Source organism: Heteronotia binoei, chromosome 4 (assembly GCF_032191835.1).
Source record: "Heteronotia binoei isolate CCM8104 ecotype False Entrance Well chromosome 4, APGP_CSIRO_Hbin_v1, whole genome shotgun sequence".
In the NCBI taxonomy this organism is placed as follows: Eukaryota; Metazoa; Chordata; class Lepidosauria; order Squamata; family Gekkonidae; genus Heteronotia; species Heteronotia binoei.
The window spans coordinates 169,802,361-169,863,950 of NC_083226.1; the positions used below are offsets into that span (position 1 = coordinate 169,802,361).

The following is a 61,590-nucleotide window of genomic DNA, read 5'->3' on the forward strand; positions in this document are numbered from 1 at the left end:
CTCTGCTTTTTATTATACTGCCCAGGTTTGCCATAGCTGTCCTCCCAAGGAGCAAACATCTTTTAATTTCATGGCTACAGCCACCATCTACAGTGATCTTGGGAGGGATGGTGGCTCAGTGGTAGATCATCTGCTTGGGAAGCAGAAGGTCCCAGGTTCAATCCCTGGCATCTCCAAAAAAGGGTCCAGGCAAATTGGTGTGGAAAACCTCAGCTTGAGACCCTGGAGAGCCGCTGCCAGTCTGAGAAGACAATACTGACTTTGATGGACCAAGGGTCTGATTCAGTATAAGGCAGCTTCATATGTTCATGTGAAGTCTGTCACTACTTTCATGTCTTCCCCTTCTATTTTCCATGGTGTGATAGGGCCAGATGCCATGATCTTAGGTTTTTTGATGTTGAGTTTCAAGGCTACTTTTGTGCTCTCCTCTTTCGCCCTCAACAAGAGGTTCTTTAGGTCCTCCTCACTTTCTACCATCAGAGTGGTATCATCTGCATATCTGAGGTTGTTGATGTTTTTACCGGCAATCTTAATTCCGGTCTGAGGTTGTTGATGTTTTTACCGGCAATCTTAATTCCGGTCCCTATTCTGGATACTTCCTCTCATTTCATCTTGAGCTCCGGACACAAGTATATCAGACCGCTGATCCAGCCAAAACAGTATCCAGCATTCTATTTGGCAGCTTTCAGATTCCATTTCCGATTTTATTTAAGCACAAAAGAACTTCCGCGTCCCTTCTCTTTGAATATTCTTTTTCTCACCTTCATACTCTCGCCTCTTCCTGCGTGCAGCCCCATAGCTAATGGATTCTTCCCCCCTCCCCATAAATCCCTTCTAACTTAAGGTTGTCGCTGCAAAGAGAATAGAATTCAAAGTGCCCCATACATTACGTGAGAGACAAATTCTCCGACACCCGAGGACATACGGCAGACAGTTGATTAACATATTTATTAAAGGTATGCTATCAGGATTCCCCCTGTCCTGTAATTCCACACCTCATTTATAATCTAGAATAAGGGGCAGCCAGGGTCAGTGCATAAATGCCACGAGAGAGCCACTATATTAACGCACAAGTGACAAACGAAAATGCCTCGGGATGAATTTATGGGAAAGGAAGGCCTTTAAATCCCCCAGGCTTTAAGGGAGGCTCACCGCTGAATTGGACTCTGAAATGATTTGCTATAATGTTTAACTGGAGGTTTGTTGTCACGTATATTATTTTTCCTGATAAGTAAAGACTTTTTTTTTTCATGTTAGGAGGAGGTATTTTGTTGTCGTTTCTGCAAGGTGGTAGGTGACGCTGTCTTCGCTCTCGCGATTGGATGTGCTTTTCTCGCAATTTGGTCTCCATTGGCGTGTTTGCACCAGGAGATGGTTGAGCTGGAGATGGGGACATGAGAGATCCCCTAACTTGGATGGCCCAGGCTAGCCTGGACTCGTCAGATATTGGGAGCTAAGCAGGATTGTCCCTAGTTACTCTTTGGATGGGAGACCACCAAAGAATGCCAGGGTCGCTATGAAGAGAAAGGCAATGGCAAACCATCTCTGTTTATTTCTTGCCTTGATCTGGATGGCCCAGGTTAGTATGATCTTGTCTGATCTCAAAAGCAAAGCAGGGACAGCCATGGTGAGCAGGGCTTTTTTTCTAGAAAAAACCCAGCAGGAACTCATTTGCATATTAGGCCAGACCCTCTGACATCACCATTGTTTCACACAGGACTTTTCTATAGAAAAGACCCAGCAGGAACTCATTTGCATATTAGGTTATACCCCCACACACACACAACATCACCGCTGTTTCACAGAGGGCTTTTTTGTACAAAAGGCCCATCAGGACCTCATTTGTGTATTAGGCCACACCCTCTGACATCACCATTGTTTCACACAGGGCTTTTTTGGTACAAAAGGCCCAGCAGGAATACATTTGCAGATTAGGCCACACCCCCTGATATCACCATTGTTTACACAGGGCTTTTTTGGTGGAAAAGGCCCAGCAGGAACACATTTGCATATTAGGCCACACCTCCTGGTATCACCATTGTTTACACAGGGCTTTTTTGGTAGAAAAGACCCAGCAGGAACACATTTGCATATTAGGCCACACCCTCTGATATCACCACTGTTTCACACAGGGCTTTTTTGGTAGAAAAGGCCCAGCAGGAACACATTTGCATATTAGGCCCACCCCTTGATATCACCATTGTTTGCACAGGGCTTTTTTGGTAGAAAAGACCCAGCAGGAACACATTTGCATATTAGGCCACACCTCCTGATATCACCATTGTTTATACAGGGCTTTTTTGGTAGAAAAGGCCCAGCAGGAACACATTTGCATATTAGGCCACACCCCTTGATATCACCATTGTTTGCACAGGGCTTTTTTGGTAGAAAAGACCCAGCAGGAACATATCTCCATATTAGGCCACACACCCTGATATCACCATTGTTTACATAGGGCTTTTTTGTAGAAAAGGTCCAGCAGGATCGTATTTGCATATTAGGCCACACTCTCTGACATCACCATTGTTTCACACAGGGCTTTTTTTGTAGAAAAGGCCTATTAAGAACTCATTTTCATATTAGGCCCCAACCCCTGACACCAAGTCAGCCAGAACTACATTCCTGCTCAAAAAAAGCCCTGCTGGTTAGCATTTGGATGGGAGACTACCAACAAAGTCGAGGGTCACAATGCAGAAGTAAGTAGCGGCAAACCACCTTTGTAAGTCTCTTGCCCTGAAAACCCAATGGGGTGTTTCACACACACACACACACATGAGTCACAGATAATGATTTATGGCCCCAGATTAGGGTTGCCAAGTTCCGTAGCCTCCAGCGGGGGACGGTTTTTGCGCGCTTTGCATGCAGGGTGCAATGACATCACTCAGAAGTTATGTCATCGCGCCGGTGACGTTGTGCGCTGGCCGCTCTAGGAGCATCTGGGAAACCTCTATGGTTTTCCCAGACACTCTAGCGAATTGGGTGGTAAAACTCTATGGTACTCCAGATTTCTTGAATTGGATTTGGCAAACCTAAAAAAAACATACAGAGGTGGTTTGCTATAGTCTGCATCTGAGTAACAACCTCGGACTTTCTTGGTAATCTCCCATCCAAGGACTAAGCAGGGATGGCACTGCTGTTTCTCCAAGATCTGACGCAACTGAGCTAACCTGGGCCATCCGGGTCAAGGCAACGTAAATCTAGTCCTCCCCAAAAGTTCTTTGCACGTGTAAACCAGAAAACAGGCATTTCAGATATCCCCGATCGACCCCGTTATCATCCTCCATGTGTTTATGTTTTGATCTGCAGCATGCTTACTCCTGGGAAGGACGAACTTCATGAAATATTTCCCCCCCGAGACTCAGGTAGGCAGCTAAATATCAGTGAAGTGGAATCCCTTGGACAACCTCTGTACGCTAAGTGAAATGCAGGCATTCGGAATTCTGAAACAGGATTTTAGATATTGAGAAACAGTCCCTTTGTTCCTCCGAACATAAAACGTGTTCCCTTTAGCATTTGGTATATTTCCAAATTATGGGCTGCCTGCTGCCTACCTTTCTCGGCTTACATCATCTCAGTTACGCCGCTCTTTGATGTTAGGAAGACTTAAATGTTTTACCCTCAGCGGTACTGTCTGGGAGGTTTGCCAACATCCCTTACCAGGAAAGATTCTGTCCATGTAATGGAAGGCACCTCGGAACAGTCGCCCATGTCTTCCTTCACTCTGATTTCTATGGGGAAGTGCGGGACTGTTTAATCAAACCTATCCTGTCTAACCTTTATGGACTACCTGAGGCAAAGTTGGTTTTCTTTCTGTTATCTGACCGACGTTCCCATACCACTAGCCTACTTGCGAAGTACACCTTTTGGCTGCCATAACAATCAGGGAGCAAAAGGCTAGCTCTCCTTCTTGATGCTTGACTAGTTTTTATAACTGAAACTCTGTGTGACTTTGCTGTGCTGTACTTTTTACTTCTATGCCAATAAAGGGATTTGGATTTGGAGGTGATTAATTCCATTAATTGAAAAACGAAGAGCTTGGTTGCTTGCTCTAAGGAGATAACAGAACAGTACATGCTGGAACGGTTTCTGTCCATCAGACCTCGAATTCAGCAGGAGCTCACAGGAGTGCAGCTCCTGAACTTTTCGGATGGCACCCCTCCTCCTCCTCCCCACCTATCTACCTTGTCCATTGAATAGTAGGTGCAGCTGCATAACAATCCCTGGATTAGGAGAGTGGGCAGCCAGCCAGCCACCAGGGGCTTTGCCATGCCCCCCAGCAGCCCTCATTAACCCCTGGAGAAGCCCACACCACCCTTTCTCCACTTATGCGATTTTAGGCAGCAGGTGACTTGCTGGCCTTTTGACTGGGAGGGGGAGGTGTCCCAGGAGAGCCCTGGGCAAGTGAGACCTGCTTTGGCTGGCTGGATCTCTAGCTATCCCAAGCAGGCCTCACCCTCCCAGGGCTCTCCTTTCTTGCGTTGTGTAGCTTTTGGCTGCAGGGGGGGCATATGCTAATATTATGTTAATGAGCTCCACCACCTATTTTTCTACAAAATGACCTCTGGCTTTGATAAAGGAGATGAGTGATGTATTGATTCCATTACGGTAATTAAGAAAAAAACCAAAGACCTTGGTCGCTGTTAAATGCACTTGCTCTAAGGAGATAACAGAACAGTACATACCGGAATGGCTTTTGTCCATTATCTGCTGGAGGCTGCTTTCTCTCACAATTCTCAACATCTGAAGTGAGAATCATTCAAAGTACCCTTTCTCCAGCTGCGCTTCAGAAGACAGAGGGGCATTGTACCATTGGGTTGTCAACTCTGGGTTGGGAAAGTCCTGGAGATTATGGGGTGGAGCCTGAAAAGGGGAGGGACCTTAGTCAGCTAAAATGCCCTAGAGACCAGCCACCAAAGTGCCACTTTCTCCGGGGAGCTGATCTTTGCCATCTGAAGATCAGTTGTGCTTCTAGGAGATCTCCAAGCTCCACCTAGAGTAGCGGTTACGTGCATGGAATCTAATCTGGGAGAATCAGGTTTGATTCCCGACTCCTCCCCTACATGCAGCCAGCTGGGAGACCTTGGGTCAGTCACTGTTCTCTCAAGAGCAGTTCTCAAAAGAACTCTCTCAGCCCCACCTACCTCACAGAATGTCTGCAGTTATTAGGGAAAGGGAAAGTATTGCTTCTCTTCCCCCTGCATAATTTAATACACCGGGAAGGGAAAGGAGATTGTAATCCGCTCTGAAACCCTGAGTGAATGGTGGGGTATAAATCCAATCCCTTCTCTTCTTTTTCACCTGGCAAATTGTTGTTTTGCATTATACCAGGGGTGGCCAAAGCGTGGCTCAGGAGCCACATGCGGCTCTTGCACACATATTGTGCGGCTCTCAAAGCCCCCACTGCCCCGTCGGCCGGGTTGGAGAAGCATTTGCCTCTTTAAATCACTTATTCAAGCTAATAGGTAGTAGGCTTCATTAGCATAGCTCATTAGCATATGCCTCCCCCCACACACACCAGCCAGAAGCAACCTCATGTAAGAAAGGAGAGCCCTGGGCGAGTGAGGCCTGCTTGGGCTGGCTATAGATCCAGCCAGCCCAAGCAGGCCTCACCCACCTGAGGCTCCCTTTGGCCACCCCCCACCACACGCAAAAGGCTAGCAAGACACCCGCCACCCAAAATCACATAAGAAGTGGAGAAAGGGTGGCGTGGGCTTCTCCAGGGGTTAATGAGGGCTGCTGGGGTGTGGCAAATCCCCTGGTGGCTGGCTGGCTGCCGGCTCTCCTAATCCAGGGATTGTTATGCAGCTGCACCTACTATTCAATGGACAAGGTAGGTGCCCCATGGCACAGAGTGGTAAAGCTGCAGTACTGTAGTCCTAAACTTTGCTCACAACCTGAGTTTGATCCCGGCGGAAGCTGGGTTTAGGTAGCTGGCTCGAGGTTGACTCAGCCTTCCATCCTTCCGAGGTCAGTCAAATGAGTACCCAGCTTGCTGGGGGGAAAGCGTAGATGACTGGGGAAGGCAATGGCAAACCACCCCGTAAAAAAGTCTGCCGTGAAAACATTGTGAAAGCAACATCACCCCAGAGTCGGAAACGACTGGTGCTTGCACAGGGGACTACCTTTACCTTTACTTAGGTGGGGAGGAGGGGGGGTCAAAAAGGTTCAGGAGCTGTGCTCCTGTGAGCTCCTGCTGCATCTGAGGCCTGACTGATGTAGTGGAGGGAAAGAGTGTCTAAACTATTCTAGCTAACTGGATGGCTTTGTCATTGTCAAAGTTAACTGACGGCTTTCGATATCTGCGCTTAGGCCCTTCCTCTCGAACCTACGAGATTATCATGCTGTCTCTCTGCGGGAGCATCTTTGTGTTAGCTGTGGCAGCCCTGGTGCTGAACAGCGTCAGAAAGCGAGTCCTGCATTTTCAGAGGTGAAGTATTTGGGGAGGATCTGTGAGAGATCCGCATGTTTGCTTAACGTCCCAAATGGAAATTGTCTTCAAGACTGACTCTGGGTTGGGAAGAAAAATCCTGGTGTTTGTGGGGTGGAGCCTGGGGGAAGCAAGTTTTGAGGTAGAAGGGGTTACAGAGCGGTATGATGTCATAGAGCTCATCAGGGGTGGAATTCTAGCAGGAGCTCCTTTGCATATTAGGCCACACACCCCTGATGTAGCCAATCCTCCAAGAGCTTACAAAAAAAAGAGCCTTGTAAGCTCTTAAAGGATGGGCTCCATCAGGGATGTATGGCCTGCTATGCAAAGGAGCTCCTGCTAGAATTCTACCTCTGGAGCCCATTCCCCTAAGCATTTTCTCCAGGAGAACTAATCGATGTACTCTGAAAATCAGTTATAATTCTGGAATATCTCCAGGTCACAACAGGAATTGACAACTCTAACCCAAGAACACAACTCAAAGCACCCTCCGATAATTGCACAGCAGGGGTGGTGGTGGGGGTTGGGGGGGGGGGTTGGTTGTAGGAGTTCCTTTGTATATTAGGCCATACACCCCTGATGTAGCCAATCCTCCTGGAGCTTACAGTAGGCCCTGTTCTAAGAGACCTGTAAGCTCTTGGAGGATTGGCTACATCAGGGGTGTATGGCCTAATATGCAAATATGAGAGCCAGTTTGGTGTAGTGTTTAAGTGTGCAGTTTGGTGTAGTGGTTAAGTGCACGGACTCCTGTCTGGGAGAACCAGGTTTGATTCCCCACTCCTCCACTTGCAGCTGCTGGAATGGCCTTGGGTCAGCCATAGCTCTCTCAGAGTTGTCCTTGAAAGGGCAGCTTCTGGTAGAGCTCTCTCAGCCCCACCCACCCCACAGGGTGTCTGTTGTGGGGGAAGAAGATAAAGGATATTGTGAGCCACTCCGAGACGCTAAGGGTGAGGTCACACTTACATTAAATCCATCAGCAACCCATCTTTAAAGCGCCGTCATTTCGTCTGTCAGATAATCCGCCGCATCCTGTTTCCCGATCAGACAGATGCTGTTCCGATGGCATGCCGTGTGGATCCCGTCCCCTGTTGGATCACACAGCGCCCTCCCGGAACTTCTTTCAGATGGCGGCAATCCACATTAGCGCAGGCGCAGTTGTGTTTGCGCTGGCTGGCCAAGTTTAAAATGGTGCCAATCCAAGGTAGCGCAGGCGCGGTGCTGCGGTCTATGTTTCTTTCTGGCCGCATGCGCGTTTGTTTTACCTGTTTGCGCAGGTAAAACAGAGTGAAGGGTGAGATATAAATCCAATATCATCATCATCTTCTTCTTCTTCTTCCCTTGACGACAGGAAACACAGTCCTTACAGTTCCTCTCATCCTTATTCTTTCTCCACCTGGATCTCATCTGCTACTCTTTCACTGCTGGGCAACCAAACCTTCAGCTTCCCAGCCAGCTACACAGTGTGAGAGAGCCAATGTGTATAGCGGATAGGGTAGTGGAGTAGAATCCACACATCTACCACAGAAGCTCATCCTGGCCTACCTCTAGGGTTGTCAATCCTCAGTTGGGGGCAGGGGATCCCCCATTTTGGAGGCCCTCCCCACGCTTCAGGGTCATCAGAATGTGGGGGGGGGGGGTGAGGAAGGAAATTGCTGCTGGGCACTCCATTATTCCCTATGGAGACCGTTTCCCATAGGGTATAATGGTGAGTTGATCCACAGGTCTCTGGAGGTCTGTTTTTTTGAGGTAGAGGCACCAAAATTTCAGCATAGCACCGGTGCTTCTCTTCAAAACATCCCCCCAAATTTCAAAACGATTAGACCAGGGGGTCCGATTCTATAAGCCCCCAAAGACTGTGCTCCTATTCTCCTTTTTTTCCTATGGAAGGAAAGAAGCCCGCTCCCTTTAAATGTGATGGCCAGAACTCCTTTTGGAGTTCCATCGTGTTTATCACACCCTTGCTCCTGGCTCCACCCCCAAAGTCTCCTGGCTCCACCCCCAAATAGACGTGAAAAACCTCAGCTTCAGACTCTGGAGAGCTGCCAGTCTGAGTAGACAATACTGACTTTGATGGACCAAAGGTCTGATTCAGTATAAGGCAGCTTCATATGCTCATATGCTTTTCTTCGTGTTTGTTTTTCAGCCCTGATCTCTCACACAGCCTCGCCAAAGATCTTGATGCCGCTGAAACGGGGGTGGCATGTATTACTGCCAAGCATAAAGAGGGTGACCAAATCTTCACAGCACAGGCAACAGGCCCCGTATGTATAAGATACATACCTGAGAAGGAAACACCCCCTGCGGAATTTCTCACCCTCGAAGCAAAACTCGACAGCAGTGCGATGCTTTCTTTTTCGTTCGTCTCCTCTATTGCATCACTTGACGTGTCTCCAAAACAGGGATCAGCCTAGACTTGGAGTAACCGCATGATCATCATTTGTAAGGACAACATGGTTCAAGAAGCTGAACTGGATTCATCACAATAAACTGAAACCCAGCTGTTTCTTCACGTCCTGAGGCCGGTGCTGTGAAAGGAAAATACGTGCGCCTCAAAATGGACGAGGCAGCTTCTTTACCGCTTTGAGGAAGCCACTGTTTGGTGTAGCGGCTAAGAGCAGTGGATTCTAATCTGGAGAACCTCATTTGATTCCCCACTCCTACTCCACATGAAGCCAGACGGGTGACCTTGGGCTAGTCCCAGACTTGTCTGTACTCTTTCAGCACCATCAGCCTCACAAGGTGCCTGTTCCGGGGAGAGGAAGGGAAGGTGGTTGTAAGCCGCTTTGAGACACATGAGGCCTACTGGGGAACTTTGAGTTAGGATTGCCAAGTCCAATTCAAGAAATATCTGGGGTAGGGTTGCCAAGTCCCATTTAAAAAATATCTGGGGACTTTGGGGGTGGAGCCAGGAGACTTTGGGGGTGGAGCCAGGAGACACTGGGGTGGAGCTAGGGGGAAGGGGGGAAACGGCGCCGGGGAGCGTGACTGCTCCTCTGAGATGGGCTCAAATTGGGCCCCTCTCAGAGGAGCAGCTGCGGGGGGGGGGGGGGGGGCAGCGGCGCAGCGGCGCAGATCATGTATGACAATTGCCTTTACAGAATAAATGGGTATTTTTTTTGTTTGTTTTATTTATCTGTACATTAAAGGTATTTATTTTCACTCTTAATTGCAAGCTACGTTAGAGTGCTTTTTGAGTAGAAAAACCATGCAACAATCTAATCTCTTAAATAAATAATAAAAATAAAATGCACTGACTTTTAAATGTAGGAATCCTGCCCTGAGAAACTGCTTGATTCCTGGGTCCCACAAAGACCAGAGACAGGAACGTGGGTGTGACCATGTGTCTGGCATACCAGCCTGGAGCTCCCATAGTCCCCATTGTGTCTGAAGAATCAAAAGGGCACAGGCATCTCACACTCTCACTCTTTATGCTGACCCTTGCAGTACTGACAAATTGATGTCTGTATTGAATCCTGTAAAAATCCTGGCCTCCCTCGAAGAGATGCATCCTGTTGTTTGTTTAAACACGATGTACTAAGCAAATATGTAGCTTCAAGACAGAATGTATAAATAAAGTAGGTAGGTAGGTAGGTAATTTTATTTATATCCCGCCCTCCCCGCCGGAGCAGGCTCAGGGCGGCTAACAACATCATTCAGTTATACAAAAAACAAAGTCAAAAACAAAGTTACACTTAACATTAAAATTCTGATAAATTTAAAATTAATAAAAGTGCTAGTGCTGCTTGTTCTTTTTTATGATGGCGGTAATCATTAGCAACTACTTTCTTCGTCAGCGAAAGCCAGTCGAAAGAGGAAAGTTTTGCAGGCCCTGCAAAAGTAAGGGTTGGCTGAGGAAGTCAGACCCCTCTTCTTCCTGAACCTACATGTGTCGACTGATGAATCCTTCATTTAAAAGATATACTTCCCCACCCAAATTTAAAGCTAAGAATGTTGACTCGGGAAGGAACTCAGACAGAACTTCTGAGGAAAGCGCTCTAGTAAACAAGACACAAGAAGACAATCGGAAGTGCCGGATTATACCCTGTGGAGGCCCCTAGGCAGTCAAAATCTTGGGGGGGCCCCTTGCAGATCATCTCAGAGTCTCCCACCCCATCGCCCACGGCCCCCACTGCAGCCTGCAGGCACCTTCTTAAAAACCCCTTTTACTAAGCCGTAGGGGAGAGGCAGAGAGAGGCAAACTAGGCAACAACGCCAGCAGCAGGTACACCAGGCAAACTGGGCAAAGAGCAGCTCAGTTGCTGGCTGCTTGTATAGGCTGGGAGGGCTGCAAGCAGGGGGGAAACCAGAGTGGGGAAGCCAGCCTGGAGCCCCTAAAGGTGTGGAGGCCCATAGGCCAGTGCCTACTTGGCCTAATTGTTAATCCAGCTCTGACAATTGGACGTAACATCTGTGAAGGCTCCGCTTTCATCCTTGGTCCACCACAAGCTTAGCAGTACAGGGCTTTACACAGTTCACAGCAGGAGTCCCCAACCTTTTTCAGCCTGCTGGCACATTTGGAATTCCGACACGGCATTGTGGGTGCGCAGCAACAAAATGGCTGCCAGAAAATGACCGCCCCAGGAGGCGGAGCCAGCCACAAAATGGTTGCCAGCCACAGCTTACCTTCACTCACACAGTGTAGATCAGGAGTGTCAAACATGTGGTCCAGGGGCCGAATCAGGCCCCTGGAGGACTCCCATCAGGCCCCCGAGCAACTGGCTGTCATCTGCTTCTTTCTCCATATATCTTGCTTCCTTTTGCATCGCAGCTTGCTTTGCAAGGCTTGCTCAATCGCACAGGAGCGACAGAGAAAAACTTCTGTTTTCTCCATTAGCTGAGGGAGGAAGGGAGGGAGGCAGAGCTCGCTTTGCTAGGCTCTCTCAATCACACAGCAGAGCTACTGAGCCAAGCCTCCCTTCCTTCTATTGGCTGAGGCTCCCCCCCCCCAGTCCCCTGGGGAAGGAAGGAAAGAGTCAGAGCTTCCTTTGCCCAGTTCCCTGGATCCTATGGAAGAAATACAAAGAAAGCACCTTTAAAGACCAATAAGTCCTAACATCTTAAGTATGTTTTAAGTTTTTAAATATATATATGGCCCAATATGGCCCGGCCCAACCTGACATGGCCTGGCCCAGCAAGGTTTCATTTATGTCAGATCCAGCCTTCATAACAAATGAGTCCAACACTGGTGTAGATTCTTATGTTGTGGTGGCAACTGCTGCCGAAGCAACATTTTAAAAAAAAATCTGCTCCAATACTTAATCAGAAGCCTAGCTGGGCGAAAGCCCTCCTTGGCTCTGCCTATCTTTTAAAAGCATTTGGTGGCACCAGAAAAAGATGTTGGAAGATGCCATGGGCACCATTTGGGAATCCCTTGGGGTAGAGGCATTGAAGGACCAAGCACTTTGGTCCCTTGAAAGATCCTGAAGGCTCTCTTGGTAGCCAGGGTCAACAGTATTGTAAAGTGAGTTCAGCCAGTGAATCAACCAAATCAACCAAAAACACTTTGTTCCAAGAAGAAATAGTCACAAACAGCACAGGTAACTCGCTCATTATATACACTCTGGTCATGTAACCATCCCCCCCTAGCAGGCAACTTACTCCTATTGGCTCACCCTGGAATCCTTTATTTGCATCTCTTCTTTACAAGTTACATGCCTAGCACCCTGACTGGCCAGTTCTTGCAGGCTTCAGGATCCTGGTTTGCAAGGAGTGCCTGTCTCAAGCTCAGGAAACAAGACCCCAGTACAACGCAATACATAACAGTCTGTAACAGAAGTACTTTTCTCCCTTTCTCACAATATAAGAACTCGTGGGCATTCGATGAAATTGCTGAGCAGACAGGTTAAAACGGATAAAAGGAAGTACTTCTTCACCCAAAGGGTGATTAACATGTGGAATTCACTGCCACAGGAGGTGGTGGCGGCCACAAGCATGGCCACCTTCAAGAGGGGGTTAGATAAAAATATGGAGCAGAGGTCCATCAGTGGCTATTAGCCACAGTGTATATATGTGTGTGTGTGTGTATATGTATACATATATATTTGGCCGCTGTGTGACACAGAATGTTGGACTGGATGGGCCATTGGCCTGATCTAACATGGCTTCTCTTATGTTCTTATGTTCTTATGTTTCGCAAGCCCACCTATTCCCTCGGTCTGCTTAAATCTTTAGCCTGCTTGCCTCTTGGCCTATAAGCTTATTAATCTTTAAACTGAGTGACATCGCCTAGGTGTGTATGGACTATGACCTCCACCCACACGTAAAGGCATAGCTGGCACATTAACAAAAGTTGTTTCTCGGCGTGACATCAGGGTTACCCATTCCAGGTTGGAAAATTCCCGAAGATCTGGCAGTAGAGCTTGTGGAGAGACCTTGTCAGCTTATGCTGGCAGAGTCCAACCTCCAAAACAGCCATTTTCTCCAGGGGAACTGATCTGTCATCTGGAGATCAGTTGTAATTGTGGGAAATCTCTAGACCTTGCCTGGAGGTTGGCAACCATACCCTTCTAAGAAATATTTTTTTCTTACTGGTGAAGTAAGAAGGTGCACAGAACATCTGAAAAGGGACACATATTTCCAGGAGGGATAAAGTCCTGAACCAGAAGGAGATTTCTACTCACTGGGGTTATTGGCTCCTTGTGGATGATTTCCATCGAAATAGAGGGGCACCAAAGAAGAGGTACAAGGACTCCTTGAAGAAATCCCTTAGCACCTGTCACATCAACCATCACCAGTGGTCTGACCTAGCCTCAGATCGCAAAGCATGGAGGCACACCATCCACCAGGCTGTCTCTTCCTTTGAGAACACACGCATAGCTGGTCTTGAGGACAAAAGGAGATTGAGGAAGAATCGCACTGCCACAGCACCAACCCTAAATCAGACTTTTCCCTGCAGCCGCTGTGGCCGGACCTGCCTGTCCCACATTGGTCTTGTCAGCCACCAGCAAGCCTGCAGCAAACGTGGACTATTGCACCCTTCTTAAATCTTCGTTCGCGAAGCCAAGCCGAGAGAGGGATGATTTCCACTGTTCATCATTGGACTTGTGGGTGTGATTAGTCTCCCACTTGCCCCATCACCCCAGTCCAAGATTGGAAAATCTTCTAATAGGCTTTATTGTTTCCCTATGCATTGGTTTAGAGCAGGGGTGGCCAAACTGTGACTCGGGAGCCACATGTGGCTTTCACAAATATTGTGCGGCTCTTGAAGCCCCCACTGGCTGGCTTGGAGAAGGCATTTGCCTCTTGAAATCACTTCTCAAAGTCAAGCCAGCTGGCAGCTTGGAGAATGCATTTAAAGTTGCTTTATTTCCACCTTGCCCTCCCCCATCTATTTTCCTGCCTGCCTGCTCTCAAATATTTGATGTTTATTTTATGTGGCTCATACATTAATCAAGTTTTGCCACCCCTGGTTTAAAGGGTTGTTCATGATGTCCTGTTCCATATTAGCAGTAGATTAGTGCCCCAACTATTCAGGGATGCCAGCCTCCAGGTGGGGCCTGGAGATCCCCCAGAATTACAGCTCATCTCCAAACTACAGAGCTCAGTTCCCTGGAGAAAACAGATGCTTTGGAGGGTAGACCGAAGACATTGTACCCCACTGAAGTCGCTCTCCTTTCCAAGTTCCAGCCTCAAATCTCCAAGAGTTTCCCAGCCTGGATCTGGTAGCCAATCCTCCTGGAGCTTACAGGGCTCTTCGTACAGGGCCTACTGTAAGCTCCAGGAGGACTGGCTCCATCAGAGGGGTGTGGCCTAATATGCAAAGGAGGTCCTGCTAGAATTCCTTACAGGGCTCTTGGTACAGGGCCTACCGTAAGCTCCAGGAGGATTCGCTACATCAGGGGGGTGTGGCCTAATAGGCACAGGAGGTCCTGCTAGAATTCCTTACAGGGCTCTTCTCACAGGGCCTGCTGTAAGCTCCAGGAGGACTGGCTACATCAGGGGTGTGTGGCCTAATAGGCAAAGGAGGTCCTGCTAGAATTCCTTACAGGGCTCTTGGTACAGGGTCTACCGTAAGCTCCAGGAGGATTCGCTACATCAGGGGTGTGTGGCCTAATAGGCAAAGGAGGTCCTGCTAGAATTCCTTACAGGGCTCTTCGTACAGGGCCTACTGTAAGCTCCAGGAGGATTGGCTACATCAGGGGTGTGTGGCCTAATAGGCAAAGGAGGTCCTGCTAGAATTCCTTACAGGGCTCTTTGTACAGGGCCTGCTGGAAGCTCCAGGAGGATTGGCTACATCAGAAGGGTGTGGCCTAATAGGCAAAGGAGGTCCTGGTAGAATTCCTTACAGGGCTCTTCGTACAGGGCCTGCTGGAAGCTCCAGGAGGATTGGCTGCATCAGGGGGGTGTGGCCTAATAGGCAAAGGAGGTCCTGCTAGAATTCCTTACAGGGCTCTTCGTACAGGGCCTGCTGGAAGCTCCAGGAGGATTGGCTACATCAGAAGGGTGTGGCCTAATAGGCAAAGGAGGTCCTGCTAGAATTCCTTACAGGGCTCTTCTCACAGGGCCTACTGGAAGCTCCAGGAGGACTGGCTACATCAGGGGGTGTGGCCTAATATGCAAAGGAGGTCCTGCTAGAATTCCTTACAGGGCTCTTCTCACAGGGCCTACTGTAAGCTCCAGGTGGATTGGCCACATCAGGGGTATGGGGCCTAATATGCAAAGGAGTTCCTGCTACAAAAAAAAAGCCCTGCTGCCAGTCAAGGAGGTACCACATCTGCTGCCCAGATGTGTGTGCACAGATCCTGTTATTTGTAGCGGGCGTTAAACCCCTCTCTATATATTTTTGTAGCTTTTAAGACTTTTCTGCGAACCTACAGCCTCCCTACGTTTGGAGAAAAATCTTTCTTCTCTCAGTGTGGGCCCAAGCCACGATAGATATGTGCAGATTCGCCCATACTTGAAAAAATACATTTATAGATGTGTTCCAGCCGCAACAAGAAAATAAAATGAGATCTACGTGAAGTACAGGACCGGGGAGTTCTTGGCTCAAATCCCCATTCAGTAATGAAGATCAGGGTGACATTGAGCCAGGCGCTCTAATCTATGAAGATAAAAATGGATAATATTATCTGTCTTGATAAAATTGCTAGAAAGTACATTATCTGTTTTCTCCCGTGCTCAGGCGCTAGTTCCGACACTACGATTCCAGATAGACCAGATACCTGTCCATCTTTTCCCTCGATATATACACATTTATATCTCATTTACGCTAATGGGATTCACACATGTGTATCGAGGGAAACCGATATTACTTAGCTCTGTCATCTTTTATGACGCTCAGACTCCATCGCTTAAAGTAGGGTCTCCTTGCACTGATGCTCTTGAGAAGGAGGAGGAAGGGAGCGTTTGTGTACTGTGTCCTGATTCCTGCCAGAATGAGGGCAGGACTTGGGAAAGCGAAAGGCGACAAAAGACAGAGTGCTGCCGCTGAAAAATATCACCTTGCAGTAGGGTTGCCAATCCCCAATTGGGGCGGGGGAAAGATTGCAAAACCTCCGCAAAAACCAGCCTCAAAAATCACAAACTCAATATTTTACAAAAATATATAATGCAGGGAAGTCAAACATGCAGCCTGGGGGCCAAATGAGGCCCCTGGAGGGCTCTTATCTGGCCCACAAAGCAAAACCTCTATTTTCTCCATTGGTTGAGGCTCCTCCCTTGGAGAGGAAGGGTGGGAAGGCAGAGCTTTCTTGTCCAGGCTCTTTCAATTGCACAACAGAGCTACTGAGCCAAGTCTCTCTTCCTGCTATTGGCTGAGGCTCCTCCCCCTCCTGGGGAAGGAAGGAAAGAGCCAGAGCTTCCTGTGCCCAGTTCCCTGGATCCCATGGGAGAGATATAAAGAAAGCAACTTTAATACCAACAAGTGCTAAAGCTTTAAGCATGTTTTAACGGGTTTTTTAAAAAAATTAATAGTGTTTGTTTGTGTCCTTTATAAAGTTTATATCTCTGCTTCCTAATCTTAAATAGGTATACACATAATGTGGCTCAACATGGCCCAACCAAACCTGACACCGCCTGACCCAACAAAGCCTCATTTATATCAGATCCGGCCCTCATAACAAATGAGTTCGACACCCCTGAAATAACCTGTAATAATAAACTTTTGTTCACAAAAGATAATAACTATAGTTCACCAATGATACAGACAGGTAAGGAACGTCATTGCTGCTCACACACAAAGTCTCTCAGATTGGAAAAATGTCCATGTATTCCTTGACAGAAGGGTACAGGTGACTATTCCACAGGTAATCTTCTTCACGGTGACCAGAGTTCCAGACGATATTTCTGGTACAGCTAGGCACCAAGAATGGTACGCAATGTGGTAGTACTTAATCCCACATTTCGCATGAGCTTCTACGAGCTTCACGGAAAATTTTGCACGTAAAACGCCATTGCTTTCAACTACTTGCATCCAGTATGGTCAGTAGCCTATCCTCCTGTAGCTTACAAGTAGACCCTGTACACAAACTGGAGAGCCAGTTTGGTGTAGTGGTTAAGTGTGCGGATTCTTAACTGGGAGAACCGGGTTTGATTCCCCACTTCTCCACTTGCACCTGCTGGAATGGTCTTGGGTCAGCCATAGCTCTGGCAGAGGTTGTCCTTGAAAGGGCAGCTGCTGTGAGTGCCCTCTCAGCCCCACCAACCTCACAGGGTGTCTGTTGGAGGATTAGCTACATCAAGGTGTGTGGCCTAAAATTGCAAAGGAGTTCCTGCTACAAAAACAAAACAAAACAAAAATACCCTGCACGTGTTTAAATGAAACAGCATGATGCTTATCATGCATGTTAGCTAGGGTTGCCAATCCCCAGGTGGGGGCAGGGGATCCCCCGGCATGGAGACCCTCCCCCCACATCAGGGTCGTCAGAAAGCGGGGGGAGGGGAGGGAAATGTCTGCTGGAAACTCTGTTATTCCCTATGGAGATTTATTCCCATAGAAAATCATGGAGAATTGATCCGTGGGTATCTGGGGCTCTGGGGGGGTTGTTTTTTGGGGTGGACACACCAAATTTTCAGTATAGCATCTAGGTCCTCTCCCCAAAATACCCACCAAGTTTCAAAAAGATTGGACCAGGGGATCCAATTCTATGAGCCCCAAAAGAAGGTGCCCCTATCCTTCATTATTTCCTATGAAAGGAAGGAATTGAAAAGGTGTGCCATCCCTTTAAATGTGATGGCCAGAACTCCCTTTGGAGTTCAATTATGCTTGTCACAGCCTTGATCTTGTCTCCACCCCTAATGTCTCCTGGCTCCACCCCCAAAGTCCCCAGATATTTCTTGAATTGGACTTTGCAACCCTATAAATGCTTATCACGCATGTGTTAGCTCCACCTTGGACATGAGGTAATCGCTTAAAAATAGGTCCCCATAGCAGAGTCAACCAAACGTGCACCTTACTGCCATGAAAACAGGGCAAATGGGGTTTGTTGCCACCTGTGAGAAACGCCTAAGGAACAGCCATTTTCTGGGGTCGAGGAATCCAGAGACATTTGAAGCACTTTAAATACCCCTGGAAAGATGTGATTACCCTATTCGAGGTCCACAGGAGGCCTCTGGTAGGTGGGCGCAATGGAGTCCATGTTTCACACTGTCCCTCTCCTGTGTCTTCCTTGCTGATCGAGGCTTCCTATTAAAAGCAGAAGGATTTCATAGCTGCTATCAAGACTTTGTGATACTGTGCTCTGATTGGGTCATAAAACCCATCAACCATTCCGAATTAAGGAGTTCATATAGTGTATGATTACTGCGAAATAAAATCGCGGGGACGATGCAAATCAGAACCCGGCCGCCAATCAAAACGGAAGATATAAGCGAGGAAGAATTTGTCAGTTTATGCATCGCTAGCTGTATAGTATCCCTGAGCTCCGGTTATTATTTGCTTTGTTATCTGTATTACAGGGATGCCTAGAGGCCACGAGCAGTTGATATACTACACGACGCATAATTGTTTTAGCTTGGAATCCGTTATTAATCCTGACACCTGCATTTTGGGTAAATAACAATTAGAATCTGATGAGTTTTTTAATTACTATTTCAAACTCTATTTACACCACCAGCAAAATAAAAAAAAAAATATCAAACGAGTTGATAATGAAATTAACCAGCTAAATAGCAGAGCCACGCTAACTATTTAAAACAGACATATCTTTAAAAAAATCACACGCGTGCACACACTAGGCAAGCGTTAAGTAATGAACGCCTGAGCACTAATTAAGTCGTAATTTTGCTTGCTGGTTTAAGTGCATACTAAAAGAAGTTCCCCTGCGTCTTGCACTCTCAAAGTTAAGAGTGGATAGGGAAAGGATCGTTTCCCATGTCCCATTTGGAAGTCACACCTGTGTATAGAGAACAGTTTCATTTTGTTCCAATTTAATTTTATTAGATTTATATCCCACCCTCTCCGTAACAGGCTCAGGGTGGCTAACAATCAATAAATACACAACACTGGAGCATAAAATGTAAACAATCCAGAGCAGGGGTGGCCAAACTTGCTTAATGTAAGAGTCACATAGAATAAACAGATGTCTGAGAGCCGCAAGGCATGAATATCAGCTGTCTGAGAGCCACAAGAAGGAAGCCAGGAAGGAAGGAAGGCAGACAGATGGGGGGTGGGACAGGGGGAAAGAAAGCAACTTTAAATGCATTCTTCAAGCCTCTGGCTGGCTTGGTGAAGTGATTTTAAAAGAGATATGCCTTCTCCAAGCCAGCTAACAGAGCAGTGGGGGCTTTGAGAGTAACACAATATGTTACTCCAACATGTCCCACCTTCCTGTAATTTTCCACTCTGCTGTCCCTCTGCTTATCAGTTTTTAACAAGGAGCTTCCTCAGAGGGGCCTCTCTTATCTACTTTTACAATCTTGGATTCACACCCATTTGGGCTGTGGCCTTTAACAGTTACTTTAAATGTTGCATCAGACATTCTCTTCTGAAGGCACAAAACCCATATTTTCATTTATTATAGGGGTATTTATTAATTATTCAGGGGTCTCTCTTCACTTGCAGTGTACGGAATTCAAAGCTACAAAATGTAGCCCTAGTCAATTAAGGCCAAAGTAGAATTGTAGTGCTAAGACGCAGGTTCACCCTGTAAAAGAGCCACATGTGGCCACCCAAGCCTCAGTTAGCCACCCCTGATCATGAGGATGCTATATCATAAAATAAGCTGTTGAAGTGACAATGCTGGTGACCAATAGTGCTACCGATATGATCCAAGGATTATATCGAATATGCCGCTCATGATATTCATACAGTAATGATGGCCAAGATTGTCAATTATGTGTAGGGTTGCCAGGTCCAATTCAAGAAATAGCTGGGGACTTTGGGGGTGGAGCCAGGAGCAAGGGTGTGACGAGCATAATTGAACTCCAAAGGGAATTCTGACCATCACTTTTAAAGGGACCGCACACCTTTTAAATGCCTCCCCTCCCTTGGAAATAATGAAGGGTAGGGACACCTTCTTTGGGGGCTCATAGAATTGGACCCCCTGATCCAAACTTTTTGAAACTTGGGGGACATTTTGAGGAGAGGCATGGGATGCTATGTTGAAAATTTGGTGCCTCTATCTCAAAAAACAGCTCCTCCAGCGCCCCAGATATCCATGGATCAATTCACCATTGTTCCCTATGGGAATTAGTCTCCAGCAGACATTTCCCTCCCCTCACCCCGCTTTCTGATGACCCTGAAGTGGGGGAAGGTCCTCCAAACTAGGGGATCCCCTGCTCCCACCTGGGGATTGGCAACTCTAGTTATGTGGCAACTTGGCAGCTGTGAAATCTTGGGTGGAATCAAGCAACACTGCCAGGGTTGGCTCTGGACTGTCTGGCACCCTAGGAAAAGCTAACTCCTGCACATCACCAAGTCAGTGGTGCCCCCAGAAGGCCGGCACCCTAGACATCTGCCTAGTTTGCCTAGTGGTGGAGCTGGCCCCGAACACTGCAATGGGGTTGAAGCATCTTCCCCGTGAGGAAAAGCTTTTTAGAGTTCATAAAAAGAACAACTAAACAACTAGGCATAAGAGAGCAACTTATACAATTGTGGAAGCTGTGGAGAGAGAGAGAGAAATTCTTTTCCTTCTCTAGTACTGAAGTGCAGATCTACCCAGTAAAGATAACTGGCAGCTTGCTGAGGTCAGACAAAAGGAAGTACTTCTTCACACACAATGCTTGACACAATGCTTGCGTAGCAGGTAAATAACGGAGCCCCACACATTGCTTGGTATGAAACGATTTACTTTGACATCAAAGCAGAACTTAGTCGGGCATAGCTCCCCCAAATGCCTAAGTTAAAGTTTTCCTCATGCAAGCCGTTTTTATTCAATCCCAAAACAAGCAGGCAAGCCTCCCCCTTATCTACTCCAACATGTCCCACCTTCCTGTAATTTTCCACTCTGCTGTCCCTCTGCTTATCAGTTTTTAACAAGGAGCTTCCTCAGAGGGGCCTCTCTTATCTATTTTTACAATCTTGGATTCACACCCATTTGGGCTGTGGCCTTTAACAGTTACTTTAAATGTTGCATCAGACATTCTCTTCTGAAGGCACAAAACCCATGTTTTCATTTATTATAGGGGTATTTATTAATTATTCAGGGGTCCCTCTTCACTTGCAGTGTACGGAATTCAAAGTTACAAAATGTAGCCCTAGTCAATTAAGGCCAAAGTAGAATTGTATAGAATAAGGCGCAGGTTCACCCTGTAAAAATAACCGCCAGCCTGTTCAGGACAGACAAAAGGGAAAGGATTGTTTCCCATGTCCCATTTGGAAGTCACACCTGTGTATAGAGAACTTTCTTAGCCCACAGTGCTTGACACACTGCTTCACAAGATCCTTGCAATGTATCACCTATGGAATTCAATGCTACAAAATTGTGTATAGAATTCACTGCTACAAAATCTAGCCCAAACCAATTAAGGCCAACAGATCTAGGAAAGAGCACCTTGAAGAATAACAGAATTTCTGGCAGGTACACAGATACAGCTAGAAGGAGGGAGCGGTGACTCACGAAAACTCCTACCCGACCACAAATTGTATTAGTCTTTGAGGTGCCCTTGACCTCTAGCTGTTTTCTCCTGCTGCAGACAAACTAGCACAGCCATCCATCCAGAAACAGACCCAGGGCCGTAGCCACGATTTTAGAAGTCAGGGGGCTTTTTAAAAAGTCAGGGGGCACCCTTTCTCATCCACTGTGGGGTTTGCCACTTCTCAGAAGCTTTCTGGGGTAGGGGCAAAAGCTGGAGGCTTTTAATGTGGCCAAGTCCAGGCAGCCCACTGTGGTTACAGTCCTGAACAGACCTGTGTGTTTTAAGTGTGGTTTCCTGCTCCAGATTGGAATTTTACTCCAGAAATTTCCTGGAGATCTGGGGGTGCGGTCTGAGAAAGCGGTAGTTTAGGGAGGGGATAGGGTTGGCAATCCCCAGGTGGGGGCAGGGGATCCCCCGGTTTGGAGGCCCTCCCCCCGCTTCAGGGTTGTCAGAAAGCGGGGGGAGGGGAGGGAAATGTCTGCTGGGAACTCTGTTATTCCCTATGGAGATTTATTCCCATAGAAAATAATGGAGAATTGATCCATGGGTATCTGGGGCTCTGGGGGGGCTGTTTTTTGAGGTTGATGCACCAAATTTTCAATACAGCATCTAGTGCCTCCCCCCAAAACATTCCCCAAGTTTCAAAACGATTGGACAAGGGGGTCCAATTCTATGAGCCCCAAAAGAAGGTGCACTTATCCTTCATTACTTCCTATGGAAGGATTGAAAAGGTGTGCTGTCCCTTTAAATGTGATGGCCAGAACTCCCTTTGGAGTTCAATTATGCTTGTCACAGCCTTGATCTTGGCTCCACCCCACAAAGTCTCCTGGCTCCACCCCACAAAGTCTCCTGGCTCCACCCCCAAAGTCCCCAGATATTTCTTGAAATGGACTTGGCAACCCTAGTGTGTGCGATACTCCCTCTAAGCTGTGAAGCCTTGTCAGGGCCGGATTGACAAATAGGCCGAGTAGGCACCAGCCTACGGGCCCCCACACTTCTAGGGGCCCCGGGCTGGTTTGCTTCTCTTTGCTTCTCCCCCACAGCTTTGTCAAAGGGGCTTTTGAGAAGGTGCCTGCAGGAGGTATTAGGAGATAATTTGTGAGAGGGGCCCCGAGATTTTGACTGCCTAGGGGCCTCCACAGGGCTTAATATGGCACCGTCTAAAGCTCTGCCAGTTTGGTGTAGTGGTTAAGTGTGCGGACTCTTATCTGGGAGAACAATAGACAGGAAAACAATATATAATTAATCCGAAGGAAAGAAATACACGCCAACACCCAGCAGTTTTGATTACTTAACACCAGCTGGCAGCAACATTACCTTCCTGCATCAATCCCTTTTCACTGAAACTTTGGTTTCCCCTCGGTATCAACAGCCAGTCTCAACAAGTGGGAAACACTTATTAGTCCCTTAGCTATTCCTTCCATCTAATTACACCGCAGTTATAACACTTCAGATGCTCAGACAGGGTTTGGATTGAGGAAATCTGAAATAAAGCATAGAGATTTAAACAAGACGCGTCAAGCGAAGCAGAAATTACACAGTAGGAACATACTTATTAGAAACTTCATGATACCTGTGGAGCAGAAGAATTGCTAGTGCAGTTTTTTTTGAAAATGCCAGCCTCCAAGTGGAAATCCTGGAGATCCCCTTGTTCCATGTATATAATATTAATTAGTCATAACACTCAAAACCTATGCCTTGGCGGGGAGGGCAGGGTATAAATAAAAATTTATTATTATTATTATTATTATTATTATTATTATTATTATTATTATTGTTGTTGTTGTTATTATTATTATTAAATTCAGTGGATTGCACAGGAAAGGCAAAGGAAAGGTCCCCCAGTCATTTTCGACTCTGGGGTGAGGTTGCTTTCACAACATTTTCACAGCAGACTTTTTACAGGGTGGTTTGCCATTGCCTTCCCCAGTCATCTACACTTTCCCCCCAGCAAGCTGGGGACTCATTTGACCGACCTCGGAAGGACGGAAGGCTGAGTCAACCTGGAGCCAGCTACCTGAACCCAGCTTCCGCTGGGATCGAACTCAGGTCGTGAGCAGAGAGTTTGACTGCAGTACTGCAGCTTTACCACCCTGCACCACGGGGCTCTTAAATTGCACAAACTTAATGCAAATAATTAATTTACTTACTGGTCAAACCTCAAAATATATTGTTCATTTAGAGCACTAATGCATCGAACACCAAAATCTGTGGTTCTACCTAGGAAATGTGTTATCATCAATACTTCATTATATGATCGCCGAGTCTTTACTACATTGCACAGCAAAATTGGTATTTTGAAATTTCATTACATAGCAACATCGCTACTCTCATGGAGAGGTCTGAGCATCGACAAGGACACTCCATTCATTGGAAGTTCTGTCTTAGAATCATGGAATCATAGAGTTGGAAGGAACCTCCAAGGTCATCTAGTCCAACCCTCTGCACACTGCAGGAAACTCACAAATCCCTCCCCCTAAATTCACAGGATCTTCATTGCTGTCAGATGGCCATCTAGCCTCTGTTTAAAAACCTCCAAAGAAGGAGAGCCCACCACCTCCCGAGGAAGCCTGTTCCACTGAGGAATCGCTCTAACCGTCAGGAAGTTCTTCCTAATGTTGAGCTGGAAACTCTTTTCATTTAATTTCAACTCCTTGGTTCTGGTCCTACTTTCTGAGGCCACAGAAAACAATTCCACCCCATCTTCTATAGGACAGCCCTTCAAGTCCTTGAAGATGGTGATCATATCACCTCTCAGCCGCCTCCTCTCCAGGATAAACATGCCCAGCTCCTTCAACCTTTCTTCATAGGATTTGGTCTCCAGACCCTTCACCATCTTCGTCGCCCTCCTCTGGACCCGTTTCAGCTTGTTTATATCCTTCTTAAAATGTGGTGCCCAAAACTGAACACAATACTCCAGGTGAAGTCTTACCAGAGCACAGCAAAGCGATACCATCACTTCATGTGATCTGGAGAGTCTTGGTAGACTCTCGTAGTGACTTATGCTTTTTGCATTGTTTCAATTAGTTTTTGCTATGTTTTTGTAACCGTCTACAAGTCTCTATGAATATATGCTTAGTGATCTAAATGTACAATATATTTTGAGGTTTGGCCAGTAAGAAAATTAATTCTTTGCATTAAGCTTCTGCAAATTACTGAATTTGCATAGGTTTTGAGTGTTATTGACTAATAATACTATATACATGGAACACGGGTATCTCCAGGATCTCAACCTTACTGTGTTCTTCCTGTTGGGTTCTCCTTGTTGATCTTGATGACCAAAATCAGTTCCCCTGGAGAAAAGGGCACCTTTGGCAGGTGGATTCCATGGCAGTATATCCAGATGAGATCCCTCAGCTCCCCAGCTATGTAATTTTCCATTGCTTAAGAACATAAGAGAAGCCATGTTGGATCAGGCCAGTGGCTCATCTGGTCAAGTGCTCTGTGTCACACAGTGGCCAAAAAGGACCAGGCGCCATCAGGAGGTCCATCAGTGGGGCCAGGATGCTAGAAACCCTCCCACTGTTGCCCCCCACCCCCAGTGCCAAGAAGACAGAGCATCACTGCCCTAGACAGGTGTCCCATCTATACCTTATGACTAATAACTACTCATGGACCTCTGCTCTTAAAAATATAAGAGAAGCCATGTTGGATCAGGCCAGTGGCCCATCTGGTCCAATGCTCTGTGTCACACAGTGGACAAAAAGACTAGGAGCCATCAGGAGGTCCATCAGTAGGGCCAGGACGCTAGAAGCCCTCCCACGGGGCCTCCCCCAAGCACCCAGAATACAGAGCATCCCTGCCCCAGACAGAGAGTTCCAATAATACGCTGTGGCTAATAGCCACTGATGGACTTCTGCTCCATATGTCTCGACATTTTCAGTGAGTTATCTACCATGATTCCAAGATCTCTCTCTTGGTTAGTTTCCACCAGGTAATGCGTGGTTAACACTGATGCTTTGCTTTTGTCGTTTTTCAGATTTTTGGTTGGTTTATACAACCCAAATCCTATAGCATTGTTCGTTGACTATCCCATCTTGTTGATTGCATTGGCTTACTAGGTTTAGTCCACCTGGAGTTCCAATGAGAAATAAATAGGTGAATAAAATAAATAAGTTGGCAACTGATTCCTCTCCTCAAAAGCATCGAGACTTGATAGGGTTCCCAATCCCCCCGCTTTAGCGGGAGACTTCTGGGTTCCCAGCTTAATCTCCCGGTCTTCAAAAATTGAGAAGCGGGGGGGGGGGGTGGAGGGGGGGAGAACATACCTATAGAGCTCCTGTTGTAGAGCTCCTGAGCAGTTTGTAAAATCCCTGTCCCTTTAAGGCTGGGCAGGAAGGAGGAAACAGGAAGGGCTTCGGAGAACGGCCCCTCCCTTCTTTGCTTTCGTTTTCTCAGCAGGCACAGTTCTCCGGAAGAAGACCAAGTAAGTATTTGTGTGTGTGTGAGAGAGGGAGGGGGATTCCCTGGTATGGAGGCCCGCCCTCGCTCCCTTTAGAAAGCGTGGTGGGGAGGGAAATGTCTACTGGGCACTCTATTATTCCCTATGGAGAATGATTCCCATAGGGAATAATAGGGAATTGATCCGTGGGTATTGGGGGCCCTGGGGGGGCTATTTTTTGAGGTAGAGGCACCAGATTTTTAGTATAGCATCTAGTGCCTCTCCCCAAAATACCCCCCAAGTTTCAAAACGATTGGACCAGAGGGTCCAATTCTATGAGCCCCAAAAGATGGTGCCCCTATCCTTAATTATTTCCTATGGAAGAAAGGCATTTGAAAAGGTGTGCTGCCCCTTTAAATGTGATGGCCAGAACTCCCTTGGAGTTCAATTATGCTTCTCACACCCTTGTTCCTGGCTCCACCCCCAGTGTCTCCTGGCTCCACCCCCAAAGTCTCCTGGCTCCGCCCCCAAAGTCCCCAGATTTTTCTTTAATTGGACTTGGCAACCCTAAGACTTGAGCATGGCATCTGACGCCTCTCCTCAAAACACCCTGCACGTTTCAAAAGGACTGGGCCAGGGGGTCCAATTCTATGAGCCCCGGAAGATGGTGCCCCTGTCCTTCATTATTTACAATGGAGGGAAGGCACTTAAAAGGTGTGCCGTCCCTTTAAATGTGATGGCCAGAACCCCCTTTGGAGTTCAGTTATGCTTGTCACACCCTTGCTCTTGGCTCCACCCCCAATGTCTCTTGGCTCCACCCCCCAAAGTCTCCAGACATTTCTTGAATTGGACTTGGCAACCCTCGCAGCCAATGAGCATACACAGCATAATAAAAGAGCAGGTGTCAATTCTTCTTAGGCTCCTCAAACTATGGTTGTTTCCCCCTCAGCCGCTTCCACTGATGCGAAACGCCTGAGAGGGAACAATTTTGGCGGGAAAAGACAACCCGCCGAGACCGAGAAGCGGGAAAAGCCAATCAGAGACGATTCCCCTCCCCTCCCCCCTCCCTCCCCCCGCCTTGCGGCAGCGCACGTCCCGTGACGTCATCGCTCCTCGCCTAGCGCCACGTCCTGGCAAGCGCGGCGCAGGCGCAGTGAGGAGGCCGCTGAGGCGGCGGCCGGCGCGGGAGTGGGAAGATGGCCTTCACGCTGTACTCGCTGCTGCAGGCCGCGCTGCTCTTCGTCAACGCCATCGCGGTGCTCCACGAAGAGCGCTTCCTCCGCAGGAGTGAGTGGCGGCCGCCTCCTCCTGCTCCCGGCTGGCCTCCCGCTAAGGCCGGGAGATGGGCGGGTGGGGGTTGGGAAGGAGGGAGCTCAGCGGGGTAGAAGGCTTACAGAGCCCCCTCTCTAGGGTTGCCAAGTCCAGCTCAAGAAATGGCTGGGGGTGGGACCAGGAGACTTTGGGGGTGGAACTGGGGGGCTTTGGGGGTGGGGCTAGGAGGCATTGGGGTGGAGTCAGGAGACATTGGGGGTACATAATTTCTTTTTTAATGTTATGCAGTCGGCTGGGGAACAGACCAAGGTATCGGAGGATTTGGAGAAGAACCGGGGATTAAAGCACAATTAATGAACCTTATCCGATCTGTACGAACAGTTATGAGAGGTAACATAAATACAGAAATCCTTTTATTAGAAAGCATCGCTTGTTTCCTTTGGAAGGCAACACTGCTTATTGCACGTGGGTTGCATTTATCCCAGTCATTTTGTATTTAAAAAGTAAAGCATGCCTCAGGCTGAGCAGCCAGCGTTAGGGCAAGGTGGTTCTTTGAGAGCCATGTTCTATGTTCAAAGTGACCCCAAGCACTTTTCTCACCTGCTGGAAGAAATATATAGATGTGTCTCTAGCAATAGAAAAGGGCAAGAGTCCAGTAGCACCTTAAAGACTAGCAAAATTTGTAGCAGGGTAGGGCTTTCGGAAGTCAGACATGCTGAATAGTGATGATGATATTGGATTTATGTCCCGCCCTCCACTCAGGGCAGCTCACAATCTCCTTTCCCTTCCTCCCCCACAACAGACACCCTGTGAGGTGGGTGGGGCTGAGAGGGCTCTCACAGCAGCTGCCCTTTCAAGGACAACCTCTGCCAGAGCTATGGCTGACCCAAGGCTATGCTAGCAGGTGCAAGTGGAGGAGTGGGGAATCTAACCTGGTTCTCCCAGATAAGAGTCTGCACACTTAACCATTACACCAAACTGGCTCTCCAAGTGCATTTCCAAGTCACTTACAATGCACTTTATAATTTAGTTTCGCTCTGTGAAATGACAAGATCCATTTGCAAACCATCTCTAAAGTGCTTTCAAAGTGAATTGGAATAGTTCAGTGAATAGTTACTTACCTTGTTGAACATGAATGATACACTGCCACTTGATCCATATTTCTCTGGTCTGATTTATTTTTAAATTATTTGAAAGTAGATTAGAGTTGAAAGTATAACTGCAGTCATGGACCTCTGAAAATATTATATCGTTGTATCTGAAATACTATGTTAGTGGTAATTACCTGTAATAAGATTGTTGCTCACTTACTTTATGATATTTGAATGTAGATTGTAGAATGCAGAATTGTGTATATTAATAAATTTAATTTTTTAAAAATTGGAAGGGCACTATTCAGAGTTCGTGGAAGTGTCCACAGCTCCAGAGCCAGATTAAACCCTGTGGAGGCCCCTACGCAGTCAAAATCTCGGGAGCCCCCTCACAAATTATCTAAGTTGGAGCGACTGCCTGCAGCCCCCGCTGCAGCCTCCACGCACCTTCTCAAAAGCCCCTTTGACAAAGCTGCAGGGGAGAGGCAAACTTGGTGATGACGCCGGCATCAGCCGCACCAGGCAAGTTGGGCAAAGAGTGGCTCAGTTGCTGGCTGTGCGTGCAGGCTGGGAGGGCTGCAAGCAGGGGGGGAAACTGGGCAGGGGGGGAGCCAGCCCAGGGCCCCTAAAGGCATGGGGGCCCATAGGCCAGTGGCTACTTGGCCTAATGGTTAATCCAGCTCTGCACAGCTCACTTCTTCAGATGCAGCTAGAATGAAAGTCCCATCTGTCCTTATATCTTGGAGTGTGGAGCGATTTCAGATGCCGAATGATATCATGCGAATGACAATAGCAAGCGTGATTGGCTTGGGTGCGATGTACAGAGGGGTAGTAGGCGCGGAGAAATCGGCACTGATGCATGTGTATCATCATATCTGAAGGGTGAGGGGTGCTTAGTGACAATCCAAATGATCACCAGTAGGGTGACAGAGTTTGAAAGATCGTTTCGGAGGGTGCCCGTGGCTGATCTGCAGCACAACAGTTAGATTTGAGCCCAGTGGCACTTTAGAGACCAGTGAGAGTTTCAGAGTATAAGCTTTCTTTTCTTTGTTAGTATTGTGTGCGTGCACACGTACGTGCTTGCACACCTGGAAGTAGTGATGATTTCTGGTGATCTCTTCTGGGGCGTGAATGTTTTGATATGCGTGCCTCTGGCCCTGATGTTCCTCGGGAAGTCTCCCTTCCAAGCAATGCTTCCTCTAAGCCGCGGAGTCTTGTGAGCAAAAATTCTACTTTGTGAGCTACTGGCATTAAAGTTGTGAGCTACTGAATCAATTCGCTTGCTCTGGGGCCATGTTCCCTGCGCTAAGACAAAAATGTGTGAGCCGGAGGCTAAAAAACTGGATGGAACTCTCAGCTTAGAAGGGAGACTGCTTCCAAGTACTTGTCAGGGTCAGCCCTGCTTTGCTTCCGAGATCTGACAAGGTCGGGCTTGCCCGGGCTCTCTAGCTTAGGGCAGGGTATAAGCCAGGGGTGGCCAGACTTGCTTAATTTAAGAGCCTCATGGAGTAAGCAGCAGATGTTTGAGAGCCACAAGACAAGGAAGGAAGGAAAGGTGGAAAGAAAGCAAATAGATTGGGGGGGGAGGGAGAGGTGGAAAGAAAGCAACTGTAACTTTAAATTCATTCTCCAAGCTGGCTTGGCTCGAAGTGATTGAAAGAGACAAATATGCCTTCTCCAAACTGGCCAACAGGGCAGTGGGGGCTTTGAGAGCCACACAATCTGTGTGAAAGAGCCACATGTGGCTCCTGAGCCACAATTTGGCCACCCTGGTATAAGCTTTCGAGAGTCAAAGGTGTCTGACATAGGGAACAATTGACTCTCAAAAGCTTATACCTTGAAACTTGTTGACCTCTGAGGCGTTACTGGTCTCATATCTAAGCGTTTCAAAAGGGGATTGGTTTTGGAATACGCTGTGGCCAATACATTATGATCTGTCTTACTAAGATTGATTTCCCCCACTTCCAATGTCTTACCCACTACATTTTTACAGAGAAAATATATTCTCTCCCCTCCCACCCGGCACAGGGATGGAGAAAGCTTTCTTTCTTTCTTTTTTCCTTTCTAAGAACAAACTCGGATCAGTTGAAGGAAAAACACTGTCATCTGTGGCGTAAATAATTCATCTAATGGTCTTTCTCGCTTTTCTCATAGTGCCGTTAATTGGCGTGAACAGCGTAACGATTGTGTTGCTTCTCTTGTTTGGTTGAAGACGGCCTCTTCCAAGCAGCTGGCTGATCGTCCGGAAGAAACAGACTGCAGATCCCGTCGGCATTGTGTTCCATAGGATCTGATTGGGCTTGGCTGTGGAGATTGCCCCCCCCTTTCTCAATAAAGGCACCCTTTGTATTTATTGCATTCCTGGATAGTCACTCCCATTTAATTCAGCCAGAAAACTTGAGTTCGTGCAGAAGTGCTGTAGATATATCCCAAACTGGAAACATTTCCTCACTTGACTTTTAATAGTATCAAGTGTTTACAGTATGCCTTGTACCATATTGTAATAGTTGCTTGAAGGTGCTGTTTCCTTTGTTGCTCAGGACTGTGTGGGTTAAAGGCTGAGCTTTCTTTCAGTAATAATGACCACATGAACAAACAAGACTAACGGTATGTGCTTTGATGAGCCCAAAGCAAACAACCGGGCCACAGTCTGCATAGCAAATGTCATTGAAATGGAAATTTCGGCTGTTGGCACGTGCACAGGATGTCTTTCAATAGAACTGAATGGCTGACTATTTTTTACATACCAGTGACAGGTTAAGAGGTAAACAGATGTGTTTTAAAATCTATTATATCTTGTAAGTGCTGGTCAAAATTTAAAAAGAATAGATTTAAAGAGACGAAAAGACATAATTCCTCAAAGATCCTTGAGCAAGTAAAGTTCTTTTTATAATGTTTTACTATTGTTGGTTTTTTTTGGTCTTTCCCCTGGATTTCTAAAGTATAAAATACTTGTAATTAGAAGTTTTTATGAAATGAACAGTGGATATTCAGTGTAATGTGTCTCAGTGAATTCATTCTGATGGGTCCATTACATCTTCAAGCTGGCTTGGTCCATCAGTATTTGTATTGTCTACTCAGACTGGCAGCAGCTCTCTGGGGTCTCAGGCTGAGGTCTTTCGCATCACCACCTGCCTGGTCCTTTTTAACTGGAGATGCTGGGGATTGAACCTGGGACCTCCTGCATGCCAAGCAGATGCTCTAGTGATGAACCACTGAGGTCTTTCCCATCACCTACTGCCTGGTCCTTTTAACTGGAGATGCCAGGGGATTGAACCTGGAACCTTCTGCATGCCAAGCAGAGGCTCTAGTGATGAGCCACTGAGGTCTTCCCATCACCTGCCTGGTTATTTTAACTGGAGATGCCGGGGATTGAACCTGGGACCTTCTGCATGCCAAGCAGAGGCTCTAGTGATGAGCCACTGAGGTCTTTCCCATCACCTATTGCCTGGTCCCTTTAACTGGAGATGCCCGGGATTGAATCTGGGACCTTCTGCATGCCAAGCAGAGGCTCTAGTGATGAGCCACTGAGGTCTTCCCATCACCTGCCTGGTTTTTTTAACTGGAGATGCTGGGGATTGAACCTGGGACCTTCTGCATGCCAAGCAGAGGCTCTAGTGATGAGCCACTGAGGTCTTTCCCATCACCTATTGCCTGGTCCCTTTAACTGGAGATGCCAGGGATTGAATCTGGGACCTTCTGCATGCCAAGCAGATGCTCTAGTGATGAGCCACTGAGGTCTTTCCCATCACCTTCTGCCTGATCCTTTTTAACTAGAGATGCTGGGGATTGAACCTGGGACCTTCTGCATGCCAAGTAGATGCTCCAGTGATGAGCCCCTGAGGTCTTTCCCATCACCTTCTGCCTGGTCCTTTTGACTGGAGGTGCTGGGGATTGAACCTGAGACCTTCTGCAGGCCAAGCAGAGGCTCTGCTGCTGGAAAAAAAAATCCCTGACCGCACTTCACTTTTTGGAAGCGCGGTCACTTTTGCTTGTGCCAAGTTGAAATTATATAACTATTTAACTATAGTATTCAATGCATATTTATAAATTAAACAGGAGTCAAGTATCACCTTTAAGACCAACAAACTTATTCAGAACGTAAGCATTCGTGCGCATGCATACTTCAGAAGAGGAATGAGGTACAGTAAGCAGAGCTACAATATATAGTGGAGTACAGAATGCAAAGTGGCACAAAGTTAAAATCCAACATGAAAGCTTACATTCTGAGTAAGTTTGTTGGTCTTAAAGGTGATACTTGACTCCTGCTTTGTTTTGCTTCAGGCCCACACGGCTGCCCACCTGGATCTATTTATAAATTAAATTCTGTTACCACCAGGGTATGTAGCATTTAAATGACTATGTAGTTGGGTTCAGTTGAAGGTCCTTCTATGATTCATGTTTTTCAGTCCTGATTTAAAAGTGACGCTGTCTAGGCAAAAGTCCTTCCCCTATTTAAGGTTAGGTAGCAGAGATATAAACTTTATAAAGGACACAGACAAACAAATATGTATCTCTTAAAAACATAAAACGTGCTTAAAACGTTAGCACTTGTTGGTCTTAAAGGTGCTTTCTATTTCTCCCATGGGATCCAGGGAACTGGGCAAAGGAAGCTCTGGCTCTTTCCTTCCTTCTCCAGACGATGGGGGGCAGGGTAGGGAGGAGCTCAGCCAATAGAAGGAAGAGAGGTTTGGCTCAGTAGCTCTGCTGTGTGCTTGAGAGAGCCTGGCAAAGCAAGGTATTTCTACCCCCCCTTCCTTCCCAAGGGAGGAGCCTCAGCCAATGGAGAAAAAAAAGAGGCTTTGCTCTGTAGCGCCTGTGCGATTGAGCAAGCCTGGCAAAGCAAACTTGTGATGCAGAAGGAAGCAAGAGAGAGGGAGAAGGAAGCAGACGACAGCCAGTTGCTCGGGGGCCTGACAGGAGCCCTCCGGGGGCCTGATTTGGCCCCCGGGCTGCATGTTTGACACCCCTGGCTTAGACACCCCTGGTTGTTTTTGATCTGCCGTTATTTGTCTAGTTTCAGAAGGTGACCATGTTGGTCTGCAGTAGGAGAGCTAGATTTGAGTCCAGAAACAACGCAAGATTTGGGGGGTATGAGCTTTTGAGAGTCAAAGTTCCCGCTGATGAAGAGAGCGTTGAAATCTTGCACCCCAAAAATCTTCTTGGTCTCTAAAGTGCTACATGAACTATCTAGCTATTATATGCGTCTTCTAAACATTCCTAATACCCAGAGCAGAACTGTTGCTGCACTTTTTAAAAACCCTGTTTTATTTGAAATCGTTCCAGAGTGAGCTATAAAAAAGTGCTCTAGTGCAGTGGCCCCCAGCCCTTTTGGCACCAGGGACTGATTTCATGGAAGAGAATTCTTCCGCGGAATTACCGGTATGGGGGGGGGGGTGGCAACCCCATGCTCCCCCCTGACCAGGTCCCGTCCCTGCCCCTCGTGGGGGGAGTCTTTAAATGGGGGGGGGGGGCTGGGACTTTTTTCTGCCGCCTCCCTGCTTGGTGGCCAGTCTGCCTCCCCCTCCCATTTCAAGACCCCCACCAATCATCTGAGTGAGGCCATGCTGCCTCTTTTGTCTGCAGGCCACAGAGCGGTGGTTGGGGGACCCCTGCTCTAGTGGTACCTCATCTGGGTGAACTTAGATCTGAAAGTACACGGTTGGTGGTTGTGACCCCAGTGATCTTAATTGTGTTCAAAGGGTGATTAACGCATGGGATTCACTGCCACAGGAGGTGGCGGCGGCTACAAGCATAGACAGCTTCAAGAGGGGATTGGATAGGCATATTTTATTTATTTATTTATTTATTTATCTGGGATTTATATCCCGCCCTTCCCACCGAGTGGCTCAGGGCAGCTTACAACATATATAAGACTAACATAAAAATATAAAATTACACTTTAAAACTAACATTTCATAATATATAATTAAAATCAAACATTTGTTATAACTATAGAGCAGAGGTCCATCAGTGGCTATTAGCTACAGTTTATCATTGGAACTCTGTCTGGGGCAGTGATGCTCTGTATTCTTGGTGCTTGGGAGGGGCAACAGTGGGAGGGGTTCTGGTGTCCTAGCCCCCACTGATGGACCTCCTGATGGCACCTGGATTTTTTGGCCACTGTGTGACACAGAGTGTTGGACTGGATGGGCCATTGGCCTGATCCAGCATGGCTTCTCTTATGTGACACAGTGTTGGACTGGATGGGCCATTGGCCTGATCCAACAGGGCTTCTCTTATGTTCTTATGTGACAGAGAGTGTTGGAGTGGATGGGCCATTGGCCTGAACCAGCATGGCTTCTCTTATGTTCTTATGTGACACAGAGTGTTGGACTGGAGGGGCCATTGGCCTGATCCAGCATGGCTTCTCTTATGTGACACAGTGTTGGACTGGATGGGCCATTGGCCTGATCCAACATGGTTTCTCTTATGTTCTTATGTGACACAGAGTGTTGGACTGGATGGGCCATTGGCCTGATCCAACATGGCTTCTCTTATGTTCTTATGTGACATAGAGTGTTGGACTGAATGGGCCATTGGCCTGATCCAGCATGGCTTCTCTTATGTTCTTATGTGACACAGAGTGTTGGACTGGAGGGGCCATTGGCCTGATCCAACAGGGCTTCTCTTATGTGACACAGTGTTGGACTGGATGGGCCCTTGGCCTGATCCAACATGGCTTCTCTTATGTGACACAGAGTGTTGGACTGGATGGGCCATTGGCCTGATCCAGCATGGCTTCTCTTATGTTCTTATGTGACACAGAGTGTTGGACTGGAGGGGCCATTGGCCTGATCCAACATGGCTTCTCTTATGTTCAGAGAAGTTTTCAATATTACAGGTGTGCTGGATTCTAGCTGCTGATGCCTTTCATCAGCATGCAGAGAAGGGTCCCAGAAGAGTAACCATTTAATGGTTTAAGGAAGAGCTGGGATGGAAAACGGAGCGTAGGATGGTTGTTGGGACCAATGCTCCCTCTAAGATGTGGAGTCTTGTGAGCCTGCTTCGGCGGGGAGGGCGGGATATAAATGCGAAAAATAAATAAATAATAATAACTAATACTTTGTGAGCTACTGGCATTAAAGCTGTGAGCGACAGCATAAATTAGTTTGCTCTGGGGCCATTTTTTTCCTGAGTCAAGAAGCCAGAGGCTACAAAACACTCTCATTTTAGCGAAAACACTGGTTGGGATCTCTCTGAAGTTAATCTTATCAGCAGTAAATATTTCTTAATCAGCAGACTAAAACGTTCATAAGAGCCCCGTGGCGCAGAGTGGTAAAGCTGCAGTACTGCAGTCAGAGCCCTCTGCTCACGACTTGAGTTCAATCCCCAGTGGAAGCTGGGTTTTCAGGTAGCTGGCTTGAGGTTGACTCAGCCTTCCATCCTTCCGAGGTCAGTGAAATGAATACCCAGCTTGCTGGGGGGAAAGTGTAGATGGCTTGGAAAGGCAATGGCAAACCACCACGTAAAAAGTCTGCCGTGAAAACTTTGTGGAAGCAACGTTACCCCAGAGTCAAAAATGACTGGTGCTTGCACAGGGGACTTACCTTTACCTTGTTAAAAATGTCCTTACCGGTTTGAATAGGTTTACCAGATAAGAACATAAGAGAAGCCATATTGGATCAGGCCAATGGACCATCCACTCCAACACTTTGGAACCCCTGCCAATGACGAAGATCCAGACAAAGTGGCTAGGAAGGAAATTTATTTTACAATAGTAAAAGGTCCCCAGCAATCAAACAATGAAGAATCCCCAGAGAAAAGTAATGCAAGCACTTAAAATACTATTCATTATTATTTGTTACTGCAAACACTTGCCTAACAATGTGCTTATTCCTCACACCCCTCTCTCATGTTAATCCTAATTTTCTGTCCAGCACATTGTCTTTTTCTAACATCCTTGTGCGGTCTTCACTGTCTGTTCTCCATTGCCTATCTGTTGGGAAGCGACTTCCTGAAACTTGGCAGAATACACGAGTCTATTGTTCTTTGTTTGACATATCGCTACGAGGCTAACTGGTTTGAGTGAGGACACTCGCAGGGAGGGGTTGCTGATCTCCAGACAGGGTGTCATGACTCGGGGGGGGGGGGGGGTCTTACCAATTGCTGCCACCACTCTGAGTTAAGGGTCTCCCTTGGGAAGGCCCAGAGTTCCTTCCCAAGCCTTAGTTCCCTTAGCTTAGGCCAAATAATGGGCGTGAAGACCAGGCAGAGTGAACAATAGGGGGGGGAAAGATTTAGTTAAAGGTCAGTGCAATATAACAAACAAGGTGCATAAAACAGTAAAAGGGGTGAAGGGAAAAATAACCAAATGCCCTAACTCGTCTATCTATACAGTCCCTACAGTAATACCAAAACTTACCCCCTTGGGTAAGAGATCTTTCCCTTGCTGCAAGCTCTCCAGGCTACAGCCTGCCTCCAGCTCAGCCTTCCAGGGAAAGAACACCCCCATCCTGGCCTTGGCCCATTTATCTTCTCCCAGGCCCCACCCCTCTCTGGGCCAGTTTCCCTCCAAAACCTGGCCATCCAATCAGAGGGGATCCTGGGAGATGTAGGCTTTTTCCAGCAACTCCTAGGCAGGCTTTCCTGGGGCTTGCAGGCCTCACTAGGCCCAGGATCATGACACAGGGGATGCTTAGGTTTTAATGTAATTTTTGTACATACATCAGTTAAAAGCTAGCTAGAACAAAAGGCTGTAAGCTAGCATTCCTGATTTGGAGCGGCAAACGCGGGCCAGGTGAACGATTTTCCCGCACTGGTGGCACTGGGCATCACGGAAACAGCAAGAGCGGCGTTCATGTGGGTCTCCGCAGCTGGCGCACATCTTGGGAACCCCAGGCTTGGATGCCCGCATTGGCAGACCCTGCGGTGGCCCGCAGTGCGGTTTGAGCGTCTCTTTGCCCACGGAGGCGTGGAGCCGGAGCGCACTGGCAGAGCTGGAGTCCTCTCAGCGGTTGCGCTCCCTCCCTGACTTTTCCGCAGCCGTGGCGATTTGCAGAGCCGTCTAGAGTTCGGGTCATCCAATTCTGCAATCTTGCGACATGCCCTCTCATCCCGGAGGCCGTACGTGGAATGATCGAGCAGGGCCTCCTCGAAGTGCTGGAACTCGCACTTTACCCCGAGCTCTTGCAGCGCGACCAGGTAGTCGTCGTCGGATTCTCATGGCAACTGGTGCCGGTCGTAGAACTCGAGTCGCCGTATCGTCCGCGGAAGTCGCAGGGAGAAATGGCCGGTCAGTGCAGAGATGATCTCGTCGAACGACAAGGCCTCCAACGTGGCGGGTGCGACGAAACTCTTGGCCAGGGTGGAGAAGCCACAGGAAAACAGCAAAAAGGCCTTCCTTGCAGCTCTTAAACATCTGATGTTTATTCTGCATAGCTCTCGCATTAAGCAAGTTTGGCCACCCCTGATTTGGATCCTGCTTCTCATTGGCTCTGTGTCCCAAGCTCGGTCCTTAAGGCTCCAATAGCTGGCAGGAATTAGCATAATGCAATAATACATGGAATGGCCTTGGGTCAGCCATAGCTCTGGCAGAGGTTGTCCTTGAAAGGGCAGCTGCTGTGAGAGTTCTCTTAGCTCCACCCACTTCACAGGGGGTCTGTTGTGGGGGGAGAAGATATAGGAGATTGTGAGCTGCTCTAAGTCTCTGATTCACGGAGAAGGGTGGGGTATAAATCTGCAATTCTTCTTCTTCTACCTCAATAATTCCTGGACATAACATGCTGGGATCTTTAAAAAAAAAAAAACTGATGAAAACGTCCCCATTAGAGGTTGGAAGGTTAGGGATATTCCGAGTTAGTAGCAGTTTAATGGTAGGGGTATTTAAAATGAGATTTGTCATAGCAATTGTTGGGAAATGTATCCTCTTTATTTGCTTTTCAAAATGCAGCAAAAAGGTAAAGGTCTCCTGTGCAAGCAACAGTCGTTTCTGCCTCTGAGGTGACGCTACATCACATTTTCATGGCAGATTTTTTTACGGGGTGGTTTGCCATTGCCTTCCCTAGCCATCTACACTTTCCCCCCAGCAAACTGGGTACTCATTTTACCGACCTCGGAAGGATGGAAGGCTGAGTCAACCTTGAGCCTGCTACCTGAACCTAGCTTCCCCCAGGATCAAACTCAAGTCGTGAGCAGAGAGCTCGGACTGCCATACTGCAGCTTTACCACTCTGCGCCATGGGGCTCCTAAAAATACAGTAACCCTACTTAAACACCCGAGATGTTCACCCTACTTAAACAATCACTGAAAAGGGTCCTGCCCCTTATTGCCAACCTGCAGGGAGTTATTCAGGAGGGCGTGAGAGACTAAGACAGCAGTTTCCAAGCAGGACCGTAGGGTGACAGGTAAGAGATCTGAGTCCAGTGGCACCTTTAAGCCCAAACCATCTTAATTTTGTGTATACGCTTTCCTGTGCGTGCCCTAACTTCTTCAACCCGAAATAGGGTTGCCAAGTCCAATTCAAGGAATATCTGGGGACTTTGGAGGTGGAGCCAGGAGACACGGGTGGAGCCAGGAGAAAGGTTGTGACAAGTATAATTGAACTCTAAGGGAAATTCTGGCCATCACATTTAAAGGGACAGCACGCCTTTTAAATGCCTTCCCTCCACTGGAAATAACGAAGAATAGGGGCACCTTCTTTTGGGGGCTCATAGAATTGGACCCCCTGGTCCAATGTTTTTGAAACTTGGAGGGTGTTTTGAGGAGAGGCACTGGATGCTATGCTGCAAATGTGGTGCCTCTACCTCAAAACACAGCCTCTCCAGAGCCCCAGATGCCTGCGGGTCAGTTCTCTATTATACCCTATAGGAATCGGAGTAATGGAGTGCCCAGCAGATATTTCCCTTCCCCCTCCCCGTTTTCTGATGACCCTGAAGGCGGGGAGGGCCTCCAAACCGGGAGTTCCTCTGCCTCCACCTTGGAGATTGGCAACCCTAAGGGGTGCAGGGACAGAGGAAAGGCAGAACCGTAACATTAGGGAGAAAACCCGCCTGGGGATTGGCAACCGTCACCTGCAAAGACCGTGCATGCACGGAAAAGCTTATCCCTTTAATAAAACTTGGTTGGTCCTAAAGGCGCCCCTGGACTCGAACTCAGTTCTGCAGCTTCAGCCCAACGGGGCTACCCACCTAAAGGTGCATGATTCGTGTAGATTTCCCCTGACATGTTTCTCAGGCCTTTGCTTCTACAGCACTACGAAAGTTGCCGTTGCATCCGGATGCATGCAGGCAGAAGTTCCACCGGGGTGCGCGCAAAGCGTTCTCTTTTTGCAATTCCCGCGCTCTTCTGCGGGCGGGAATCTCCAAACGAGAAGGTGTTTATTCAAGTGCCTGTCCAAGAAATTCAAGCCCCGGAGACATTTCAATGGAGGGTTATTTCAATACAGAAGGCGTCAGCCAGGGACTAATACACTGTGCGGCTGCCGAAACAACCCCCCTTTAAATTCAGGCACTTGCAATAAGCAGCTTAAAGAAGCGTTGTGGGGTCCTCACATAGCGACGGCGGGAGGGGCTATCGCTGTCCCGGGCCTTCTAGCCGAGAGCGTCGCTCTAGCGGCAGGTGAGTGCAGGCGAGACGCGTATGGAATCGCCCGCCCCCGTGTGCCGTAATGGCACAATCTGACTCCCGCTGAGATGAAGAGCGAGGGCAGTACCAACTGTGTCTCTTTCTCAAAGGGGGGGGGGGATAGTTCAATTTCATATTTTAAGTGAAAAGGAATCAATCCCTGGCACGGTTGCCTTAGGGGAGGTGGAAGGACAAGACCACCTCAGAGGTGAAGTGAGGTCACATCTGCCTATCTTTCCTGCGGTCTAGGGGTGCCAACCTCCAGGTGGGACCTGGGGATGCCCTGGAATTGCAGCTCATCTCCAGACTACAGAGATCAGTTCTGAAGAAAAGGGGTGCTTTGGTGGGTGGGCTCTGTGCCCTTGTACCCCACAAAGGTCCCTGTCCTCCCCAGGCTCCATGCCCAAATCCCTAAGGAGTTTCCCAACCTGGGTCTGGCAACCCAGACCCTCCATCCCCCGCCTTTGGCCAGGGGGACATGGCATCCCTACGATCTGTACCAGCAGTGGCCAAATTCACTTTAATGTAAGAGCCACATAAAATAAACGTCAGATGTTTGAGAGCTGCAAGATATGAACATCAGATGTTTGAGAGCAAGAAGGAAGAAAGGTTAGGGGAAGAGAGGCGGAAAGAAAGCAACTTTTAACTTTAAATGCATTCTCCAATCTATCAGCTGGCTTGGCTTGGACTTGGAGAAGTTCTATAAAGAGAGACATGCCTTCTCTAAGATGGCCAATGGGGAGGTGGGGGCTTCAGGAGCCACACAATATGTGTGAAGGAGCCACGTGTGGCTCCTGAGCCACAGTTTGGCCACCCCTGATCTGTACATTAAGGTGCAATGAAAGATGTCTTTTAAAAACCCCTAAAATAAAACATGCGTAAAGTATTAGCATCCTTGCAATGTTGTGGTTAGTATCAAAACAAGCTCTCTCTCCCCGCCCTTCCTTCCCAAGGGAGGAGCCTCAGCCAAAGGAGAAAATAGAGGCTCTGCTCTAGCTCCTGTACAGTTGAGATATCCTGGCAAAGCAAGCTGATATGCAGAAAGAAGCAAGAGACTTGCTCACAGGCCTGAGAAGAAGAAGAAGATGATGATAATATTGGATTTCTATCCCACCCTCCACTCCGAATCTCAGAGCAGCTTGCAATCTCCTTTATCTTCCCCCCCCCCACAACAGACACCCTGTGAGGTGGGTGGGGCTGAGAGGGCTCTCTCAGCAGCTGCCCTTTCAAGGACAACTCCTGCAGTAGCTATGGCTAACCCAAGGCCATTCCTGCAGCTGGAGAATCAAACCCAGTTCTCCCAGATAAGAGTCCGCTCACTTATCCACTACACCAAATTGGCTCATTTAATTTAGGCAGGGCAGGTATGACATGCATCCTCATATTTCTAGCAGCTTTATTGATAATGGTGTGGTTCGTGTACCTTTGATTCCATAGCTTTCCTTCTCACCTTTAGTAAGATTACTTTTAAAGGAAGTTTTGAACTAGAACCATGTGTGGTTATCGGCTGGGATAAGGTGAGGTGGTAAGAATGTCAGACTCGGACGGGTTGGACTCCCTATTCAGGTTGGACTCCCTATTCAGCTAGGGAAACTTGCTGGGTGACCTTGGGCCAGCCTAACCTACCTCACAGCCTACTCTCAGCCTAACCTACTTTACAGGGTTGTTGTCAGGGTACAACCTAGGGTTGCCAACCTACAGGTATTGTGTTTTTTTAAAAAATTTTGCTGTATTTTTGTTGTGTTACCCATTATAGTGACCTCTCTCGGATTGTATTCTAACCTACAGTTAGTAGCTAGGGATCTGCTGGGATATTTACAACTGATCTCCAGGTGACAGAGGTACAGTTTACCTGGATAAAATGGGTGCTTTCGAAGGTGGACTCTGGCACTGTAGTCCCTCCCTTCCCCAAGTCCTGTCCTCCTCAAGTTCCAAACCCTCAAGCTGCAGGTATTTCCTAACCTAGATCTTTAATAACCCAACTCTAGTAAAATGGCGGAATTGTAAGCAGCTTTGGGGCCCTATTGAGCAGAAAGAAGAAGAATTGCAGATTTATACCCCGCCCTTCTCTCTGAATCCGAGTCCCAGAGCGGCTTACAATCTCCTTGATCTTCCTCCCCCGCAACAGACACCCTGTGAGATGGGTGGGGCTGAGAGGGCTCTCACAGCAGCTGCCCTTTCAAGGACAACTTTGCAAGAGCTATGGCTGACCCAAGGCCATGCCAGCAGGTGCAAGATGGGGGTATGGAAGGAAGGGAGGGAGGGAGGAAGGAACATATTTGAGAGCTGAGAAGAAGGAAGGAAGGAAAAGAAGGAAGGAAGACAGAAAAGGGAGGGAGGCAGAAAAAGGAGGGAGGAAGAAAAAGAAGGAGGACAGAAAAGGAAGGAAGGCAGAAAAGGAAGGAAGGAAACATTTTGATTTTTCTGTGAAATCAATGATCAGACCCTGGAAAGTGATGAATTCCAGGGGAAGAATTCGCACCCAGCCTTGTGGCTTCGTGCATTGCCAGAATCCCCTGCCTTCTATCCTTTTCCACCTGCTGTTCTGAGTGAAGGGGCTGGAACAACAAACAGGCCTCGTGGGGCTCTTTGGCCGCTTCTGCCAAACCGCGAGGCTCTAAGCGGGTCCTTTTGCCATCTGTGCATCCAAATCCCCCCCCCCACACACACACACAAAACCAGACCAATATTTGCCTTGAGACGCCTTGCAAAGCTCTCCCAATGAAAAGCACGGCGTCATTGCTTTCTAATTGAGTAACGTACTGGCCGTTGTTGCTATTTTTTCCTTTTAAACAGGTAAAAAACAAAGCGGCCCTCTGGTTAAGACAGGCGCAGCCTCTTAAACTGAGTTGGCCATGCAGTTTCTCTCTGGTGTGTGTGTAGAATATTTAGACTTTTTGCCAGATTAAAAGACAATAACGCTCGCCTTCAGTGAACAGGAGAAAATGCTATCCCATCAATTATGTATAGATTTTTAATGCCACCAGTTCTTTCTCCGTCTGGAGGGGCTCGTTTCACACTCAGGGTGGCGTTCTGACTTCTTCCAGGTTTTGGCATGGAGGAAGCGCGGAACAGACTGCCTGTTTTAAAACGCGTCTCTTGTTTTTGCACCGTTTTGCGACTCGTTCTTTGTTCCTTCTCCTCCCTCCCTCTTCTCCCTGACATGAAGCATGGCAGGCCGGCGTGCACTCAAAGCCGTTTTGGTGGATCTCAGCGGGACGCTTCATGTCGAGGATTCAGCCGTGCTGGGGGCCCAGGAAGCTCTGAAAAGGTGAGTTGTGGTTTCCTCCCCCCAAAGAAACCGAGCGAGCCAGTTTGGTGTAGTGGTGAAGTGCACGGACTCTTATCTGGGAGAACTGGGTTTGATTCCCCACTCCTCCACGTGCACCTGCTGGAATGGCCTTGGATTAGCCATAGCTCTCACAGGAGTTGTCCTTGAAAGGGCAGCTGCTGTGAGAGCCTTCTCAGCTCCACCCACCTCACAGGGTGTCTGTAGTGGGGGGGGAAGGTAAAGGAGATTGTAAGCCGAGTCTCTGATTCAGAGAGAAGGGCGGGGTATAAATCTGCAGTCGTCTTCTTCTTCTACAAAGGCCGCTTGTTAGTTAGAAGGACATGTTTCTGGCAAGTGCACTGGTGTGCCCAGTACATATGATCGTGCTTCCAGTGGCAGAATAGCAGACTCCTCCCTCCCGAAACCCCAGTTTTCTGGTGTGGGGGGGAGACTCTCATAGGATGCTGTACTGCACAGCCTGTTAAGAACATAAGAGAAGCCATGTTGGATCAGGCTAATGGCCCATCCAGTCCAACACTCTGTGTCACACAGTGGCAAAAACCCCAGGTGCCATAAGAACATAAGAGAAGCCATGTTGGATCAGGCCAATAGCCCATCCAGTCCAACACTCTGTGTCATATAAGAACATAAGAGAAGCCCTGTTGGATCAGGCCAATGGCCCATCCAGTCCAACACTCTGAGTCACATAAGAACATAAGAGAAGCCATGTTGGATCAGGCCAATGGCCCATCCAGTCCAACACTCTGTGTCATACAGTGGCCAAAAAAAAAAAAATTATACACACACACACATATATACATACTGTGGCTAATAGCCACTGATGGACCTCTGCTTCATATTTTTATCTAACCCCCTCTTGAAGCTGGCTATGCTTGTAGCCACCACCACCTCCTGTGGCAGTGAATTCCACATGTTAATCACCCTTTGGGTGGAGAAGTACTTCCTTTTATCCATTTTAACCTGACTGCTCAGCAATTTCATCGAATGCCCGTGAGTTCTTGTATTGTGAGAAAGGGAGAAAAGTACTTCTTTCTCTACTTTCTCCATCCCATGCATTATCTTGTAAACCTCTGTCATGTCACCCTGCTGCCAACGTTTCTCCAAGCTAAAAAGCCCCAAGCGTTTCAACCTTTCTTCATAGGGAAAGTGTTCCAAACCTTTAATCATTCTAGTTGCCCTTTTCTGCACTTTTTCCAATGCTATAATATGAGGTGCGGTGATCAGAATTGCACACAGACTGCACCATCAATTTATACAGGGGCATTATGATACTGGCTGATTTGTTTTCAATTCCCTTCCTAATAATTCCCAGCATGGCGTTGGCCTTTTTTATTGCAATCGCACACTGTCTTGACACTTTCAGTGAGTTATCTACAACGACCCCAAGATCTATCTCTTGGTCAGTCTCTGCCAGTTCACACCCCATCAACTTGTATTTGTAGCTGGGATTCTTGGCCCCAATGTGCATTACTTTGCACTTGTCCACATTGAACCTCATCTGCCACATTGACGCCCACTCACCCAGCCTCGACAGATGCCTTTGGAGTGCCTCACAATCCTCTCTGGTTCTCACCACCCTGAACAATTTAGTGTCATCTTCAAACTTGGCCCCTTCACTGCTCACTCCCAACTCCAAATCATTTATGAGCAAGTTAAAGAGCATGGGACCCAGTACTGAGCCCTGTGGCACCCCACTGCTTACCGTCCTCCACTGCGAAGACTGCCCATTTATACTCACTGCTTCCTATTAATTAGCCAGTTTTTGATCCACAAGAGGACCTGTCGAGCTTTCTAAGGAGCCTTTGATGAGGAACTTTATCAAAAGCTTTCTGGAAGTCAAGGTAAACAACATCTATCGGGTCTCCTTTGTCCACATGTTTGTTCACCCCCTCAAAGAAATGCAACAGGTTAGTGAGGCAAGATCTTCCCTTGCAGAACCCATGCTGAGTCTTCCTCAATAACCCGTGTTCATCAATGTGCCTACTCATTCTGTCCTTGATAATGCTTTCTACCAACTTTCCCGGTATTGAAGTCAGACTGACTGGCCTGTGATTTCCTGGATCTCCTCTGGAACCCTTTTTAAAGATGGGGGTATCATTTGCTACCTTCCAGTCCTCAGGAACGGAAGCAGATTTCAATGAAAGATTACATATTTTTGTCAGAAGATCCACAAGTTCAACTTTGAGTTCTTTCAGAACTCTTGGATGTATGCCATCCGGACCTGGTGACTTATTAGTTTTTAATTCATCTATCAGTTGTAGGACCTCCTCTCTTCTTACCTCAATCTGACTCAGGTCTTTCAACACCCCTTCCAAAATTAGTGGTTCTAATCAGGAGGTCCATCAGTGGGGCCAGGACACTAGAAGCCCTCCCAGCCTTGCTCCCCCCCTCACACCAAGAATACAGAACATCACTTGCACCAGAGAGTTCTAACAATACACTGTGGACCTCTGCTCCATAGGTTTATCCAAGCCCCTCTTGAAGCTGGCTATGCCTGTAGCTGCCACCACTTCCTGTGGCAGTGAATTCGACATGTTAATCACCCTTTGGGTGAAGAAGAACTTCCATTTATCACTTCTAACCCTACTGCTCAGCAATTTTATTGAATGCCCATGAGTTCTTGTACTATGAGAAAGGGAGAAAAGTACTTCTTTCTCTGCCTTCTTTCTCCCATGCCTAATCTTGTCAACCTTCCAAATTTTGAAAGACCTTTATCTGAGACCATGGAGAGCCACTACTGATAGATCAAGGGTCTGAGCACAAGGCAAGCCTGAATTGGGACCCCTCTGTCCATCAACCACAGTCTTGTCAACTCAGACTGGCAGCAGCTCTCCATGGTCTCAGGTGGAAGTCTTTGACATCACCTACTGCCTGGAGATGTCAGGGATTGAACCTGGGATCTCTGGCTTCTGCAGATGCTCACCCACTGAGCAGCAGCCTTGTGAAGCTGTAGCCTGTGGGATTCCCCTTTCTGGCGAATCCCAAAGAGCCAGTTTGATATAGTGATTAACTGCGCGGACTCTTATCTGGGAGAACTGAGTTTGATTCCCCACTCCTCCACTTGCACCTGCTGGCATGGCCTTGGGTCAGCCATAGCTCTGGCAGAGGTTGTCCTTGAAAGGGCAGCTGCTGTGAGAGCCCTCTCCAGCCTCACCCACCTCACAGGGTGTCTGTTGTGGGGGAGGAAGGTAAAGGAGATTGTGAGCCGCTCTGAGATTCGGAGTGAAGGGTGAGATATAAATCCAGTATCTCCTCCTCCTGCTCCTGCTGTCGTTGACCACAGGAAACACAATCCTTACAATTCCTCTCATCCTTATCCTTTCTCCACCTGGATCTTATCTGTTACTCTTTCATTGCTGGGCAACCAAACCTTCACTTGGCTTCAGCTTCCCAACCAGCTACACAGTGTGAGAGAGCCAGTGGGTATAGCTGATAGGGTAGTGGAGTAGAATCCACACTTTGGTGTAGTGGTTTGGTGTGGTGGTTAAGTGCACAGACTCTTATCTGGGAGAACTGGGCTTGATTCCCCACACCTCCACTTGCAGCTGCTGGAATGGCCTTGGGTCAGCCATAGCTGTCGCAGAGGTTGTCCTTGAAAGGGCAGCTTGATGTAGTGGTTAAGTGTGCAGACTCTTATCTGGGAGAACCGGGTTTGATTCCCCACTTTTCCCCTTGCAGCTGCTGGAATGGCCTTGGGTCAGCCATAGCTGTCGCAGAGTTGTCCTTGAAAGGGCAGCTTCTGGGAGAGCTCTCTCAGCCCCACCTACCTCACAGGGTGTCTGTTGTGGGGGAAGAAGTTAAGAGGTTGTAAGCCATTCTGAGACTGATTCAGAGAGAAGGGTAGGGTATAAATCTGCAGTCTTCTTCTTCTTGGTCAGCTCCAGATTTGCTTCTATTTAAGTCAGGCGCACCTGCAGTTTTCATTTAGCACGAGGGCATATTGTGTTGTGCAAACTCGCATCCTCGTCATCTACTTTCACCGGCCCAGGCTGCGCAGTGCTCCGGTCACCATCAGGTTTGTGACCAACACGACCAAGGAGTGCAAGAAGGACTTGCTGGAGAGGCTGAAGAAACTCGACTTCGACATTCCGGAAGATGAGATTTTCACATCTCTCACGGCGGCCAGAAACCTCCTGGAGGAGAAGCGGGTCCGGCCTTTGCTGCTTGTGGAAGAAAGCGCCCTACGGGATTTCAGAGGTACAATCGTTGCCCTTTTCTTGGAGATGCTGGCAGCATTGCTGGGGTTTGATTTGCTCCGAGCTGCCGGGACCAGCAATCCCTTCCCAAGAACAGCAGGAATTTCCCTGGACAATCCAAGGGCCAGTCTGTCCCCGGCTGGAAATGGCAAGGGGCTAGTCTTAGACCAGGGGTGGCCAAACTTGCTTAACATAAGAGCCTCACAGAATAAATGTCAGATGTTTGAGAGCCACGAGACATGAATGCCAGATGTGGGAGGGAGGGAGGGAGGAAGGAAGATGGGAGGAGGGGAAAATAGATGGGAGGAGGGAGAGGTGGAAAGAAAGCAACTTTAAATGCATTCTCCAAGCCATTGACCGGCTTGGCTTGGAGAAGTGATTTAAAGAGACAAACGCCTTTTCCCCAGCCAATTTAAGGGCCAGTCCGCCCCTGGTTGAAAACTGCAAGGGGCCAGCCTTAGACCAGGAGTGGCCAAACTTACTTAACATAAGAGCCTCATAGAATAAATGTCAGATGTTTGAGAGCCACAAGACATGAACGCCAGATGTTTGAGAGAAAAATAGATGGGGAGAGGGAGGAGGGAGAGGTGGAAAGAAAGCAACTTTAAATGCATTCTCCAAGCCATTGGCTGGCTTGGAGAAGATGATGATGATGATGAAGATATTGGATTTATATCCCGCCCTCCACTCCGAAGAGTCTCAGAGCGGCTCACCAACTCCTTTCCCTTCCTCCCCCACAACAGACACCCTGTGAGGTGGGTGGGGCTGAGAGGGCTCTCCCAGCAGCTGCCCTTTCAAGGACAACCTCTGCCAGAGCTATGGCTGACCCAAGGCCATTCCAGCAGCTGCAAGTGGAGGAGTGGGGAATCAAACCCAGTTCTCCCAGATAAGAGTCCACACACTTAACAACTACACCAAACTGGAGAAGTGATTTAAAGAGACAAATGCCTTTTCCTTGGCCAATTCAAGGGCCAATCCGCCCCCAGTTGAAAACAGCAAGGGGCTTGCCTTAGATCCCTCATTCCTTTTGAAGAGCTGGGGCTTCATGTCCCAAAGAAGAAATGCTATAGCTTAATGAACAGCAAAAGACCATTACGATGCTTGAGTCAAAATGAATTTTCTTTTCGGCAGACTTTAATTAAAACCAGAGCACCCAGCATGACTGTATCCCAGTCACGTAATAGATCGTTTGCGTAGCTGAGTGAAAGCTGTATAATTTAGAAACCTGCACACATTGTCATGGAGATGGTAGCTGGCTTTGTTTACAACCTCAGTTAGATTTTCTGGTTTTTGCAATGAAGCTTCATTTGGGTCTGAGAGCAGCTCAGTTCCGGTTGCAACTCCACGTTGCCAAGGCTGGCTCGTCACCTGGTTTGCCATGTTTACAATCAGGGCTTTTTTTGGTAGCAGGAGCTCCTTTGCATATTAGGCCACGCACTCCTGATGTAGCCAATCCTCCTGGAGCTTACAGGGCTCTTAGTCCAAGGCCTACTGTAAGCTCCAGGAGGATTGGCTATATCAGGAGCGCATGGCCTAATATGCAAAGGAGTTCCAGCTAAAAAAACCTCCTGATATTAGGGCATACACCTCTGATGTAGCCAGTCCTCCTGGAGCTTACAGGGCTCTTAGTCCAAGGCCTACTGTGAGCTCAAGGAGGATTGGCTACATCAGGAGTGCATGGCCTAATATGCAAAGGAGTTCCTGCTATGAATTTAAGAAAGTTGCAGAGACTTTTCTGTTGGGATTACAAATGGAAAAATTTTCAAAAGAAGATAGAACTATAATTTGGTACTTGCTTTCAGCTGGTAGGACATTATATGCGCAGTTGTGGAAGCAAGAAAAAATACCAGAGAAATGGGATTGGATTATAAAAGTTATGACATGGAGTGAAATGGACAAATTAACAAGAATATTAAGAGACTATGATTTAGAAGTTTTTAAGACGGAGTGGAAAAAGTTTAGAAGATAAGTAGAAAAAGAGTGGAAAATAAAAGGACATTGGACAATTTTTGATAATGATTAAGTTTTAGAAGGAAGAAGAATATAAGTTTTTGTTTTAATAGTTAAGGGTACCTTTAAATATTAGCATTTTAAGTAAACAACACCGGCAGGGGTCAAGTAACGGGGGGAGAGGTGGACAGAAAGTAATATATGGGGTAGATAAAAGAAGTTATTAAGATGGACATATGAAGCTGCCTTCTACTGAATCAGACCCTCGGTCCATCAAAGTCAGTATTGTCTACTCAGACTGGCAGCAGCTCTCCAGGGTCTCAAGCTGACGTTTTTCACACCTATTTGCCTGGCTCCATTTTAATTGGATATGCCGGGGATTGAACCTGGGACCTTCTGCTTACTAAGCAGATGCTCTACCACTGAGCCACCATCCCTCCCCTGTCCATCTAAGATGTAAGAAATAGACTTGTTACCATATGTTACCAATAAAAATTGTTTTAACTGACAAAAGAGTTCCTGCTACAAAAAAGAAAAGCCCTACAAATAAGTGTTGGAAATGTGCACAATAGGAAGGGACGTTCTACCATATGTGATGGACCTGTAATAAAGCCAAAAATTTTTGGTCACAAATACACTTAGAAATTCAGAAGATTTAAACGACTAATATACAAACGAAGGCAAAAGCTTTTCTTTTGAGACTGACAACCTGAAAATGCTCATGGAACTTTGTTTTTATATATGATGACAGCAGCAAGGTTACTTTATGCTCAGAACTGGAAATCTACAAAGATACCCACAGCAGAGAATTGGTTGTTAAAGATGTTGGAACGGGGAGACATGGTTGAACTCACTTTTTTTTTTTTTAAATTAAAGAACTACCTTTATGGCAAATTGGAAGCTCTTTATTGGCTTCCTGTATGCCGATGAAAAAAGTGGATTGATGCTCTGTGGATCAGAAGACTGAAGAGAATTTTAAATTTTTAGAAAACTCAGATAATTGGTGGGTTGATTACGATTCAGTGAATGTAAACACAGCAACAAGTGATCGTACTTGGTTATGTCATTGAGAAAGGGGAGGGGTTGCAATGGATATAACTTTATTGAAAGATTAACATCATACAAACAACATGGAGTAAGAGAACAATAATAAAGCAATTCAGTCATGCAGTTATACAGAGGCTTTTTTAGTGGCTATTAGCCACAGTGTGTGTGCATGTATAAAATTTTTGCCACTGTGTGACACAGAGTGTTGGACTGGATGGGCCATTGGCCTGATCCAGCATGGCTTCTCTTATGTTCTTATGTGACACAGAGTGTTGGACTGGATGGGCCATTGGCCTGATCCAACAGGGCTTCTCTTATGTTCTTATGTGACACAGAGTGTTGGACTGGATGGGCCATTGGCCTGCTCCAACATGGCTTCTCTTATGTTCTTATGAGCAGGAACGCATAGGAATGCAGTTTTGGCTGGCTTGGTGTCAGGGGGTGTGGCCTAATACGCAAATGAGTTCCTGCTGGGCTTTTTCTCCCAAAAAACCCCCCTGGAGGCAACTAAAAAAATGAATATAAGATGAAAAGAAAGAAAAAATACATATGCATAAATTCACCCAGAGAATCAACAATTAATGAACAACATGAATTGCTTCCAAGATATTACAGTCCTCATCATTATTAGCTAACTAATCCTAGAATGGAAACCAGACAGCCACAAATCATTGAGAAACTTTTTGAATTTCTGGAATCTTTAAAATATGTCTCTCTGGTTTTCTTTCTTCTTTCCTTCTCTTCCCTCCCCCCCCAACTTTTATTAAATTCTCCAAAAAATATAACAATAACAATGTCAATAATAAGCAGGACAAATTAAAAGAATCATAGATAGGAGCTGGGCTTTTTTTGTAGCAGGAGCTCCTTTGCATATTAGGCCACACCCAACTGATTTAGCCAATCCTCCTGGAGCTTACAGGGCTCTTGTTACAGGGCCTACTGTAAGCTCCAGGAGGATTGGCTACATCAGTTGGGTGTGGCCTAATATGCAAAGGAGCTCCTGCTACAAAAAAAGCCCTGTGGCTCAGAGTGGTAAAGCCGCAGTACTGTAGTCTGAACTCTCTGCTCGCAACCTGAGTTTGATCCCAGTGGAAGGTGGTTTCAAGTAGCCGGCTCAGATTGACTCAGCCTTCCATCCTTCCGAGGTCAGTCAAATGAGTCCCCAGCTTGCCGGTGGGGGAAGGCGTAGATGACTGGGGAAGGCAACGGCAAACCACACCGTAAAAAGTCTGCTGTGAAAACGTTATGAAAGCAACATCACCCCACAGTCGGAAACGACGGGTGCTTGCACAGGGGACTACCTTTACCTTTAGAAGGATTAAACATTAAGTGCTAATACAGCTTGAATATTTATGGAGAAAAAATTCTTTCCTTCTCCTAAAGTTTGTTTTTTTCTCTTTCCATTTTCATCTTCTGCTTTAATAAAAAGTTAAAGCACATAAAAGTAATACATCATGATTCAACATGGAATCGTTAAAGGTTAAAACGGATAAAAGGAAGTCCTTCTTCACCCAAAGGGTGATTAACATGTGGAATTCACTGCCACAGGAGGTGGTGGTGGCTACAAGCATAGCCAGCTTTAAGAGGGGGTTAGATAAAAATATGGAGCAGAGGTCCATCAGTGGCTATTAGCCACAGTGTGTGTATATATACATATATAAATTTTTTGGGCCACTGTGTGACACAGAGTGTTGGACTGGATGGGCCGTTGGCCTGATCCAACATGGCTTCTCTTATGTTCTTAAGGAGACTAAGAAACCTCTTTAAAAAATTTTTTTAAAAAAATCAAGTGTGAGGTAGACTTCAGCGAGCCAGGCCTTGTCGTTTCCCCACCCCTGCGTTGTGGTTTGCTTCTGTTATCAGTAGTTTTAAGTACGATGAAAGATATTTAAGCTTCTGTTAGTAACTACTATGGAATTATTCTTGGATAATCTTTGTGTAAGATTTGTTTGCCGGTGGATGAACGTAATCCAGTCTTTGGTTAATGGACCCAGATGCCCATCAGGAAAGATGCAAAATCCACACGGCCCCTCCCGCTTCTTGCGTTTCCATAACGGTGGAGGGGGCCCTGGGAGTCACCGAATCTGGTTTTCAAAGGGCTGTCTTGTGCCTACAGCATTCCTGAATGCGGAGCTAGATATCGTTCCAGCCAGGGCTTTTTCTGTAGAAAAAGCCAAGCAGGAACTCGTTTGCATATTAGGCTACACCCCCTGACATCACCTGTCAGATCTCAGAAGCTAAGGAAGTCGGCATTGGTTGGCAGGGGTCATTTCGTAAAAAAAAAAACAGGGGCTGGAGCACATTAGCACAACTCATTTGCATAAGCCGCACACCCCTCAACATCACTGGAAGGTGTACTCAATTCTATCAGCTCAGCATCTACCTTAAAATGCTTCTTGAATTAGAATTGTCATCAGAAAACCTGACTCCCATCCAATGTTCCCTCTAAGTTGTCGAGTCTTGTGAGCAAAAATTCTACTTTGTGAGCTGCCGGCATTAAAGTTGTGAGCTGCTGCATAAATTATGTGCTCTGGGGTCCTCCTTCCTGAGCTGAGACAAAGATGTGTGAGCTGGAGGCTAAAAATCTGTGAGCTAGCTCACGCTCACTCAGCTTAGAGGGGACACTGTTCCCATCATACTTCTTAAATTGCTTTCTCCTCTGTGGCCACAGTGGCACGATGAAGGTTTCTATCTGGCTTTTTTAATGTGTTTTGGGTATTTCCCCAGTATTTGTGGGGGGAAAAGATTTGAAAGTTTTTCAAATTTAAGCATTCAGCGAAATTCTCACAGAGGGGTTGAACAATGAGGCCCAGAAGCAAGTTTGGAGGGGGGGAAAGAGAGAGAGAGAAAGAAAGAGCATAATAAAATTTAGTGGTCCCAGAGTTCCGCTACTGTGAGCTCCTGCCCGGAATTAGGCCTGCTGGTTCGAACTTTGATGGGAGACCACCTAAGAAGTCCAGAGTTGCTGTTTATCCTTTGCCTTGTTCATCCATTGCCTCAAAAGCCCCAAGAGGGGTTGTTGCAAGCTGGCTCAACTTGACAGCAAAAGAGTGGTAGAGCATCTGCTTGGTAAGCAGAAGGTCCCAAGTTCAATCCCTAGCATCTCCAACTTTAAAAAAGGGTCCAGGCAAATAGACGTTAAAAACCTCAGCTTGAGACCCTGGAGAGCCGCTGCCAGTCTGAGTAGACAATACTGACTTTGATGGACCGAGGGTCTGATACAGTATAAGGCAGCTTCATATGTCCGTTAGTAAGTAGCGCCCTGAATAACTGAAACTTTCCCTCATATTTTCTTTGATTGTGTGCTGAGAGATCTGCGGATATGGCTGGTGGCAGTTTCTGAGCTTCCCCCAGTTTCTGTGTCTTCCCCGCTAGCCGATAATGACCCTGGTGTTCCTTTGGCTGTAGCTGAATTTCTAGAAGTCGTGGCTTCTATGTACGGATGGAAAGAGAGGATTGTAGGCATAAGACCGTTTCTGGCCAAGATGGCTTGGTCGTTGGGTTGTTGAATAAAGCAAACACCCCTAAGACGGACTGATTGAATTTTTTCTCCCTTTTTGTTTAGGGCTTGATACAAGTGACCCCAATGCTGTCGTGATAGGGTTGGCTCCGGAACACTTCAATTATCAAACGATGAATAAGGTTTTCCGGTAAGTAGAGAGATCGAGATGGACAGCTGTGTTAGTCTGTCTGTAACAGCAGAAAAGAGGAAAAGTCCAGCAGCCCCTGAAGGGCTGACACAATCTGTGGCAAAGGCGAGCTTTCCTGAGTTATTGCTCTCTTCTTCTTCTCCTTTTTCTAATTTTTCTCCTTCTCCTTTTCCACCTCCTCCTTTTTCTTTCTCCTCCTTTTCCTCCTCTTCCTCCTCCTCCCCTTCTCCCTCTCCTCCTCCCCCTCCTCCTTTTTCGTCTCTTCCTCCCCCTCCTCCTCCTTCTCATCTTTCTTTTCCTCCCCTCTTCCTCTTCCTTTTCCTTCTCCTCCTCCCCCTCCTCCTCCTCTTTCTCCTCCTCCCCCTCCTCCTCCTCTTTCTCCTCCTCCTCCACTGTGATCATTTTTTGCTTTGTCAGCTCACAGCACTAGTTACATTCCTACCCATCGTAAAGGGGTGAGGAGGGTTTGCTATATTAGTCCGAGGTGCCTTCGCCAGCGATCCTTATCTTTTCTTTTATTGGAGATGTTATCTAGAAGGCGTTTATTGCTGCGTAGACAGTGCCAAGAGACGACAGTGCTTGGTGGTACCAGGGGGAATTCCTTCGGCTGCTGCGTGGGCTTTCAAAGAGTCACGTAGCAGCCAAGTCACAGTCGCTGCTGTTCCCTGCAGGGAGGGATTCTTTTCTATGTGCTGTGAGAGAGGCTACGAAAGGGCCTCAGCTGTTCTCTCAAGAGCAGTTCTCTCAGAGCTCTCTCAGCCCCACCTACCTCACAGGGTGTCTTGTGGGGAGAGGAGAAAAGGAGACTTCAAGCTGCTCTGAGACTCCAAGTGAAGGGTGGGATATAATCTAATCTCTTCTTCTTTTCTCAGAGCAGTTTCTGTGAGAGCTCTCTCAGCCCCGCCTACCTCACAGAGTGTCTGTTGTGGGAGAGGAAGGGAAGGAGATTGTAAACTGCTCTGAGACTCCCAAGTGAAGGGAGGGATATAAATTTAATCTCTTCTTCTCTCAGAGTTCTCTCAGTCTCACCTATCTCACAGGGTGTCTGTTGTGAGAGAGGAAGGGAAGGAGATTGTGAGCCTCTCTGAGACTCCAAGTGAAGGGCGGGGGATAAAGCCAATCTCCTCCTCCTCCTCCACATGTTTTAATTCCACCTTTCCTCCAAGGATTACTCTTCTCCTCTGTTAGATCTTCACAACAACCTTGTGAGGTAGACTAGGCTGAGTGAGACAGTCACCCAGTAAGTTTCAAAAGAGAACATAAGAGAAGCCATGTTGGATCAGGCCAATGACCCATCCAGTCCAACACTCTGTGTCACATAAGAACATAAGAGAAGCCATGTTGGATCAGGAGGTCCATCAGTGGGGCCAGGACACAAGAAGCCCTCCCACTGTGCCCCCCCAAGCACCCAGAATACAGAACATCACTGCCTCAGACAGAGAGTTCCATCTATAAGAACATGAGAAGCCATGTTGGATCAGGCCAGTGGCCCATCCAGTCCAACACTCTGACTCTGTGTCACATAAGAACATAAGAGAAGCCATGTTGGATCAGGCCAATGGCCCATCCAGTCCAACACTCTGTGTCACATAAGAACATAAGAGAAGCCATGTTGGATCAGGCCAATGGCCCATCCAGTCCAACACTCTGTGTCACATAAGAACATAAGAGAAGCCATGTTGGATCAGGCCAATGGCCCATCCAGTCCAACACTCTGTGTCACATAAGAACATAAGAGAAGCCATGTTGGATCAGGCCAATGGCCCCTCCAGTCCAAAACTCTGTGTCACATAAGAACATAAGAGAAGCCATGTTGGATCAGGCCAATGGCCCATCCAGTCCAACACTCTGTGTCACATAAGAACATAAGAGAAGCCATGTTGGATCAGGCCAATGGCCCATCCAGTCCAACACTCTATGTCACACAGTGGCCAAAAAACCCAAGTGCCATCAGGAGGTTCACAAGTGGGGCTAGAAGCCCTTCCATTTTGCCCCCTCGTCCCCAAGCACCAAGAATACAGAGCATCACTGCCCCAGAGAGAGAGTTCCACCAATACGCTGTGGCTAAGAGCCAGTGATAGACCTCTGCTCCATAAATTTCTCCAATCCCTTCTTGAAGCTGGCTATGCTTGAGTGAGGTTTCACTCAAGTTCATAGCTGAATGGAATTTTGGACGTAGATCTTTACAGTCCTTGTCCGACACCCTAACCTCTCAGTCGTTCTGGCTTTTCTTTGTTTTGTTGCCTGCTTTTCACAGTTGCTCAGAGAAGAGAAACTCTTGTGTCACAAGACTTCTCGGTTTTCACGGTTAACGGTGCCTGTCTTGCCCTCTTCCTTTCTCCAGCCTCATCCTCGACGGGGCTCCCCTCATAGCCGTACATAAAGCTCGATATTACAAGAGGAAAGATGGTCTCGCTCTTGGCCCTGGGCCGTTTGTGACCGGATTAGAATACGCCACCGACACCCGGGCTACTGTTGTGGGGAAACCAGAGCGAACGTTCTTCTTGGAAGCCTTGCGTGGGACCGGCTGTGCCCCAGAGGAAACCATCATGATTGGCGATGTGAGTCTTTTCGATGAGGGGTGGAATTCTCGCAGGGGCTCCTTTGCATATTAGGCCACACACCCCTGACGTAGCCAATCCTCCAAGAGCTTACAAAAAAGAGCCTTGTAAGCTCCTGGAGGATTGGCTATGTCAGGGGGTGTGTGGGCTTATAGGCAAAGGAGCTCCTGCTAGAATTCCACCCCTAAGGAACCCACCAGAAGATCCCGCCTCCAGTGGAGACTCACAAAGTCTGGCTAACTTTTGTGCTCTTGTTCTGCCTTGCAGGACTGCAGGGACGATGTTGGTGGCGCGCAGAATGCTGGCATGCTGGGTATCCTGGTCAAGACCGGTAAGGACTAGGCGAATTCTGGCATCCAGTAGTTTTTGTATGCCATGGACACCAGGGCTTTTTTTTTTATAGCAGGAGCTCCTTTGCATATTATGCCACACACCCTGATGTAGCCAATCCACCTGGAGAGCCAGTTTGGCGAAGTGGTTAAGTGTGCGGACTCTTATCTGGGGGAACTGGGTTTGATTCCCCACTCCCCTACTTTCAGCTGCTGAAATGGCCTTGGGTCAGCCATTGCTCTGGCAGAGGTTGTCCTTGAAAAGGCAGCTTCTCGGAGAGCCCTCTCATCCCACCCACCTCACAGGGTGTCTGTTGTGGGGGAGGAAGATAAAGGAGATTGTGAGCCGCTCTGAGACTCTGAGATTCGGAGTGGAGGGCAGGATATAACTCCAATATCAGCAGCAGCAGCTTACAGTAGGCTCTGTACTTAGGAAGTCCTTCTTCACCCAAATGGTGATTAACACATGGAATTCACTACCACAGGAGGTGGCAGCAGCTGCAAGCATAGACAGCTTCAAGAGGGGACTGGATAAACATAACGAGCAGAGGTCCATCAGTGGCTATTAGCCACAGCGTATCGTTGAAACTCTCTGTCTGGGGCAAGTGATGCTCTGTATTCTTGGTGCTTGGAGGGGCACAGTGGGAGGGCTTCTAGCCCCACTGGTGGACTTCCTAATGGCACTTGGGTTTTTTGGCCACTGTGTGACAGAGTGTTGGACTGAATGGGCCATTGACCTGATCCAACATGGCTTCTCTAATGTGACTAAGAGTGTTGGACTGGAGGGGCCATTGGCCTGATCCTACAGGGCTTCTCTTATGTTCTTATGTGACACAGAGTGCTGGACTGGATGGGCCATTGGCCTGATCCAACAGGGCTTCTCTTATGTTCTTATGTGACACAGAGTGTCGGACTGGATGGGCCATTGGCCTGATCCTACATGGCTTCTCTTATGTTCTTATGTGACACAGAGTGTTGGACTGGATGGGCCATTGGGCTGATCCAACGTGGCTTCTCTTATGTTCTTATGTGAGACAGAGTGTTGGACTGGATGGGCCATTGGCCTGATCCAACAGGGCTTCTCTTATGTTCTTATGTGACACAGAGTGTCGGACTGGATGGGCCATTGGCCTGATCCTACATGGCTTCTCTTATGTTCTTATGTGACACAGAGTGTTGGACTGGATGGGCCATTGGGCTGATCCAACGTGGCTTCTCTTATGTTCTTATGTGACACAGAGTGTTGGACTGGATGGGCCATTGGGCTGATCCAACGTGGCTTCTCTTATGTTTTTATGTGACACAGAGTGCTGGACTGGATGGGCCATTGGCCTGATCCAACAGGGCTTCTCTTATGTTCTTATGTGACACAGAGTGTCGGACTGGATGGGCCATTGCCCTGATCCAAGATGGCTTCTCTTATGTTCTTATGTGCTACAGAGTGCTGGACTGGATGGGCCATTGGCCTGATCCAACAGGGCTTCTCTTATGTTCTTATGTGCTACAGAGTGCTGGACTGGATGGGCCATTGGCCTGATCCAACATGGCTTCTCTTATGCTCTTATGTGACTCAGAGTGTTGGACTGGATGGGCCATTGGCCTGATCCAACATGGCTTCTCTTATGTTCTTATGTGACTCAGAGTGTTGGACTGGATGGGCCATTGGCCTGATCCAACAGGGCTTCTCTTATGTTCTTATGTGACTCAGAGTGTTGGACTGGAGGGGCTATTGGCCTCATCCCACAGGGCTTCTCTTATGTTCTTATGTGACACAGAGTGTTGGACTGGATGGGCCATTGGCCTGATCCAACATGGCTTCTCTTATGTTCTTATGTGACTCAGAGTGTTGGACTGGAGGGGCCATTGGCCTGATCCCACAGGGCTTCTCTTATGTTCTTATGTGACACAGAGTGTTGGACTGGATGGGCCACTGGCCTGATCCAACATGGCTTTTCTTATGTTCTTATGTGACTCAGAGTGTTGGACTGGAGGGGCCACTGGCCTGATCCAACAGGGCTTCTCTTATGTTCTTATGGCTACATCAGAGGGTGTGGGCTAATATGCAAAGGAGTCCTTGCTGCAAAAAGAAGCTCTGCTGGTCACTTTGACATAATGGGGATCTGAACCCAGGTTCTGCCCTAGTTCACTCAAAGAACTGCCCCGCACTAGCTGCTTGGAGGTGTTGTGCTTGACTCCCATATTCTCTGAGCTCCTTCTACTAAGAACCACATAACCCTAGCCACATTCTAGCTGGAAAAGTTCCAACAGCCACTGGAGAGCCCGTTTGGCGTAGTGGTTTAAGAGTGGTGTAGTCTAATCTGGAGAACCGGGTTTGATTCCGCACTCCTCCTCCCCATGCAGCCAGCCGGGTGACCTTGGGCCTGTCCCAGTTCTCTCAGAGCTGTTCTTTCAAGAGCAGTTCTCTCAGAGCTCTCTCAGCCCCACCTGACTCACAGGGTGTCAGCTGTGGGAGAGGGAGGGAAGGAGATTGTAAGCCACTTTGAGACTCCTTCAGGTAGTAAAGGGCAGGGTATAAAACCAAACCTCCTTTTTTCTTCTCTGTTTCTTGAGAGCCAGTTTGGTGTAGTGGTTAAGTGCATGGGCTCTTATCTGGGAGAACCGGGTTTGATTCCCCACTCCTCCACTTGCAGCTGCTGGAATGGCCTTGGGTCAGCCATAGCTCTCGCAGAAGGGTGAAGGGTGGGGTACAAACCCAATATCATCATCTTCTTCTCAGGGTTGGGAAATACCTTGGAGCTCTCTCAGCCCCACCTACCTCCCAGAGCGTCTGTTGTGGGAAGAGAAAGGGAGGGTGATTGCAAACCCACTCTGAGACTCCTTTAGGTAGTGAAAAGCGGGGTTATAAAAACCAGCTCTTCTTTTTCTGACTTTGGTTTGAAAAAAAATAACCTTTGCTTGCTGGTTTTGTTGCAGGCAAATACCGCCAAGGCGATGAAGGCAAAGTCAACCCTCCCCCGTACTTGACTTGCGAGAGCTTCCCCCAGGCTGTAGACCATATCCTCCACCATCTATTGTGAAGACGTCTCTCAATAATGCAGAGCGCCACCTTCTGGCAGTGCCGCTCCAAGCGTCCAGCATCCTTAGAGCCGAACTGTGCGATTGGTGGAGTTCTCTGGCATAGCTCCAGCTGGACTTTACCAAACTGGTTGTGTGTGGGAGGGGGGGAATTGCCTATTTGAATGCTTCCTACATAAAGGCAAGTCCCTTCGTTTGGGAGAACAGCATTATATGCCAGATGGGTTTTTACCCTTGTATTCCTGCCCTCTCTTTACAGGGGATGTCATATGCAGGGGGATTTCAAACCTGCAGTTCCTTCCGCTTGCAGTCTGAAGAGGTCCTGTCCAGGGTTTTTTTTCTTTGTAACAGGAACTCCTTTGCCTATTAGGCCACACACCCCTGATGTAGCCAATCCTCCAAGAGCTTATAGGGCTCTTCTTACAGGTCCTATTGTAAGCTCCAGGAGGATTGGCTACATCAGAGTGTTGTGGCCTAATATGCAAAGGAGGTCCTGCTAGAATTCCTTACAGGGCTCTTCTCACAGGGCCTACTGGAAGCTCCAGGAGGATTGGCTACATCGGGGGGGTGTGGCCTAATAGGCAAAGGAGGTCCTGCTAGAATTCCTTACAGGGCTCTTAGTGCAGAGCCTGCTCTAAGCTCCAGGAGGATTGGCTACATCAGGGGTGTGTGGCCTAATAGGCAAAGGAGGTCCTGCTAGAATTCCTTACAGGGCTCTTCTCACAGGGCCTGCTGTAAGCTCCAGGAGGACTGGCTACGTCAGGGGGGTGCAGCCTAATATGCAAAGGAGTTCCTGCTACAAAAAAAGCCTTGGTCCTGTCCATCGTCAAACCACAACTCCATGCATTGGCTGCCCTGTTTACAGACGCCGCACATTTAGTGGGAAAGGAGATGTAATGCAGCCTGAATCCTAAGATGTATGAACCCTCTTTATTTGAGACACAGCAAGGGGGTTCTTTTCGGACACCTGACCTGTTTGAACAGCACAGGACTGGCATGTTTGGGGCAGCTTTCCCACAGGATGGTAAAGAGATGGGAGCGTGCATCACGTGAGAACGAAAAGGGAGCATCTGTAGCTGGTTTCTGAGGTTCTTATGCATGTGGATGGAAATGCAATAAAAAAAAGGCAGAAAGGGCACCTTAGTTTGGGCTTCCAAACTGGTGAGAGGCTCTAATGCCTGGTTTTGCTTTTCAGAAATGCGTTCTTGGGCAGCTTGCTAGTTCCAAGGTGAAAGGAAAAGGGAGGTCGTAGTTTTTCCGCAAGAGCCCGTGGTGCAGAGTGGTAAAGCTGCAGTACTGCAGTCGGAGCCCTCTGCTCACGACCTGAGTTCGATCGCAGTGGAAGCTGGTTCAGGTAGCTGGCTTGAGGTTGACTCAGCCTTCCATCCTTCCGAGGTCAGTAAAATGAGTACCCAGCTTACTGGGGGGAAAGTGTAGATGACTGGGGAAAGCAATGGCAAACCAACATTTTAAAAGTCTGCTGTGAAAACGTGAAAGCAACCCAGAGTGGTTCAGGTAGCTGGCTTGAGGTTGACTCAGCCTTCCATCCTTCTGAGGTTGGTAAAATGAGTCCCCAGCATGCTGGGGGGGAAGTGTAGATGACTGGGGAAGGCAATGGCAAACCACCCCATTCAAAAAAAGCCTGCTGTGAAAACGTTGTGAAAGCAACGTCACCCCAGAGTCGGAAACGACTGGTGCTTGCACAGGGGACTACCTTTACCTTTTTTCACTATGGCTAGCAGTAATTAGAGAGCCCCGTGGTGCAGAGTGGTAAAGCT

General features: G+C 47.6%; 2 protein-coding genes and 1 non-coding gene across 4 annotated transcripts; 2 read left to right on the forward strand and 1 right to left on the reverse strand.

Moving 5' to 3' along the window:
- The first annotated feature begins 26,739 nt into the window (after window positions 1-26,739).
- Window positions 26,740-31,083, forward strand: IER3IP1 (immediate early response 3 interacting protein 1). The gene is made up of 3 exons (XM_060236198.1): window positions 26,740-27,110; window positions 27,384-27,485; window positions 30,341-31,083. The coding sequence occupies exons 1-3, from the start codon at window positions 27,020-27,022 to the stop codon at window positions 30,394-30,396; spliced, it is 249 nt and encodes an 82-aa protein (XP_060092181.1). The 5' UTR covers window positions 26,740-27,019; the 3' UTR covers window positions 30,397-31,083.
- An 8,577-nt stretch (window positions 31,084-39,660) lies between these two features.
- HDHD2 (haloacid dehalogenase like hydrolase domain containing 2) lies at window positions 39,661-60,021 on the forward strand. Of its 2 annotated transcripts, none has more exons than XM_060236196.1 (7): window positions 39,661-39,745; window positions 42,921-43,022; window positions 47,032-47,240; window positions 53,802-53,886; window positions 56,231-56,447; window positions 56,715-56,778; window positions 59,711-60,021. In XM_060236196.1, the coding sequence occupies exons 2-7, from the start codon at window positions 42,922-42,924 to the stop codon at window positions 59,812-59,814; spliced, it is 780 nt and encodes a 259-aa protein (XP_060092179.1). In that variant the 5' UTR covers window positions 39,661-39,745; window position 42,921; the 3' UTR covers window positions 59,815-60,021. The 2 variants fall into 2 exon arrangements, with proteins under 2 accessions (XP_060092179.1, XP_060092180.1); XM_060236197.1 differs by having other exon boundaries at window positions 39,745-39,959.
- Window positions 49,555-49,625, reverse strand: TRNAT-AGU (transfer RNA threonine (anticodon AGU)). Its single transcript has one exon. It is a non-coding gene; the product is annotated as a tRNA-Thr (tRNA).
- Window positions 60,022-61,590: the final 1,569 nt, after the last annotated feature.

Bases quoted from the DNA above. Each gene is read 5' to 3' on its own strand.
- HDHD2 (XM_060236196.1), top strand. From the start codon at position 42,922: ATGGCAGGCCGGCGTGCACTCAAAGCCGTTTTGGTGGATCTCAGCGGG. The intron at 47,241-53,801 runs GTACAATCGTTG...CTTTTTGTTTAG, and splicing joins CGCCCTACGGGATTTCAGAG to GGCTTGATACAAGTGACCCC. The intron at 53,887-56,230 runs GTAAGTAGAGAG...TCCTTTCTCCAG, and splicing joins ACGATGAATAAGGTTTTCCG to CCTCATCCTCGACGGGGCTC.
- IER3IP1 (XM_060236198.1), top strand. From the start codon at position 27,020: ATGGCCTTCACGCTGTACTCGCTGCTGCAGGCCGCGCTGCTCTTCGTC. The intron at 27,111-27,383 runs GTGAGTGGCGGC...AATGTTATGCAG, and splicing joins AGAGCGCTTCCTCCGCAGGA to TCGGCTGGGGAACAGACCAA. The intron at 27,486-30,340 runs GTAACATAAATA...CTTTTCTCATAG, and splicing joins TGTACGAACAGTTATGAGAG to TGCCGTTAATTGGCGTGAAC.